Source organism: Pelodiscus sinensis, unplaced genomic scaffold, assembly GCF_049634645.1.
Source record: "Pelodiscus sinensis isolate JC-2024 unplaced genomic scaffold, ASM4963464v1 ctg81, whole genome shotgun sequence".
NCBI classification, from domain to species: Eukaryota; Metazoa; Chordata; order Testudines; family Trionychidae; genus Pelodiscus; species Pelodiscus sinensis.
In genome coordinates this window covers 257,639-328,532 of record NW_027465987.1, presented here as the reverse complement: position 1 = coordinate 328,532, position 70,894 = coordinate 257,639, and the positions used below count along the sequence as shown (strand labels likewise).

Below are 70,894 nucleotides of genomic sequence, written 5' to 3'. Positions count from 1 at the left end.
GCACAAGGATTGCTAGGAAGAGATGGGAGCCACCTAACCAAGAGAGGAAGGAGCATCTTCGCAGGCAGACTTGCAAACCTAGTGGGGAGGGCTTTAAACTAGGTTCGTTGGGGAATGGTGACCAAAGCCCTGAGGTAAGCGAGGAAGTCGGACACCGGGAAGAATCACAAGGAGGAACGAGCAACAAAGGAGGACCCCTCTGGCAAGGAGTTCCACAGGTTGACTACAGGCTGTGTGAAGAAGAACTTTCTTTTATTAGTTTTAAACCTGCTTCCCGTTAATTTCATTTGGTGTCCACTAGTTCTTCTATTATGGGAACTAATAAATAAATGTTCTTTATTCACCCTCTCCACACCACTCATGATTTTATATGCCTCTATCCTATCCCCCCTTAGTCTCCTCTTTTCTAAACTGAAAAGTCCCAGTCACTTTAACCTCTCCTCATATGGGACCTGTTCCAAACCCCTAATCATTTTAGTTGCCTTTTTCTGAACCCTTTCCAAGGCCAAAATATCTTTTTTGAGGTGAGGAGACCACATATGAACACAGTATTCAGGACGTGGGCGTACCATAGTTTTAAATAGGGCAGTAAGATATTCTGTCTTATTTTCTACCCCTTTCTTAATAATTCCTAACATCCTATTTGCCTTTTTGACCGCCGCTGCACACTGCGTGGAAGTTTTCAGAGAACTATCCACGATAACTCCAAGATCTCTTTCCTGATTTGTTGTAGCCAAATTAGCCCCCATCATACTGTACGTATAGTTGGGGTTATCTTTTCCAACGTGCATTACTTTACACTTATCCACGTTAAATTTCATTTGCCATTTTGTTGCCCAAAAACTCAGTTTGATGAGATCTGGAATATTGTGTCCAGTTCTGGGCCCCCCACTATGGAAAGGATGTGGACGCATTGGAGAGGGTCCAGCGGAGGGCTACCAAAATGATTAGGGGGCTGGAGAGCATGACCTCTGAGGAGAGGCTGCGGGAGTTGGGTCTGTTTAGTCTGCAGAAGCGAAGAGTGAGGGGGGATTTGAGAGCAGCCTTCAACTTCCTGCGGGGGGGTTCTAAAGAGGATGGAGAGAGGCTGTTCGCAGTAGTGACAGGTGGCAGAACATGGAGCAATGGTCTCCAGTTACAGTGGGGGAGGTCCAGGTTGGATATTAGGAAAAACTATTTCACTAGGAGGATGGTGAAGCACTGGAATGGGTTCCCTAGGGAGGTGGTGGAATATCCATCCCCAGAGGTGTTTAAGTCTTGGCTTGACAAAGCCCTAGCTGGGTTGATTTAGTTGGCTTTGATCCTTCCTTGGGCAGGGGGCTGGATTTGATGACCTCCTGAGGTCTCTACCAGCTCTCTGATTCTATACTTGTGTTAGTCAGATGGGGGCACTCCAGCACCACTACCTGAATCTCGAGAGAGGAGGCAGGGCATCCCTTGCTCCTCCATAACTGATATCAGGATTTTTTCAATTAGAGTTCTGTGCTCCAATCTCATTGGGTGACTAACTCTCAAAAGCACCAAATGGTGAAGGGGCCTTTCAGGCAGTGAACCACCCCTCTCCCAGACTCAACTGAGACCTGAAAGTGTTCAGACTAGGTGTTACTTTTGCCTTTCTTTTGGGGGAGTTGCATCCGGAACCTGACATCCACTGTAGATCAACAGGAGTCTTTTATCATGAACCGGCTTCTCTTCTGGACATGGCAATTCCTTTAGGGGAAGGCGGAGCACGAACGTGACTCATCAGATTTGTTGTGTTGGAAGATGGTTTGTGATGCACATGGTTCAGTACTGTGGGTGATACTTACCAAGTGACTCATCCTGTTTCTGAGGAGCTTGCAGCCCAAGGGCACAAGTGGGGGTTGTGCTGTCGAGTTCCCAAGTGCCAGATGTTCCTCACCAGAACACTTCGTGAAACAGATTGATATGGGAGGGTTTCCTCTGTGTGGGACATCCGTGTGAGTTTACAGGCAGGCAGCTGAGTCTCCCGAAGCACATTTCTCTTTGAGCATGCGTTTCTCTGAGCTTGGCAGCAGGAACGACCACAGTATAGAAACTCTGGAGACTGTGCATCTCTCTGCTCGACTGATAAAGGGAGTGAAGTTGATGAACTTTCTTTGTATAAAAGTGTCACGCAGAGAGAGACGGATTTATCGGGATGTGTGCGTGTGCGCGTGTTTGGTTGATCCCATTGGGGCTGTGCATCAGGGCGCTGTGTCGAGGCCCTGTGACTGAACCTTCCAGATCAGAGCTGCTCTCAGTGGCTGTGTTGCTCCTCTGTGGGCTGTTACCCAACTCTGTGCCTTGCTGAGGGGGACCAGAGCCTCTGGCCCAGCAGGAGAGGGTGGTGGGGTGCCCCAGAGAGCAGACAGGCAGGCTAAGTGATATGATCAACCCATCAAATGATGGTCTCAAGGGGTATGTCTACACTACAAAGTTAATTCGAACTAGCAGACGTTAGTTCGAATTCACTTTAATAGGCGTTACACATGCAAACCGCTAGTTTGAACTTAATTCGAACTAGCAGAACGCTTAATTCGAACTAGGTAAACCTCATTCTACGAGGACTAAGCCTAGTTCGATTAAGTAGTTCGAAGTAAGGGCTGTGTAGCCACTTAATTCGAACTAGTGGGAGGCTGGCCCTCCCCAGCTTTCCCTGGTGGCCACTCTGGGCACCACCAGGGAAACTTGTCTGCCCCCCTCCCGGCCCCGGAGCCCTTAAAGGGTCACTGTCTGGCTGCGGTGCCCGTGCCAGGTGCAAGCCTGCCAGCACCCAGCCAGCAGACCCTGCCCTCGAGCCGGCTCGAGCCGGCCACCCGCTGCCACCCAGCCCTCCGCCTCTTCCTGGGACCAGGCTGGCGGCTCCCAGGAGCCTGCCCGGGGCCACAAGAGGCAGGCGCCCACCAGGTCTAGTGAGGAGATCGTGGACCTCATCCACGACCTCCGTACTAGGCACAGGAAAGTGGCCGTCTAGGGCAGGAGAGCTGCCAGCCTGGCCACCCAGGAGCAGGTTTGCATGAAAATCAAGGTGGTCCAGTGAGACCCTCGACCCTGAGCCCTGAGCTTAGAACATAAGAATGGCCATACTGGGTCAGACCAAAGGTCCATCTAGCCCAGCAGACTGTCTGCCGACAGGGGCCAACACTAGGTACCCTGGAGGGGATGGACCGAAGACAATGACCAAGCGATTTGTCTCATGCCATCCATCTCCAGAGCCAGGGACACCATTTCTACCCCCTGGCTAAAACCTCTCCATGGACCCAGCCCCCATGAATGTATCTAAATTCTCTTTAAACTCTGTTCTAGTTCTAGCCTTCACATCCTCCTGCAGCAAGGAGTTCCACAGGCTGACTATTTGCTTTGTGAAGAACTTTCTGTTATTAGTTTGAAGCCTGCTACCCATTCATTTCATTTGGTGTCCTCTAGTCCTTCTATTATGGGAACTAATGAAGAACTTTTCTTTATGCATCTCTCCACACCACTCATGCTTTTAGAGACCTCTATCATATCCCCCCTCAGTCTCCTCTTTTCTAAGCTGAAAAGTCCCAGTCTCTTTAGCCTATCTTCATATGGGACCTGTTCCAAACCCCTGATCATTTTAGTTGCCCTCCCCTCTCCCACCCTCTCTCTTCCCCTCTCCCACCTCCTTTTCCCAGTCTCCCCCAGTTTTGTTAAATAGAGAGATTCTATTTTTGACCACATGTGTCCTTTATTTTGTACATCAGGAAGGGGGGCTAGGGATGGGTAAGTGGGAGGATGTGAGGGAGGAATGGGGTACGAGCTCCCAATGAGGAGGACTGGGGTGGCTGTGCGGGCTCCTCGGGGTGGAAACTCTTCTGCAGCCTCCCGATAGACCCCCGCTGGATGGCAGCCTGCAGCAAGTGCAGCTGGGCTGATGGCAGAGTGCTGTGATGTGCCGAGTGTGGGCACTCAGGGCACTCCAAGCCAGGACTGCTTTGCAAGCAGGGAACTCCTGAGAACTGTCTGTCCGGGGTGGGGGTCGGGTCTCTTTAAGCACAGCCCTCGGCTAGCCTGAGACAGCAGCTCCACGCTCTAAGTCCTAATCTGATGCCCTGCCGGCACTGCTTTCGGCCAGCCTTAACCTCGGTTCAGGGTCCACTCAATGTGGACATGCTAGTTCGAATTAGCAAAATGCTAATTGGAACTAGTTTTTAGGTCTAGATGCACTAGTTCGAATTAGCTTAGTTCACATTGGTGCTGTAGTGTAGACATACCCAAGGGGACCTCTGTGACCCAACCCATCATACTCAGATCTTAGCGATGTTGCAGAGAGAGACTCTGCAAGACTTAAACATAGCCTGGATGGTGAAGACCTAGAGAGGACCAAACTGAAGGCAGTACCCAAGTTAAGGGCTTCAGTGATAGCTCTAGTCATTTGCACAGTTCTAGCCATGTTGGTTTCACGATATAAAGAACACTAAGTAGGTGAGGTAATATCTTTTATTGGACTGACTTCTGTTTGTGGAGGGTTCAAGCTTTTTGTGTTCATTTTTTTTAATTGTATCCTTTGGTATATATGGTTGTGACAATTTTCTTCCACTATTTGATCTGAGGAAGTGGGTCTGGCCCACGAAAGCTCATCACCTAATAAACCATCTTGTTAGTCTTTAAAGTGCTACATAGTCCTGTTTTTTGTTTCAGCTACACCAGACTAACACGGCTACATTTCTATCTCAAATGTAAATAAAGCCTTTATTAAGTGAGTTAGCCTATGTATTGTGCTATTAAAGTCATATACAACTTAATGCCCTCCCTCCCCCTGTTCTCCAGGAAGGGGAAAAGGGCAGCCCCTTGCCCCTGGTCTTTCCAGTACCCCATACTCCCTTAAATCTCTTGCTGGTTCTGTATGCCATCCTACTTGCATTATTGCTGTCTGGACTTAAACTCTTTGTCTGGGTGTGATTGTGGTTCTTATTTCGGGCTAATAGTAAACAGCCTTGTAAGCATCCTACTTAAAACATGTTTCCTTACTCAATCTGAAGCTTAATGACACTTAGCTAAGACTGGCGCACGACCAAGAAAAGATAAAGTGCTTCCCCATGCCTTTAATAATGTTTGACACTGAGGATGATTAGCCATTGGAACAGTTCACCAAGGGCCAGATTGGATTCTCCATCTCTGATTATTTTTAAACCAAGATGGATGTTTTCTGAAAACTGCTCTAGGTAGAGAGGAACAATTCTGAGGCTGTTCTGTGGGACTGTGATAAAGGATGGGAGACAAGATTATCACCGTTGTCCCTCCTGGCTTTGGAATCTTCTGAATATTCACAGAACAAGGTTTCCTAGTGGGATGTAGTGGTCAAACGTGATCCATAAGAAGGAACAAGCAACTTCATGTTTGGCCAGGTTCAGTTTGGGTTTTGGATGCTAGGGTTAGGCGTTGGGGAAGGAAATGGACAATACCATGTGTCTGTTCCACAACTTGGTTTTAAGTTAAAGAGGAGTTAGCAGACTTATAACCCACATTCGTATTTTTTTTATTTCTGTAGCATCAGTTGTGTAAGTGACAGTCCTTGTAAACATAGGAGACGTGTCTCTACTCAACCTAAAAGGCCTTTGGCCCTGGAAACATTGCTGAAATGGGGGTATTCTGATTTTATACAAATTGCACGACTGCCTGCCCTTAACATGTAATTCTCTGCATTGTCGGCCATGTGTTCTGATGTTAGCTTGTGCAATACTGGACAGCAGGGGTTTCCCTTTAAAAAAATTGATAGGTGTGTTTAGTGTCTGTCTCCACCGGACTCATTAATTGTTTAATTGTTTTGGAGTTAATGATATTTACACACTTGGTTTCAGGGTGTTTGGCCTTTTGCCCTGGAGGAAGCTTTTGAAAGCAGAACAGTTTTTCCTGAGAGAATCAGTAAGCCCTGCCCTATGCTATTACCACAGTCTTTTTCTCTTCTGCCCTTTTCATCTTCCCCTGTCTCAAGAATTATCTAGAAACAAAAGTTGACAACTCATACTGGAATAAGGCTGTTCTGAGCTTTAGAACAATGTGATCCAAGGGAAAGAAGTAAGGGAGCTTCCTATCGCGCTGGTCTCGGTATCTTGTATGTTTGTACTGGATTTTTCTTGTCTTCAATATTAATATTAAGGTTGCTTATAAACGAGAAAAAAACCTGGCTGTGCCCTTTTGCTGCTTTGATGTTGTGCTTCGCACACAGAAGCATAGATCTTGTCTGTGCTAACCCTGTTTTTCCTGAAAGACTCTGACAGACTGAAGAAACAGTGGGATTATATCATATCAGATAACAAGCAGCTGAAACATGATTAATCTACTTAGACTTGTTACAACTGTTTGGTTTGGGTTTTGGCCAATGCCTCAGGGAGAACGCAGCTTTAAATCCAGTTTAAATGGATAGTTAGTTGAACAGGTTGGTGGGGGTAGCACTTCCCACCCGAACTTCATTCACATCCTGAAGTAGGAGGTGTGGTCAGACAGCAGCTAAGTCCACCTCTTCACCACTTGCCATGTTGACACTTGGGGGGCTTGTGACGGCGCGTTGGGGGTTTCTCGTCTCCTGCACCCCGAAATGGCACAAACAGACTGCACCAGCCAGTGGAATTGAGGGTGGTTTATTGCTCCTCCAGCACAGCGCAGCACAGATGGAATCTGGTTACAGGAACTGGGGCTAAGAGGCCTCAGTGCCCCCCTTGAGATAGGGGAGTCCCAGCCCCCTCCCCAGCTCCTTATTCCCTGCCTTCCAGACAGGAACTAACTAACCCTCTTCCAGCCCTGCCCCCCAGCCAGGGCAGCATCCCCCTTCCTTTGTTCCTGTCCATGGGGGGTGTCTGGCCACTGGTTCAACAAGTTTGGCATTACCTCTGCCTAGTGAGGCTTTCCCTGCTGGGTCTTGCTCCAGACAGCAGGGGTCACCACAGCCCAGCAAGTACCCCCACTACGTCACAGGGCTACTATCCCCTGGTGCAATTTAGAGTTTTGAGAGTGCGAACACCTTCATCAAAGTGTGCAGCAGTGACTGGTGAGAAGGAGGGAGGGGTGAGGACTGACAGCAGGGACTAACATCTCTCCCCCCCACTCCCCTGAAGAAAGACATTCCTGCTGGCTGCTGCTACTGTTGCTGTTGCATTACCTCACCTCCTGGGTAAGAGGCCTGTTGTCCCCTTTAAGACTAAGAAGTTCAGTGGCAGGTGTTGCCTGCAGCCATTGCCAAGGGTGGGCTTAAACTTAGGAGGTCACCTCTGGCGAGTCACACCAAAGGGGCAAGCCAAAGCCCTTCTGGGCAGACCGGGGGTGAGGGTGTATGTCACATGCATAGAATCAGAGTACTGGGACCTCGAGAGGTCATTAAGTCCAGTCCCCTGCCCTCCTGGCATGGCCAAGCACCGTCTGATCATCTCTGATAGACGTCTGTCTAACTTGCTCAAAGATGTGGTGGTGGCGATTTGTTGTGTGTGTCTGTGGCATAGTTTGATTTTGTTTTTTGTGTTTTTGTGTTTGTGCTGGTGAGAGCAGCACATTTGTTCTAGGCGTGGTGGCCTATTCAGTGTCTGAGAGTAGGGAGAGCAGAGGAGAGTTCTTCATGAGAGAAGGTTCGAATCCTAGGGCTGGAAGAGACCTCAGGACGTCATTGAGTCCAGGCCCCAGCCCAAAGCAGAACCAAACATAATTAAATCATCCCAGCCAGGGCTTTGTCAAGCCAGGAGTGAAACCTCTAGGGATGGAGATTCCACCCCCCTCCCTAGGGAACCCAGCCCAGCGCTTCCCCACCCTCCTAGTACAATAGTTTTTCCTAATATCCAACCTGGACCTCCCCCACTGCCACTTGAGACCATTGCTCCTTGTTCTGCAATCTCTCACCACTGAGAACAGCCTCTCTCCATCCTCTTTGGAACCTCCATTCAGGTAGTTAAAGGCTGCTCTCAAATCCCTCCTCACTCTTCTCTTCTGTAGATTAAATAAGCCAGAATCCCTCAGCCTCTCCTGGTAAGTCGTGTGCTCTACCACCCTATCCTTTTTTGTTGCCCTCCGCTGGACTTTCTCCAATGTGTCCATGTCCTTTCTGTAATTGGGGGCCCAGAATCGGATGCTGTACTTCAGATGTGGCCTCACTGGTGCCAAATAAGGGCATATAGAATACTAACTTTTCTAGATCTGCTGGAAATGCTCCTCCTAATGTACCCTAATATGTCATTAGCCTGACTCTTATCCAGCTTCTCATCCACTGTAATCCCCAGGTCCTTCTCTGCCAAACTGCTACTTAGCCAGTCAGTCCCCGGCTGTGACAATGCTTGGGTTTCTTCTGACCGAAGTGCAGGACTCTGTACTTGTCCTTGTTGAACCTCATCAGATTTCTTTCGTCCCAATCCTCCAATTTGTCTAGGTCACTCTGGATCCTATCCTACCCTCCAGCTTATTTAACTTCCCCCTAGCTTAGTATCATCCACAAACTTGCTGAGGGGTGTAATCCATCCCCTCATGCAGGGCATTAGTAAAGATGTTGAACAAAACCGGTCCTAAAACCGATCCTTAGGACACCACACTTGAAACTGACCACCAACCAGACATTGAGCTGTTGATCACTACCCGTTGAGCCCAACAATCTAGCCAGCTTTCTATCCACCTTACAGTCCATTTATCCAATCCAGACTTCCTTAACTTGCTGGTAGGAATTATGTGGGAGACCGTATCAAAGCTTTGCTAAAGTAAAGGTATATCACATCCACTGACTTCCCCAGGTCCACAGAGCCAGTTACCTCATCATAGAACGCAATCAGGTTGGTCAGGCACGACTTGCCCTTCGTGAATCCATGTTGACTATGCCTGATCACTTTTCTTTCTTCCAAATTCTTCAAAATGCATTCCTTGAGGATCCCCTCCATGATTTTTCTGGAACCTGAGGTGAGGGTGACCGGTCTGTGGTTCCCTGGATTGTCCCCATTCCCTTTTTTAAAGGCAGGCACTACATTTGCCTCTTTTTAATCTTCTGGGACCTCTCCTGATCTCCATGAGTATTCAAAGATAATGCCAAAGGCTCTGCAGTGACATCTGCCATCTCCCTCAGCACCCTGGGATGCATTAAATCTGCCCCATGGATTTGTGTGTGTCTTACTTTTCTAAATAGTTCTTAACCTGTTTTCTCCACCAAGAGCTGCCCACCTGTTTCCCCTATTGTGTTGCCCAGTGCAGCAGTCTGGGACCTGACCTTGTCTGTGAAGACAGAGGTAAAAAAATCATTAAGTACTTCATTTTTTCCCACATCATCTGTCACTGGGTTTCCTCCCTCACCCAGAAAGGGTCCCCCACTCTCTGATGACCCTCTTATTGCTAAGATGCCTGTAGAAAAAGATGGTTGCTTATCTCATAACTGTTGTTCTTCTTCAAGATGTGTTGCTTATGTCCATTCCACTTAGGTGTGCATGTGCCACATGCACAATTTCTGGAAGCTTTTTGCCCTTAGCAATACCCATTGGGCCAGCTGGGGAGCCCCGTGGAGTGGCACTGATATGGCCGTGCATATATTCCCCTGCTGGCCCCCCACCCCTCAGTCCCTTCTTGCTGGACATTCCCATGAAGGGGAAGTGGGCGGGATTAGAACTGACATAACACATCTTGAAGAACAACAGTTAGGAGGTAAGTAACCATCTTTTCTTTTTCAAGTGCTTGCTTATGTCCATTACACGTAAGTGACTCCCTAGCCATACCCCGGGGGCAGGGTTGGAATCCTAAATGGAAACGTACTGCAGCTCCTCTAACAGCTGCGTTCTGTCTAGCCCCGTGGTCCCCAACCTTTCGGGGCTGCCGGGCATCCAGGGGCGGGGCCGCTCACGCGCCAGGCATCCGGAGTCGGGCCCGCTCATGCGCCGCTCGCCTAGGGCCTGGCACCGCCTACGTGCCTGGGCCTGGCACTGTGCATGGGCCGTGTGCCCGGGGCAGGAACTGCCCACGTGCTTTGCGCCCAGGGCCGGTACCATGCATGTGCCGTGCGCCCAGGGCAGGGGCCGCCCACATGCCACGCGCCCGGCACCGTGCATGTGCTATGCACCGGGGGCGGGACTGGCCCAGATGATTTGGTGGGCACACACAAATGCCCCGGCGGGCACCGCGTTGGGGACTACTGGTCTAGCCTGTTGCGTAATTGTGTCATGCTTGGTGAAAGTATGGGCCGAAGACCATTTGGCTGCCCTACAAATGTCAGTGGTTGGCACCTGTGCCAGGAACGCCGTTGAGGAGGCCATGGTTCTGGTGGAGTGGGCCTTGAGAGGCGGGGCCAATTTCCCCTTTAGGTTGTAGCACACCTGGATACATGCTGTGATCCAAGAAGACAGGCATTGGGCTGACACTGGACCGCCCTTCATCCTGCCTGCTATAGAGACGAAGAGCTGAGCGGATCTATGAAATTATCTCGTCCTCTCTAAATAAAAGGCAAGAGCCATTCTAATACTGTGTGGAGTGCTTGCGCGCGCTCCTCTGCGTGCGGCTTCAGATAGAAAACGGGCAGAAAAATCTCCTGAAACTTATGAAGCGGGACACTCCCTTAGGCAGAAAGGTGGGATGTGGACATAGTCACCTTGTCCTGAGAGTACACTGTATATGGCGGCTCCGAAGAGAGTGCTCGCAGCTCAGATACCTTCCTAGCTGAGGTGATAGCCACTAAAAAGGCCACCTTCCAGGACAGGTGGGAGAGAGAACATGTAGCTAGTGGTTCAGACGGGGCCCGCAGAAGGCCCTGGAACACTAAGTTTAAGTCCCACTGTGGCATGGGCCGCCTAACCTGGGGTAGAGCCTATGCAGCCCCTTCAGAAAACGCTTGAGGATGGTGTGGGTGAAGACAGAGCCTCCCCCCTCCCTTGGTGAAAGGCTGTGATGGCCACTAGGTGCACCCTCATGGATGAGTGGATAACCCCTGAGGCTGAGGAGGTTGCCTAATATAAGTGGGATAGGGGCTCTCACGGGGTCCCCCCTTTCCTTTACGCTGAAAACCTTCTCCATTTGGCCTGATAGGTCGTCCTTGTAAAGGGCTTCCTACTTTCCATCAGCACCCGCCTCACCGGGTCTGAACAGAGGAGCTCTGCTCCACGCAGCCATGGATCCATCATATCATATACGCCGTGAGGTGCAGGGACTGCAGGTTCAGGTGACACAGAAGGCCCTGGTTGAGCTCCTGCATCAACAGGTCTGGAACAAGTGGGAGGGCAATGGGGTCCTGCAGCGATAGGGACACAGTGTGTTGCACCAATGCTGGTGGGGCCTCACGGGGGCTGAGAGAATCAACTCTGCTTTGTACCTCTTGGCCCTCAGGAGCCCCTCGTGAACTGGGGGGAGGGAGGGAAAGCATATAGGAGGCCTGCTGGCCACTGCATCACTAGGGCATCTCCCACCTACCCTGGGTCCTGTCCTTGGTACGAGCAAAACGTGGGACATTTCCTGCTGGACTGAGATGCAAAAAGGTCTAGACAGGGAGTTCTCCACCTGCGGAAAAGGTGGTGAACCACCTCTTCCTTGAGAGACCATTCGTGCACCAAAAAGGCCCTGCTGAGGTGATCCGCCAAGCTGTTGCAGACCCCCGGGAAGTAGGTTGCCTGCAGGTGTTGTACCCCCTGCGCAATGCAAAGATCGCAGAGGACTAACGCCTCCTGGCAGAGGGGAGAGGAACGAGCACCAGCCTGTCGGTTGATATAATACATCGCTGTCGTGTTGTCTGTCAGAACGGAAACATGGTTGCCTCTCAAATGAGGGAGGAACTCCTGACAAGCCAGATGAACCACCCTCAACCCTCTGACATTGTGTAATCCCCCCTGCCTCGGACCACATACCTTGCGTCCGAAGGTCTGCCAGGTGAGCCCCCCAGCCGGTATCAGAGGCATCTGTCACCAGCTGCACTGAAGGAAAGGACTGGGCAAACGGGACCCCACCACACACTTCCCTCTCCCTCAGCCACCAGTCCAACGTTGAGAGGACCTCCAGAGGGATGGTGACCACAGCATCTATGTGGTCCCGGGTTGGCCTGTAGACCTTTGCCAACCAGGCTTGGAGAGGTTGGAGAGACAGTCTGGCATACTGCACTACGTAAGTACACGCTGCCATGTGACCCAGCAGTCTCAGGTATTGCCTCACCATAGTCATAAGGGTGGCCTGAAGGTGCAGAATAATTTCCTTCATGGTCCTGAACCTGGAGCTCGGGAGGGACTCCTGCCCCATCACGTCGTCTAATCTTGTGCCCACAAATTCTGTTACCTGAGTGGGTATAAGGGTCGACTTTGTTTCGTTCAACAAGAGGCCCAGCTGCGAGAAGGTTTGCATGGCTAACATGATATGGCACTGCACTTGGTCCCTGGAACCACCCCTGCTGAGCCAGTCATCCAGATAGGGATAAACATTTAGTCCTCTCCTCAAAAAGGTCACTACCACTGCCATGCATTTGGTGAACACCCTGGGCGCAGTGGACAGGCCAAATGGCAGCACCACATTTCCATTGTCCCTCCCCTGTGCGAAGCGCAGGAACTGCCTGTGGTGAGGGACAATGGAAATGTGACAGTACATGTCCTTCTGATCGAAGGCGGCATACCAGTCTCCTAAATCGAGTGACGGGATGATGGAGGCTAACGTCACCATTCTGAACCTTGATTTTCTTAGGAAGGCGTTGAGCCCCCTGAGGTCCAGGATGGAGTGAAGGCCCCTTTAGACTTCGGGATGAGGAAGTAATGGGAATAAAACTACTTTCCCCTGAACTCGACTGGAACCTCTTCTACTGCCCCCAAAGATAGGAGCAAAGAGACCTTCTGATGAAGAAGGCACTTGTGAGAGGGGTCCCTGAAGAAGGTGGGAAGGAGAAGAAAGGGATAGACTATCCATCATATCATATACGGAGATATACCTATCTCACAGAACCAGAAGGGACCTTGAGAGGTCGTTGAGTCCAGTCCCCTGCTCTCACAGTAGGACCAAGCACCATCCTTGACAGATTTGCTCCAGATCCCTAAATGGCCCCCTCAAGGATTGAACTCAACCCTGGGTTTAACAGGCCAATGCTCAAACCACTGAGCTATTCCTCCCCTGTGTTGAGGACCCACTGGTCTGCAGTGATTGTGGTCCAAGAGCGATGGGAAGGGGACAATCTGTCCGAGAAGGCAGTCTAGCGCTGGGGTTGGTACTCTGTCCTTGGGCGTACTTCAAAATCCTTACCTCTGGCCCAGGCACTTACTAGGGGGTCCTTGGCTCTGGTTGGAGGCTGAGTGAGAGCGCCTCCTGGGCCTTCTGGCATTATTTCCCCCTATTCCTTCGCCTGTTGTCGGACCTGGATCCTTGATGGAATGCCCTCTACTGTCTCAGGTTCAACAAGCGATGCTGTGGGGTTGGACTATGCATACCTAGGGACTTCAGAATCTTTAAGGCTGTGCAGCTTGCTATCGGTCTGCTCCGAGAAAAGCCCCAACCCTTCGAAGGGCAAATCCTGAAGCATTGTCTGGACTTCAGGGGGAATGCCAGAGACCTGAAGCTACGAGCTCCTGTGCATAACTATGCCCATGTCCCTAGAATGCACTGCCAAATCCGTTGCGTCTAGAGTGGCCTGAAGGGCAGTCCTGGTGACTACCTTTCCTCCTCCTGTCAGAGCCATGCATTCCTTTTGGGACTCGGCGGGAGCTGGGCTCTAAACTTGACGGCCACCCAGGAGTTGTATGCACACCTGCTGAGCATTGCCTGCTAGTTAGCAATTCTCAGCTGGAGCCTGGCGTCGCATAAGCCTTTCTCCCCAAGAGGTTGAGTTTTTGAGGTTCTGTACTCTTAGGGGTGGGACCCAGTTGTCCCTGCCTCTCCCTTTGGCAGGCGGCCTGCACCACTGCTGAGCCAGGTGGTGGATGGGTGAACAGATGTTCATGCTCTGTCTGTGGCATGAAATACCACCTCTCAACCCTTTTCTGAGTCAGTGGTATGGAGTCTGGAGGCTCTTGGTAATTTTGTGACAGTCTTATTGAGAGGGCTGGCAATCCTTGCTGGGGCATCAGCCGTAATTATGAACACCATTGGATCCGCATCCTCCTTGACCTCTTCGGCCTGCACCCCCAGTTTTGGGCCAGCTGTCTGAGGAGGCCCTGGTGCGCTCGCATGTCCATGGCTGGCATAGCTGCGGACAGGTCCACCAGGGCTTCATCTGGCGATGAGGGCGAGAAGTCCTTCTGCAGTGGTGGCCCTTCTGCCCCTGGTGTGGTGGCGGCAGTGCTGGCGGGGGCATAGCTGTGGACTCGGGTGCTGGTGGATGCGGTGCTGGTGGCATCTGGTGGACAGCCATCCTAACCTTCCCCGGATCCTGCACTGTCAGGGTGGGTGCCATCAATGCGGTCGGTGCCGGACCTGAGTCCCCTCCCGGTGCCTGGGGAGGTGGTACCAAAGGCGGTGCCGGATCGTGGCCCATGTGGACCTCTGTACCTCTCAGTGCTGGTCCTGGTGACGATGAGAGCTCGATCAGCTCCTGGGCTGTCAGAAACGTATCCAGCGTTGATGGTTGTGGGACCTCTTCCATGGACAGGTCCTGGGTGACCAGGCTACTTGCCTGTGAGGAGCTCGGCATATGCCAACAGTGCTCCTGAGACAACGCCTCGGGCCATCCCTCTCACGGACGTACCCCTTGGTCCCTTCTCGAGGGTGATGTCCCTCTCCATGCCTTCTTGCACGCACTCGGAATCGGGGGCTGAGAACGGTGCCTCGGTACCGTCTGGTGCTCCGACACCATGGAACGCGTCGATGAGTGTCCAACCTCTTGACCCCAGTGCACTCCTCACTGATTGTGCTGGCTTTGGTGCCTGGGGCTGGCGTGCCGACTCCATCAGGAGAAGCTTAAGTCTCGAGTCCCGCTCTCTCTTGGTCCTCGGCTTGAAGGACTTGCAAATTTTGCAGGAGTCGGTCAGATGGCCTTCCCCCAGGTGCTTACAGCACTCCTTATGCGGGTTGCTGCAGGGCATAGGCTTCAAACAGCGCCGGCAAGCTTTGAAGCCCTGAGGCCCTGGCATCCCGCCCCCCACGAGGGGGAACAAGGGGCGAATTATCTCTTAACTACTCTAACATCAGAAACTCAACAACAAAGAACAACTACCGTAAATTAGCGTATATAACCCCCGGGTTATACACCTTTTTACAAATCCCACCCTCCCACAGGGTATACATATCCATGGGGTATACACAGATATTTTTACTCAAGTCTGTGCTGCGCTCTCCATTCCCCCGCCCAGAGGAGGGTGGGTTGTGCCTGGCGGCGGCTGCGTGAGGCCTGGGGGCGAGTGCGGCTCCCCTCCCACAGGCCGGCCAGTGTGCCTGCGCTGTGCTCTCCATTCCCCTGCTGGCAGCTGGTATGTGCAAGCACCGTGAATTAGCGTATAGAACCTGCGGGTTATACTCGTCCGTGGGTTATCTAAGACTTTTTCGACACAATCAGGAAAAGCCGCGGGTTATACGCAAGTGGGGGTTATACGCAAGTGCGGGTTATATATGCCAATTCATGGTATTTACACAAGAAAAGAGTACTAAGGGCAGGCTTGCTATAGCAAGATAAGTGTTCCAGCAGCCCTCACTGGCGGTAAGAAGGAACTGAGGGGGTTGGGGCTAGCAGGGGAATATATGCACAGGCATATCAGTGCCACTCCAGGGGGTCCCCAGCTGGCTGGACAGGTACTGCGAAGGGTAAAAAGCTTCCGGAAACAGTGCACGCAGTGCTTGCACACCTAAGTGGAATGGTGTGGCAGCGCGTCGTGATCCCCCACTTCCTGCACCCCTATAGTAGCACAGACAGACTCCACCAGCCAGTAGAACAGAGGGAGTTTATTGCTTCTCCAGGATACAGCACAGCACAGATGTTATCTGGTTACAGGAACTGGGGCTAGGAGGCCTCAGTGTCCCCTCTTGAGATGGGGGGGTGGCTGGGCCCTACAATCCCAGCCCCCTCCCTAGCTCCTTCTCCCCTGCTTCCCAGACAGAAAACTAAAGACTGTCCCTTCCAGCCCTGCCCCCCCAGCCAGGGCGGCATTCCACCTTCCTTTGATCCTCTCCCTGGGGGGTAACTGGTAGAACAGGTCACCTCCCTGTCCCATCAGCTACTCGGCTGGGCTGTGGTACAGACAGCAGCCAGTGGGGGTCACCCACAGCCCAAGCCTAGCAACCAGCAAGGTACCCACACTATGTCACAAATGGACATAAGCAAACACTCGAAGAAGAATCTTTCTTGTTACCCTTCATATTCCTTGCTAGCTGCAATCCCAGTTGTGCTTTGGCCTTCTTGATTACACCTCTGCTAGTTTGAGCAATATATTTATACTCCCCATCATCTGTCCAAGTTTCCATTTCTTGTAAGCATCCTTTTTGTGTTTCCCTCTACGTGCCCACAATGAAGGTCATGGAAGGGGTGTGTGTGTTGTGGGTTCTTCCCCAACCCCCGTTACTGTATGTTGTAGCATAGGTGGGGTGGCTAATGGGACGTGTCCAGATGGCATTGTGGGAGTTGTGATGGGTAGGGAAAGATACAGTGGTGGGGTCACGCTGGACCAGCTGGGGTAAACAAGGTTTATACAGTTATGTGCTATTCCTATCTGTTTGGATACCTTCTCTCTGGCCAGGGCCCCAGTCCAACAAAGTACTATATTTGAGTGTTTGTACCTAGTTTTGGGTGGCCAACTTTGGGACTATCCCAAGAAATAACTGCTCCCATGCATGTGACCGGATGCAGACAAGATTTTTGGAGGAGTGTGTCTGACCCCAAGGTTACTCGAATTCTGTCCCTTGTGGCTTATTAAATCTAGCTGGGAAGGAGTGACTGGTTGGGTTTAGGAGGTTGTTAGTGCTTCTTTTAGATCTGGTATGGTTCTTGTCACCTTGAAAGAGGCGGTGGTAAAATTGTTCCTTAAGAAGCCTTCCTTAGACCCATGCAACTTGAATAATTGTTGCTAATATTCCCTGGGCAAGGTACTCAGCCGGGCAGTGGTGTTGCAACTCCAGGCGTTCTTGGTAGAAACCATTGATCTGAATCCATTTCAGGCTTGCTTCAGGCCTTGTTTTGGAATGGAACCCATCTTGGTCACCCTGGTAGACTACCTACACCAAGAGGTAGACAGGGCGAGTGCCTCCCTATTGATTCTCTTGGTATCAGTGGTTTTTGATACCATTGACCATGTATCCATTGACCATGTATCCATGACCATTGACCATGATAGGATACACAAAGAACAAGTTAAAAATCACTTAGGAAAGTTAGATGTCAGCAAGTCACCAGGTCCTGATGAAATGCATCCCAGGATACTCAAGGAGCTGATAGAGGAGGTATCTGAACCTTTAGCTATGATTTTTGAAAAATCATGGCAGACAGGGGAGATTCCAGAAGACTGGAAAAGGGCAAATATTGTGCCCATCTATAAAAAGGGGAATAAGAACAACCCAGGAAACTACAGACCGGTCAGTTTAACATCTGTCCCAGGGAAGATAATGGAGCAGGTAATTAAGGAAATCATATGCAAACACTTGGAAGGTAATAAAGTGATAGGGAATAGCCAGTATGGGTTTGTGAAGAATAAGTCATGCCAAACTAATCTGATAGCTTTCTTTGATAGGATAACGAGTCTTGTGGCTAAGGGAGAAGCGGTGGATGTCATATACCTAGACTTTAGTAAGGCATTTGATACGGTCTCGCATGATATTCTTATTGATAAACTAGGCAAATATAACTTAGATAGGGCCACGATAAGGTGGGTGCATAATTGGCTGGATAACCGTAGTCAGAGAGTTGTTGTTAACGGTTCTAAATCCTGCTGGAAAGGGATAACAAGTGGAGTTCCTCAAGGGTCTGTTTTGGGACCTGTACTGTTCAATATCTTCATCAATGATGTAGGTATTGGGATAGAGAGTACGCTTATTAAGTTTGCAGATGATACCAAACTGGGTGGGGTTGCGACTTCTTTGGAGGATAGGGACATAATTCAAAATGACCTTAGCAAGTTAGAGAAATGGTCAGAGGTAAACAGGATGAGGTTTAATAAAGAGAAATGCAAAGTGCTCCACTTAGGAAGGAACAATCAGTTCCATACATACAAGATGGGAAGCGAGTGTCTGGGAAGGAGCATGGCGGAAAGGGATCTAGGGGTCATAGTGGACCACAAGTTGAATAGGAGTCAACAGTGTGATGCTGTTGCAAAAAAAGCAAATATGATTCTGGGTTGTATCAACAGGTGTGTTGTGAGCAAAACTCGTGAAGTCATTCTGCCGCTCTACTCTGCACTAGTTAGGCCTCAGCTGGAGTACTGTGTCCAGTTCTGGGCGCCACATTTCAAGAAAGATGTGGAGAAATTGGAAAGGGTACAGAGAAGAGCGACAAGAATGATTAAAGGTTTAGAGAACATGACCTATGAAGCCAGGCTTCATGAACTGGGCTTGTTTAGTTTGGAAAAAAGAAGATTAAGGGGGGACATGATAGCGGTTTTCAAATATCTAAAAGGGTGTCACAAGGAGGAAGGAGAAAATTTGTTCCTCTTGGTTTCTGAGGACAGGACAAGGAGTAATGGGCTTAAAGTGCAGCAGGGGAGGTTTAGATTGGACATTGGGAAAAAATTCCTAACTGTCAGGGTGGTCAAATATTGGAATAAATTGCCAAGGGAGGTGGTGGAATCTCCCTCTCTGGAGATATTTAAGAACAGGTTAGATAGACATCTGTCAGGGATGGTGTAGACGGAGCTTGATCCTGCCTTGAGGGCGGGGGGCTGGACTCGATGACCTCTCGAGGTCCCTTCCAGTCCTATGAGTCTATGATTCTATCCCTCTGGAGGGCCTGGTGGAGTTGGGTATCAGAGGCATCATTTTGCAGTGGTTCTGGTCTTACCTGTTGGGATACTTTCAGAAGGTGGAACTGGGGGGCTGCTGCTCAATCCCATGATAATTGTGCTACAGGGACCCACAAGGTCCCATCTTTCCCCTGTGCTATTTAACATTACACAAAACTGCCGGGAGAGGTCATAAGGCGATTTGGAAGACAGTGCCATCAACATGCAGATGACACCCAACTCTATTTCTCTGTGACATTGGATCTGCATGTGCTAGCGACTGATATGAGCCCGTGTCTGGAGGCGCTGATGGACCGGATGATGTTGAATAAGCTGAATCTGAATCCAGGTAAGATGGAGGTCCTGTGGATCAGGAAGCCATCTGATGGGGCATGTGGTGCGTTACCTGTTCTGGACGGGGTCGCATTCCCCTTCAAGGAACAGGGAGTCGGCCTGGACCTTTTCCTAGCATTTGAGGACCAGGTTTCTTCAGTAGCTGGGAGTGCTTTTGGGCAGCTTCAGCTGATCCACCAGCTGCAGCCCTTCCTGAATAAGCATGACTTGGCCACGGTGATTCATGCCCTTGTCACATCCCGATTGGATTACTGCAATGTGCTCTATGTGGAGCTGCCTTAGAGTCTTCAGAAACGTCAACTGGTCCAGAATGAGGCTGCTCAAGTTTTTACTAAGACTCGCTTTACGGAGCACATCATGGCAGTACTCCGGCAGCAGCACTGGCTTCCGGTATGTTTCCAGGCACAATTCAAGGTCCTGGTTATGACCTATAAAGCCCTACATGGGTTGGTACCAGGGTACTGAAAGACCATCTCCTCCTGTATGAAGCTGCCTGGGGATTAAGGTCAGCTGGAGAGGCCCTGCTCTGTGTTTCTGTTTATGGCGATAAGGCTGACGTGTACGTGGAGCAGGGCCTCTGAGCTTTTGCTCTCAGGCTATGGAACTCCCTCCCCCAGGACATTCACCTGGTGCCATTTCTGGCATTGTTTCAGGGTGTGTGTGTGTGTGTGCGCGCACGTGCGCACGCATGCGCACACCTCAAATATTTGACATGGAGAGGCAGGGTAAAAATACTTTTAAATACATAAGTAACTATGCAAGGTATGAACAAAAGGCATTTGATGTTTTAGGGGCCTTTATGTACCGTGTGCTGCTTTTATCACACTGATCCCTTTATGTAAATGGGGGGTGGGAAAATAACACTGGGTTTGCTTGTAAATACAAGACTTTAGTTTCTACGCTGCAAGCCACTTGGAGTTGGTTGCAGAATGCTGCCATAAAGCGAAATGATGTCAAATGTGAACCCTCAGCTTTACTCTGTGATGAGCACAACACGGACATGCACAAGATTCCTCAGTTTATGGCGGTGACATCTTTGTTGTCTGTACTCAAATGCTTTCTTGGTTGACTTGGAACATCAGAGCGGCCACACTGGGTCAGACAAACGGTCCACCCAGCCCAGTGTTCTGTCTGCCGAAGTGGCCAATGCCAGATGCCCCAGAGGGAGGGATCACACCAGGTAATCCTCATGGGATCCCTCCCGTCACCCACCTCCAGACAAACAGGGCAGGGACACCATTCCTCCCCATCCTTGCTCATGGCCAGTGATGGACCTAACCTCCAGGTATCTATCTAGTTCTTTTTTTAACCCTTTTAAGCCGGCTCACCCCTGCCCACTGTCTTCTGCCTCTCTCTCCTCTCCTCCAGCCCTCTGTCTCTGTAGGAATCAGTGGGGGCTGGGGACAGGCAGGTCCATGGAGATGGTATATGTGGAAAATCAGCTTAAAAACTGGCTCCACGTGTATCGGCTCCCATCTGCCCCCCTCCCCCTCCCCCTCCATGCTACTGCCTCTGTGAGAGGCAGGAGTCAGAGCGATGGGGGGAGGACGCATCTGGCAGCTGGCTTCAAATCTGGCTTCTCATGGGCACTGGCTGTTTCTTCTCCCCTCCTCCCCCACTTGCTGCCTCTGATATAGAGACAGCAAGGCAGGGAGTGCATGTAGTTGACAGGATTAACTGATAAACCTAGGCTTATCAGTTAATTGTATATTCATCTAACCCTTGACGTGCCTACTGTGTGTGTGTGTGTGTGTGTGTGTGTGTGTGTGTGTGTGTGTACTAATACAATGTAATATTAGTAGTGCCCATATATTTAAAAGTAGAAATGTGCGTACGTGTGTATATAATTTGTTAATCTCTAAGGTGCTACAGAACTATTCATTTTTATACTGTATGTTTTTGCATTTGTTGTAGGACAAGCGTCCAGAGTAGAGGGCCAAAAAACCCCCACCCCAAACCCAAACAAACTACAAATAGAAATATTTGAGATTAGACAAGGAAATGTGGAAGCAAGAGAAGTCATCCTGTTGTAATGCAGAGAGATGAGCTATTTTCCTCTTTATTTATTGGGAGAATTTTCCTGCCTTGCACTTCACAAGGACATTCAGAATGAAAATGCACTTAGTCATCATTCTGATTGTGCAGAGGAAAATGTGTTTTCATGCTAGCGCAGAAATGGGGACTTGGCCCCATAATCAGAGACATTACAGCTGTTTCAATGAATCACTGATCCAGGGCCACGTTAATGGTTTCAAACCCTTTAACAAAGGAAAACTTGTCGCAAGAGAAGTCCACCTGCAGCTGGATCTCACCACTTCTGTGGGGTGTGAAGTCAAAGTAAATCTGTGATCGCTCCCTGGGTGCCATGTCTGCCACACTAAAACCAAGGAAACATCAGTGAGTTCAGGCTCAGATAGGAAGCTCTCCTCTTCTGTATCCCAGAGAGGCCCAAGGAAGAAGCTAAAGTTGAAAGGAAAAGCAAAGCCACCTACAGAATGTCATTCCAAAGAGAGGGTTAAGAGCACTGAAAGGCAAATCTTGTTTTTGGAGAGTTAGCAGGGGCGCGAAGCTCCTGTGTGGTTAGCACACAATAAGAAACATGTTACCACCTGGCTTGATAAATGGTGTGCTGTTGTACATCTCCATTGGGATGCAACGCATAGTTGCCAACTGTCCAGAGTTGAGATTATTGATTTGCGTTCTCAGAATGGGCAAAAGCTCTTATTTTAAAGACCCCTCATTTGCCAGGCATCTGCATTACTGACATCGTTTCTGGCAACATCATCATCATTGGCTAGAGACAGATGAGAGAGGGGTGGGTTTTTTCTTTCCCATGAACTGGACTGGCAGTTGAGAGGCAGTGGTTTCCAGGGACCTTATGAGCTATTTCATTTCCCCAAACCCTATGGATTGAAGGGATTTGTATAGTTCCCATAGGCAGCATAAGCCAGACAGCTCCTGGTAAAACATGCTCTTAGACCCAGGATTCTGGATTCCTCACGGAAGAGCTCAAAAAACCAACGCCCAGCAAAACCATTATTAATGGGGCACTCTGCTCACATGTTTTGAAAAGGCATCTCCCCCCCTCCAGCTTCCCATTCCCCAACATTTATTTATTTTAAGGGAATCCAGTGCAACTCTGCTTGCTTATGCTGGGAAGAAGAAAGCTGTGGCAAGCTTTTCTCTGGCTACGCTGTCTTGGACTCGTCAATGCAGTATTAGTCGTGCCCACATATTTAAAAGTAGAAATGTAAAGCTCTGCTCCCGGTGCCTCACTGAAGCCTCATCCACCGGTCCCACCACGCTCTTCTTTAGCTTTTTAAAACATAAAGTCAAGAATTATAAATATCACCTAAAAATGAGAAATCTCCAGAAGTTTTACTGCTGATTTGTGTGTTGCACTAAAGATTCCCAACTGACTGGCTGAAAACCACAAAGTCCCATGCTAAAGACCTGATGGCACACCAAGAACAGATCCAGCGGATCTGGGTATTGTTCTGAAGGTGTCTCTCCTAAGATCTGCAGTGTAATGCTTAGGTTCAAATGCCTAATGCAGATGGGATGAATGTTAAGTGTTCTAATTCTTGTGTGCAAGAAACCACGTTCAGAACTCACTGTCAGTCTTATCAAAAGCGGTGGACAGACAGTGCCCCTTTTACTTACTCTATCTTGACCTCTTGATTCATCAGTTTTACGAACACCACACAGTCCTTCACAGGCTCAGGGAGAGGATTGGCATACGAGATCTCTGCAGTAACAGGCTTGTTCACCACAACCTGTGCAGGAATCTGAAGAGGCAGGGGGAGGAGGGTGGATGGGAAGAGAAATATTTCCGGTGATTCACAGTTCTTATGCCTTCTCCTTCCCCCTTGCAGGACATTCACTTGTGAAGGTATTAAATGGCTTAGGAGGTGTCAGCAAAAACAAACAGGAGCCCCGTGGCACCTTAAAGACGAACAGATTTGGGCATAAGCTTTCCTGGGGAAGAACAAAACACTTTGTCAGATGCATCTGATGAAGTGGGTCTTTGCCCATGAAAGCTTATACCCAATACATCTTTAAGTTGCCACAGGACTTCTTGTTTTTGCAGATACAGAATAACACCGTTAGCCCTCTGATACTTAGGCAGTGTCAGATGCTCTCTTGAGAATGGGTTGGTGGGGGTGAAGCTGAGCTGGTATAACTATGCAGTTTAGCTTAGGCAGAGAAAGGTATTATTCTTATTAAGGTTTATTCTTATTAAATTGGTATGTTCTTTAGTTTACTACCTGACTTTCTGTAGTACACTGAGCACTTAGCATGCTCTTGATAGTGATTAAAGATGCAAAACAGTATAAATCATCCTAATGTTAGTGTGAATTCAGGCCACGAGTGTGTATTTCAGGACAGGGCGATATCACTTGAGAATATCTAGAACACTTTACAATAATTAAAGTACAAACGGAAAAAATTATAACTAATCCAGCACAAATGACCTGATGGCACGTGACTTTGAAAGTGACTTGTTTGGATCCATTTGTACTACAGAAGAGAAAATGCAAGTGCTAATAAACATGGAGAGACCAGGCAAAGTTTCAAAAGTAGCCTCTGATTTTTGCATTTGCAGCTTGACATCTTAAGGTTTTTCAAGCTGGGCAACAATAACTCAGTAGCCGCTTTTGGGAAACTAGGTCTGAATCTTTACACTTGAACCCAGAATTTCCATTTCTGGGCAGCAGGGAAACAGCTCTTTACCTTGATGAAGATGTTCGGCGTCTCTAAAGTGATGGTCTTCTCCACCAATATCTTTACTTCTTGCGAGTGCATGACTTCACACAAGGCAGTCGCTAAGATCTTTCTGTCATCAGTAAGGGAGTTTTCATATTGGGCATAAGAGATCTTTAATGGAATCCGTTTCTCTAAAATGCAAACATATTAGGAAAGTATCAGACTCCAGGAATTTCGCAGCTGTCCCAGGTGACTCTGCCTCTAGTCATCTCAGTTGTATGTGTTCATGGGATGGCATAGAGAAGGGATGTTTGGCTTCCTGCAAGTCTCTTGCCTGCAGACAGTTCTGCTATCTGCTATGAATTCTACTTTGCTTCAGTCTAATCTTACTGCCTTCAATAGAGGATATAGTGGTGAAACTGAAAGCAGAATTTGGCCCTGTACATTTTATTGTATATCTGTCCTTAGTTCGCTGACAACTGGCTGGGCAAGACATTGGGTCTATTCCTCCATATCCTTTTCTAGATTTTACCCATGAATAAAAGATTGGTCCAATTATTACGAGGTCCCTTGTAGAGTAGCCCAATCCTCTTCCTCATTGTCTCACTCCTTACAGTTTTTCTGCTATGTATGGAAAAAGAAATCGCTTTCCCCTCTGCAGCTCTCCAGGATGGAGAAGTTCTGTATGTCTTGAACTTGTTTTATAAACCCCAACCTTGTTAGGAAGACATGGAGCTTTGCTGAAACTTTTCCTCTACCATAATTTGTTTTTACGGCAAGTACGCCCTCTATTAAATTCTCTTGTTGACAGAGAGAGGGGGAGAACACGGCCCAGTCTTGCAGCCCTTTTCTTACCCATTAGTCCACCACAAAGAGTAATTCCTTTATGGATGTCAGACTTTGTTTTACTATATAGTCATCCTAGTAATGGGTGGATCAGCAAATATTGTTCTTGGGCAATTCTGAAAGACTGGCGTAGATATACATTTTGTGAATCTTCCTCCTGTCTATTTGAGTGTGACTAGTTATTTGTCAGTTTAAGAACATGGGTTTGTTCATTGTCCAATGATATGAGAAGTTACCTTCTTTAGAACCAAGATCAACAGAGACGGCTTCTTGCAAGATCTCTGCCACTGCTCTCCTTGTGTACAGGATAGTTGATGCACTTATGTTCACCTTTACAGGCTTATTTTCAGTGGACGGGTTAGTGAGAATTAAGTTCAGATGGATATCTTTGCCAAACACAGGGGTTTCAACCAGCTTGAATACCCCTGAAATCTCAGGTTTCCTAATGGTTTCATTAGGTACTTCAGAGAGTCTTTCTGTGAGCGTTGCTCCACGTGCCTTGGCAATGGCCTTTTTATACACGTCTCTTTCCTCAGGCGAGCCTGGTTGAAAGGAAAGCAAGTACATTTCAGGCCGTGACTCCATTACACAGATCCAAGGCTAAGGTTATAAGGGGGGTACTGTAGACTCTCTGTGCACTACTGAGCCACACAAGGTACTAGTAGATCCCTCTTATAGAGTAGTTCCTTGGAGCTGGGATTTGCACATCTAAGTATTTGTGATACAGTGAAATTATAACAGTCACTAAAATAAAACATGTTGTCGTCCTGCTAATTGCTAGTCCATAGGGCTCCTGTTGTCTCCTGTTTTTCACTACTGCATGCAATAAAACTTTGTTCTGTAACTCTGCAGGCTGTGCTGAAAATAAATGCCTGCACTATTCACGGTGCATTTAAAAACATCTGGGGCAAAATTCCCAGAAAGTGGGCTCTGATTTTAGGTTTCCAACTCAGAATGTTTTAATCTGAGCAGTTGCAGATCCCACTATCTTCAGTTCATGCTTTAGGCACTGAGCGTTTCTTGAAATCAGGTCCCAGATGTTTTACAGTTCGTATTCCGAGCCCAAAGTGCCCAGGAGCAATGGCCACTTCAGAAAATGTGTCTGAAAGTCACTGATGTTCTAGCATGAGCATCATTTCAAACCAAAAGCCAGGAAGCTCTACACAGCATGTCTTGCCAGTCTGAATAGTCAACCTATGTACAGTAAACTTCCAATAATCTGGCACCTTTAGGACCCAGGGGGTGCCGGATTATCAGCTATGCCGGACTATTGGAAGGGGGGGGCTATGAGGGGTCTGGGGTGGGGTGGGAGGGATTGGGGTGGTGGTGCTGCGGGACCAACCCAGCAGCACCCCAGCTGCTCTGCTCCAGGCGTCCCCAAGTCAGCCGCTGCTGAAACTGACCAGCGGCTGACTCGGGGAAGTCCGGGGCAGAACAGCTCCTATTGTTCTGGGTTCCAGGTGGTGCTGCATTATCAGGAGTGCCGGACCACTGGATGCTGGACAACTGGAGTTTTACTGTACATGGCTTGTCAGGTACAAATTGAACTACATGTCATGACAGATAAGCTAATACAGGGCGTCCTCGCTATAAGTCGCCTCAGTATACATTCATTTCACAACAAAGTTGCTGATGCTTGTAGGAACTGATGAGTTATAAGTCCTCCCATTGCCCACTCTTAAGTCGCGCAACCTCCCCCCCAATCAGTTTGCTGAAATGGAAGTCAGCTGCAGGGAAGAAAATCCCCGCTTTAAGTTGTTTCTTTATAAGTCCAAGTTTTTTGGAAGGTATCTTGGGCTTTAGTTAGGATGGCCTGGAATCATAGTATTCCAGGAACGACATGCAGACAAATTACAACATTTATCATACAAGCTATGTGGGGGATGAAGTCACACGCTCAGATTTTAAACCTGTTTCCATTTAGTTTAATACAGTTTTAACCCTTAAAAATCTGAGTAGTTCCTTGGATGAAAATATTTGACTGTTTTCTGAGGGGTTGTTACTGCTAGTAGTCTAGGAGGCTCACAGCAGTATGGAGCACAGAAAGGCTGGGACTCTTGTCTAGAGAAGATTTGACTCCATCTCTTCCCTGGGGACAATTTGTGCTGGTGCCCTGCCTGTGCTGTTATTGTTTGTCTATTATAGTAGTGCCCAGAGGCCTCAGTCAGGATCTGGCCCCCCGACTGTGCTGTACAAACACTTGAAACAAGCTGGTGCAACAAACATTTGGAGGGAGCATCAGGGTAAGAGTGGTGGGAACATTGGCTACGCAGACTGGCTAGGCTACAATTAGAAGACAGTGTTTTGTGGGGGACTGGGGATGTTAAAATACGAATAAATACAACCTGACACCACTACTACTTCTCTGCCCATCTATCAGGCCAGGACCACAAAGGGGAGATGGGGCAGCCAAGAGTGATTACACACTGAAGTGGCTGGGAGTCAGGGTGGTAAATGAGCCAGTGGCTAGAGGTTGGCAGGCGAGGAGAAGGAGTGAATCCTTCCTCTGCTAAGTAGAGCACAGTGGGGTCTTTTTGCTTTGGGGGGATGGTGATATCTTTCTGCTGAGGAAAGGGAGAAAGGGGCTGGTGGGGAGGATCTGGTGAATGTATGAGGTAGGAGGACGATGCAGGAACTGAGATGAGTATTTAGCCACCTGAATCTCCTCATGTCACAGGTGTTAACGTGTTAAGCTTTGCTCATTGGAGAAGAGACCATGGAACTGGCCTATTTGTAAAGTAGAATTAATGACCGAGCAGAGTGATGTTCCAGGGGAATGCTCAGAATTTCAGAACCTATCTAGTGCGCATGGCTGCATGCAAGGATCCGCTTCCTGTCATAGATAACAGCATGAGTAAGACCTTGAGAAAGCCAGTGCCTTGGTGGCACTGAAGTCTGCAGTGTTCTGTGTAGCTGGTGGTGCAGGTGGGACTCAGTTTCAAAGATTTTAGTGGTTCTTCTACAGTCATTTGACTCTTTCAGGTGATTTTAACTGCAGGTTTGCTCTGGGTAGCAAAATGTACCTATCAACTCTATGAATCTGTATATTGTAGAATATTGGTCAGTGCACTTCCTGCTAAAGTTTCTATCCAGCGCACAACACCAACAATGGGGTACCCATTGTTTTTTAAGAGACTGAAAACAGTATAGCCAGAAATATTGTTCCAAATGAAGCAGAGAAGTGATGAAACCAAAATATGGAATCAGTCCTAACCCTCCAATGCTGAGAACCCCAAGAGGAAACTAATAGTGTGAGTTTCTTTTACCTTCTGGATATTTATAATTGTTAGTCACGTCCACACGAGAATTACTGCCCACAGCTTTAGTGCTGATGGCTTTGCCAATTCTCTCAGTGTCACAATACACTTTTTTCCTAGTTCCATCTTTGTAGATAATCCATTGGTTGCAGTCGGCGTTCACCTCCGTAAACACAAATAGAGTGTCATAATCCAAGTCTACATCACCTTCTTTGATGGCTCTGACTGAAGCAGGACCACACTGAAATATCCCTACGGCATGAAGAAAAAGCAGCAAGCATTTTAGGCACTTGAAGTCTCAGCAAAGGGAAATGATCTCATAAAAAGAACTTTATCTGTTACCTTTGCTTTGCTCTTGCGGAGTTGAATCTAGAACCTGCCATCCACTGTATGATGTTCCCAAATCTCTTCGAATGAACCAAACTTCGTTCCAGACATGATAATCCCTGTAGGTGAGAATGATCAGAGGCGTGGTTCAAAAGAAGGGCAGACATCCAGCCCATCAATCTAGAACTATATAGGAAGGCATCTGTGGCTCAGCTAGGGTGTCTCCAGGTGGAAGGATAACCTGGAAGGTGGCTCCCAATTGAGGAAGCTCTATAAACCTTGGCCCTGGAGGGGCTGTAAGGGAAACCTGCAGGGAGGAGGCACCTGCAGAACTAGAAGGTGACATCTGGGGAAGTGGCTGTCAGAAGAGTGAGAGACGCTGAGCTCAGAAACGGGGCTGCAGTCTGTGGGAGACAGGTCATAAAAAGGACCGTAAAAGGAGTGAGAGCAAAAAAGGAAGACTAGAGGCAATATACCATAGGCAGGGGCGTGGCTGCTCAGTGGCAATATTAAGCACATAGACTATAAGAAAGCTCTCACTGGGTTATGTGGCTTTTTGTCGTGTCTTCTGGCAGTGCAGTGGCAGGTGCTTCAGAGGAGGAAATGAAGTGATCCATCCCCTGCCATCCACTCACTCTGAGCTTTTGGCAGTCAGAGGCTCAGGGATGCTAATAGCCAGTGTTGGACCTATTCTCATTGAACTTATCTAATTATTTTTGAAGAGTTCTAGTTTTAGCCCTCACAACCTCCGCTGGCAATGAATTCCATGGGTTGACTATGCATGATGTAAAAAGTACTTTTGTTTGTTTTTTATATCTGCTACCTATTAATTTCACCCATGGTTCTTGTGTTGTTTGAAGGAGTAAATGTCACTTCCTATTCACTTTCTCCTGACCATTCATGATTTGATAGGCTTCTGTCCTATCCCCTCTGGTTAAATGTGTTTTCCAAACTGAACAGTCTTTCAGTCTTTTTAATCAGGTGGAAGCTGTTTCATACCCCGATCATTTTTGCTGCCCTTCTATGTATCTTTTCCAATTTTAATTTTGTCCTGGGGCCTTAAGATGGTGGCTTTCACAAGGGAAGGAAAAAAGGAAGACTCCAGTCCCCTTCAATCCTGTATTATCAGGGTAACCAATGAGCCCTGGTGAAGAAAAAGGACTGACTACTGATTGAGGCCAAAAGACTATGGAATTATGCCTTCCATCAATAAATGGACTCCTGGTACAAGAATTAAGCCAAGAAACTACACAGTGCTGCCAAGTCTCGCAACTTTGTGAGTCTTGTGATAGCTGGGCTTTTCTTAAAGCCCCAAGTGACAGAGTGAAGTGATTGAGAGAATCTTGGGAATCTCCACTTTCATTTAAAAAAAAGAGAGAGAAAACCTGGCTAACATGAAGGGAGTCATCTAAAGGCTCAGAAACCACAAGACAGTTTCAAAAGAATACAAAAATGTACTTTTAAAGTCAACAACACAACATGATTATTAAGCTTTTTGGGCCTTGACCCATATTTTTGAACACTTAGCTAATGGCAGTGCTGGGTACAAGCTGGTATTTTAGTTACATGCCTGAACTACTGGATCTGTGGAGGGCTGGAAGACAGTTGTTTCTGGACTGGTTTTTGTGTTTTTTCCCACATGGGGAAAGTCTAATTTTAAGGCTGGTCAATAAACTTTGATCACCCATTGTCACGTTACTGAATTTGAGGGAAGCAGCCAGATCACTGCTGCACCCATGGGTGGGGGTGTTGGCCCCAAAAATGGTATAAAAGGGGCCATGTGGGGTGTTGAACAGAAGCTCGCTGTCTGCTAATCCTATGTACACTAGTCATGTGACTGTAGAATGTCTGTGTGTGGAGTTAGGAATCTGTAATCTGTGTAGATACTGAATATTTCTCTGCATGTGGTTTAGCATTGGGCAGAGCCTGGCCTATGGACATGCTAATTAGCGAGGCCCTGTGGGACAATGGCACTCAATGGGCCAAGGACACACAGAATGAGGGCGGACACCTGAGGGCTGCCAGCAGGGAACACAGGGATAGGCCGCTGGCCAGGTGACCTGCTGCAGCCAAGAAGAGACCAGGAAGGAGGTATAAAGATGCCATGTGGTCGAGTCCATCTTGGTACTCAGCTCAGCCCTTCATCCCAGAGGCAGCACTGCAGGGATCGAAGAGCCAGGAAGAACTGTGGACCCATCCTGATCCTAGGATGCGCAACAAGGACTTTTAAGCCAGCAGCTGTAACATCTCTGCTAGAGCCTGCATCGAGAACTGGGAGATTCGGTGCATGTAATGTACTATCCTTTAACAACCTTACTCTCATGCTTTTCTTTATTGTAATAATAAACCTTTAGTTGTTAGATGCTAAAGGATTGGCCCAGCATGATTTGTGGGTAAGGTCCAGAGGGTAAATTGACCAGGGATCTGTGGCTGGTTTCTTGGAACCGGACAGGACTTGTTCGGGGTAGGTGGGATTGGGTTCTAAGACCCCCAACTGGTATATGAGGCCCGGGGCCATCTGGGGCACGGATATTGCTGGGGTGTCGGAGGGGTTTTGCTCGGGAGGCTTCAGGCAGGCAGCTGAAGCGCTCTGTGGGACTGGTTTGTGGCCTGTTAGGAGAGGTCACCAGTCTGGGGGCTGTAAGGAGCCCCGGATTTGAGCAATTCGCCCTGAGCGGACGCCCTCAGCTGTGCCTAGACACGGCCCGGTCCGTCTCACCCATCTACAGGAAAAGACCCAAGCAAGGCTTCCCTTAGCAATGCTGGTGCCCAGTGCAGCCCAGCATCTGCACACACCTCCTGTGGAGGAGACACTTTGCAGGGAGGGCCTGGCCCCTCTCGCTGGAGGAGGGCTGCAGGGGCAGAATGGGAAGGTTGGAGTATCACCTGCAGCCTCAGGGGAGCAGGCAGGAGGCATTGGCAGTGGTGAGTGGCGTGAGCCTGCTGGCTGGAGGAGTCAGGAAAAGCAGTGGGTGAAGGAGAAGGGGTCACTCTTTTCAGGCTGGGAGTGTGGCTACTCGCAGCTCTTCTTGAGTCCTCCAGCCTGGTGAGTGGCAGCTGGGCACAGCCCATGGGGAGGGGAAGAGAGCGGCGGGTGGGGGTGGGGGTGGGAGACTAGCTACAGGAGCCAGCCTTAATAAGATGAGAGGCTGCTGCTGCAGTGCTGGGTTTACTAGTGCAAAGACCGAACTGGTGTTGCTTTTATGGTAACTGATGCTCTATCCCTGGATGTTGCTGAGATGCAGAATAGCAGAGGGGGAGCCGTGTTAGTCTGAATCTGCAAAAGCGGCGCGGAGTCCTGTGGCACCTTAGAGACTAACCGAAGTGCTGGAGCATCTGACGAAGTGGGTCTTTGCCCACGAAAGCTTATGCGCCAACACTTCGGATAGTCTCTATAAGGTGCCACAGGACTCCTGAGAGGCAGAAGCTTTTCTATTTACCATGAGGAGTCTCTGCTGATGTTAAGGCTCCGTCCAGCACTGTCATAGTATTTATCAATACTCAGGTTTCCATCCGCATCATGGGCAGAATTGAAGTTTGTAATCAAACGTGTTGGAATTCCCAAACATCTCAGGACTGAAACACAAAAATATACAGCAATGCTCCAGCAGTCCTATTGCAAATGTTTAAACATTTCTCAGCCACTCCAGACTGACCAGTTTGACTAGCTGCCACTTGAACACTGTTTCCTAGCCTAGAATGAGCCATTTGGTGTTTTGTAGGGTATTTCTGCACTGGAGCTAGAAGGTGTGAATGGCAGCTCGCGGCATACCCGTGCTCTGATCAAATGTGCCAAAAGACGTGTAGATGAGATGGTGTCAGGAGCTACGTGCCTGAAGTACGTACCTTGAGTCCTTGAGTCTCAGATGGGATTGTACTGAAGGTGGCTAGCCCCTTCCTAATGCTTGCACGGCCAGGGCTCACCTATTTTTAACACACTCACTTGACCAGAGCTGGCACGTTAACTCCAGCTTACAATGTACACAGATCCTTGTGCAGTGGTGGAGGCCACAGATTCCATGTCAATAGAATTAGTTGATGTAAGCTGTACCTGTGCACATCACGCCTGCGAAAACCCAGCACTGGCCATACTGGACAGGCTTGTAATTCTCTTGACACCACTTGCGGAGGATCACCACACTCCCATTCCATCTGGATGGGTTTTCATGCTCAGCAAAATGGTCATTCCAGCTTCCCTCCAACACTCCATTATCATTGTCATTCCCGTTGATCTAAAATACGAGAGAGACAGAATTAACAAAAGGAGGAGTCACAGCCACATTGTTCAGACCCAGAGGGTCCTGTTGGACTTTGCTAAGTTCCACTTTGCAGCTAATGCTTTTTGGTGGTTGATGTATTTGAAAGCAAGAGAAAATAACCCATTCTTTACCATGGAACTGATCACCCGACCCACGTATTTAGGGTCTCCTCGGCGGGACACATCAGTGCCTGGGTTCTGATTATAGTACAGGCTCATATCCAGCAGGGTAAGACAGATATTTATAATGTCAGCTTGAAACTGTAACGAGAAGAGACAAAGTCTTGTAAAAGAAATAATTCTTCAAACAACTCAACATTTTAAATGTTGAGCAACTTCCTCTTTCTGAAAAATGCCAACACAAAGATGTATTGGGACTATACATCCACAAAACCATGTGAGTTGCTGGCTGAGTAAGAGGATACAAACTGCAGTAGTTTGGTATAATCAAAATAAGCCACATATGTCTTTGTAACTAATAGAGTGACGCTAGGGATGAGCTGGTACAGAGAACTGCGTTGATTCAAAGGAAATTTAAACAAGGCTGGCACTGTTTAGATTTGTATTATGGCAAATCCTAACAGCTCTAGATCTGGATCACTACCTAAACATGTAACATAGAGAATGTCCTTGCCTCAAAGACCTTACAAACTAAGGAGATAAGTTGATAAGTGAAAGTAACAAAATGTTAGGAAGACCAATCGCTTCTTGCAAGCACCTTTGTGGTTTTCTGTAGGGAGGGCGATGTTATTGTTCTAAGAAGGCTACTCATAGTTCTAAACTTTGCAATGAATGCCAGGGTAATCCCCCAGCACACTGGCTTCCTCTGCATCAGCTGATGTCCACTACATCCCTTTCTCATCCTGCTGGCGTGAGTGAAGGAGGGAGGGATGCAGTCAGCAAAGAATGGATGTCTTAAGGAGATTTGGGTAAATGAACTACTCTGTTTGCTGCTGAGGTTTTTACCTCTTTTTCAGGCATCGTTTCTGCCTGGTCATGATGCTGAGCAGACTCATTAATGCTGGGTTGGGGCTCCTTTGGCCTCCTTAATAGCTACCCTGAACAGAATTGTTGTACGTAAAATTATGGCCAAAACAACTATCCTTGTGTCACGTTGCTGAATTGGAGGGAAGCAGCCAGATCGCTGCAGAAATTGGTATGGGGGGAGCCATGTGGGGTGTTGAATGGGAGATTGTTGTTTGTTGATCTTATGTACGCTATTTATGTGAGTGTTTAATGTCTGTGTGTGTAGGTAGGAATCTGTAATCTGTGTGGAAGCTGAATATTTCTCTGAATGTGGTTAAGCATGGCTATGGACAGGCTGAGTAGCAAAGCCCTGTGGAACAATGACTCTCAATAGGCTATGGACACACCCAAAGAATGGGATGTGTCACCTGAGGGCAGCCAGCAGGAAACAGAGATTGGCCTCTGACCAGGTGACTTGCTGCATACAAGAAGAGGCCAGGAAGGAGTATAAAGAGGCCATGTAGTCGATGCCATTTTGTTCTCAGCTCAGCACTTCATCCCAGAGGCAGCACTGCAGGGATTGAAGAGCCCGGAAGACCTGTGAACCCATCCTGATCTCAGGATGTGCAATAAGAACTTTTAAACCAGCAGCTGCAACATCTCTGCTAGAGCCTGCATCGAGAACTGGGAGATTCGGTGCATGTAATGTACTGTACTTTAATAACCTTACTCTCATGCTTTTCTTTCTTGTGTTAATAAACCTTTAGTTTTAGATTCTAAAGGATTGGCCCAGCGTGATTTGTGGGTAAGATCCAGAGGGTAAATTGACCAGGGATCTGTGGCTGGTTTCTTGGAACCAGACAGGACTTGTTCGGGGTAGGTGGGATTGGGTGCTAGGACCCCCCACCTGTGTATAGGCCCGGGGCCATCTGGGGCACGGATATTGCTGGGGTGTCGGAGGGGTTTTGCTCGGGAGGCTTCAGGCAGGCAGCTGAAGCGCTCTGTGAGACTGGTTCGTGGCCTGTGTGGAGAGGTCGCCAGTCGGGGGCTGTAAGGAACCCCGGATTTGAGCAATTCGCCCTGAGCGGACGCCCTTAGCTGTGCCCAGACACGGCCTGGTCCGTCACACCTTGGAGACAAAAAACTCCAAACCTCTAAATAAACATGCTAACTCCCTTCATACTACTCCCCTCATGCATGCCCCAAAGAGTCAAATGTGCATAAGAGTACATGAGATCAAAGGTGGGGTAAGACCTGGGTTCTCAAATGAATTGCCTATAGCTTTTAAACCTGCAGAACTACTCTGTGTTATGTAACCTATCCCTTGAATCTGCTTCTGTACTGCATGATTGGATTATAGCTGATGGGGGGCACTGACCCCATGACCTCCCCTCCACCCCAGGGAAGGGTCGAGACGACTGCCTCTGCCCCAGCAGCCACCTCTCTCCACCCCTGCTTCGCCCTTCCCCTCTCCTCTCCTCTCTTCTTCCCCATCCTTGTTCCACCCCTGCCTCTTCCCCGAGTGATGTGACCCAGGAGACTAGCTGTGGGGGAGTGATCTTGCATCCCGCAGTCTCTGGCAGCGACAGGGGAAGTGGAGCAGTGGGGTCCCTTTCTCTGCTCCTGCAGCTGCATCATTCCACTTCCTGCTGGTGAGTGTGGGTACAGTCCCTCCCTTCCCCCGCGCGGTGCACCCAAGTGAACTGGGGCTATGTTGCTGCGGTTGCCCTGCCCTGCCAGTGAGTGTGTGGGGGGGACCACACCTCCCTTCCCGAGGCTCTGGTCCTGCCGGCTGCTGGTTGGTCCCTTGCCTGGCTTGCCTGTGGTGTTGGGAAGGACATGTGCCCTTCATGTTCCCCACACATTGCCTAGGGTAGCTAATGCCATTCCAGTTTGTAAAAAAGGCTCCAAAGGAGATCCTGCAGCTGATACAAAAATACTCAAAATAGTTAAATCCAAAGGAGACTGTAAAGGGATCTCTCAAAATTAGGTGACTGGGCAACAAAATGGCAGATGAAATTCAATGTTGATAGTTGCAAAGCAAGGTATATTGGGAACCATAATACAAACTGACGGGATCTAAATTAGCTATTATGACCCAACAAAGAGATTTTGGAGCTCTCTGAAAATGTCGGGGTGGTCAAAGAAGCGAGCACCTGTAGGAAAGGGATAAGCAATAAAACAGCAAATACAGTAAAGCTACTGTATGAATCAATGTTATGCTTGCACAGTTAAGACTGCATGCAGTTCTTGTTGCCCCATCTCCAAAAAGATAAATTAGAACCGGAAAAGAGAAGGACACAAACGTAAGGGCAGGGAACAGCTTCCATATGAGGAGAGATTGAGAAGACCGGGACTCTTCAGTTTAGAAGAGAGATGATGGGGAGAAATAGGATGGTCTATAAAATCCTGACTATGTGGAGACCAAATACAAAGAAGTCCTGTTTACCCCCCTTAACATAACACAAGTACTAGCTGTTGCCCGATGAAATTAATAGGCAGCGGGTTTAAAGCGAAGGAAAGGAAGTATTTCTTCACACAATACACAGTCAGCATTTGGAACTCATTCCCACGTGGGGTGTGAAGCCTAAAAGTGTAACAGAGTTCAGAACAGAATTAGGGCCATTTGGCACGATGGTCAGGGATGCAACTTCATGCTTAGTTTGGCATTCCTAAGCTTCTGACTGCCAGGTGCTGGGACTGGACACACACGATCGGATTTCTTAAAGATTGTCCTATTCTGTTCGTTCCCTTCGATGCATCAGACATTGGCTGCTGTCAGATGAGAGGACACTGGGCTAAATGGGCTATTGTTCTGACCCAATGTGGCTGTTCTTAGGTTCTTACCTGCCCATAGTACCATCCTCTAGCTTCAATATGGTTTGCATTTCCAATAAAGATCAGTCCATTTTCATCCAGAACGTATTCCTGTCGTGCATCTTCATTCGCTACGTAGACATCATCACCTGAAAGCTCAAAGTTAGATGTGCTGTTGCACCTATAATCGAGGATGCTGTAAGAGGATTCCTTTTATCTTATTGAGTCATCAGATGAACACGTTCAATTAATTTATGAATGAATGATTATACAGCAGAGATTTATCATCACTCCCTACAAAAAGGGTTAATATTTTACCCAGTACAGTGAGAGAGGTTGCAGCTCATTTATGTTCCAACTTTCTCTCGATCCTGGAGTTTCAATCTTGCTTGTTTACAATGTTTTCTTGCCCCTTATATTTTACAGTTGATTACATATTTGCATTATCCAGTCATATGTTAATGTCACATTTGTGATTATTTCCTGTAAACCTGCAAGATACGTGTTCCTTCCATACTGTTCCAATCTTGGCAGCATGAAGCTCTTTTGAGAGTAATTTTCCATTCTTTCTCTTAGCCAAACTATGCAAAGCTTTCTTTCTTTCTTTCTTTCTTTCTTTCTTTCTTTCTTTCTTTCTTTCTTTCTTTCTTTCTTTCTTTCTTTCTTTCTTTCTTTCTTTCTTTCTTTCTTTCTTTCTTATAGTTTATAACTTGCTATTCAAATATCATAACATATTTTGCTTAACAGGCACATTTCTTATTTTTTTTATATCACCTAGCAAGTATGTGGTTAAAAACTACCTTAGGCAGCTGTATAAATAGAGTAGAAATCTTAGATACAGTTCCAGTGCTTTCAGGAGGGCACATTCTAAATTAATTCAATAAGCTCAAAGCCACCTAAACCTTTTTTTATTCCCTTGATGTAACCCAGTATTTTGTGAGTTCTAGGCCTTTCTGGCAACAACATACGATAAATTTCAGCCGAAGTCAGGGTTGTTTTTTGGCTTTTCTGAGTTAGTGGATCTACTAATGCAAGGAATACATCTGATTGTTACATCTAGTCATCTGAATATGGGTTTACCGGCAAGCTTATGCCCTAATAAATCTATTAGTCTTCATGGTATCACAGGACTCCTTGTTTTTGGTGTAGACCAGGCCTGAATATTCCCTCTGTTAATTTCACTTCACTGCTTCTTGGTTATACCCTTGCCTACCACTCTGAGGTCACTCTCCTTTGTTGTTTTTGCTTTTCATGGGTTTGTAGCCTCTTATGAGTTCCCCTCAGCTAAGTGGTACACATGTGTAGCCAGCTCTTGAGATTGGGTACTTTTTCTTAAAGCTTCTGGATTCCTGTAATCATATGAAAATCTAAGCTTTCTGTTTTTTTTAAATAACTTCTTAGGCCTCATGGTTGCAAAGAAAAAGCTTTAAAATATGGCTCCCTAAGGGTACTAATTTTAGAATGCAAATATATATATATATTTAAATTGCTATTCTAAAGATCTCATGAGTAAAGAAATTTCATGGGTTTTGAGAGGAAGGAATTGACTTATGACTTTTGAATAGTTGAGGTTTGCCATATTGTATTTCTTAATCTTTCTTCACCCCTCCAAACCCTTGATTAGTTTTGTTAACTTTTCTGAACTCTTCATTTTTCAATTTATTGTATTGTGCTGGCCACAGTTAAATGCAACAGCATTCCAGCTTTAATTACACAAGAGCTACAAGCAAAGTGATTGTGACCTTTCTGTCCGGTGATGTGATGTCTTTACATGTGGGGAGAGGACCGAGAAGGGGTGTGAGTCTAGGCACATGTGTAGGGTTGGATTTTTATTTGTTTATTTTTCAGCAAAAGTGCAACAATTAATGGCTTATTTGTCCACTATTAATATTTTCTGAACCAAAATTAGGGACACATTAGCCACACCCCGTGTCCCCAGTTAGTCACACCCCCTGCCACAAGAAGTCCCACCCCTGGAGGTAGTACTCCCAGGGTCAGGATGGACACATGACCTTAACCAAAAGAAGGCCGAGGGGGGACATGATTGCACTTTTTAAATATATTAGAGGGATGAATACCAGGGAGGGAGAAGAATTATTTAAGCTTAATACCAATGTGGACACAAGATCAAATGGATATAAGCTGGCTAGTAGGAAGTTTAGACTAGAGATTAGACAAAGGTTTCTAACCATTAGAGGAGTGAGGTTCTGGAACGGCCTTCCAAGGGAAGTAGTGGGGGCAAAAGATCTAGCTGGTTTCAAGATTAAACTAGATGGGTTTATGAAGGGGATGGTTTGATGAGATAACATGATCTTGGTAACTAATTGACCATTCATTATCAGTGGGAAATAGGCCAATGGAGGGATGATAGGAGTTACTATAGAGAACTTTCTGGGTGTCTGGCTGGTGAGTCTTGCCCACATGCTCAGGGTTTAGCTGATCGTCATATTTGGGGTCGGGAAGGAATTTTCCTCCAGGGTAGATTGACAGAGGCCCTGGAGGTTTTTCGCCTTCCTCTGTAGCATGGGGCACGGGTCACAGCGGGAGGATTCTCTGCATCTTGGGGTCTTCAAAGTATTTGAAGGCTTCAATATCTGAGATCTAGGTGAGAGGATTATTCTAGGAGGGGTGGGTGAGATTCTATGGCCTGCACTGTGTGGGGGGGGTCAGACTAGATGATCATAATGGTCCCTTCTGACCTTAAAGTCTATGAGTCTAAGTAAAGGGTGTTGTGTGACCCTTCTAAGAACGCCTCCCACCGTCCTACCAATAGGGAGGAGTTTGGCCCCCACAGAACACCCCTCATGAATTTTGTCTTGTGTGCCAGTATTGCATCCATGTGCACTTGTTCTGCTGTGTGCCACTGTGGCACTCACATTAATAAATATCTTCCAAACCTCTCCCCTTTCCCTCTGCTGCCAGAGTGGTCCCCTGGCAACTCCCCTCCCCTCACTGCATCTGCTCCCCTGGTGCGTGCTGCCCCCCACCCTCACCCTCCTCTGCTGTCCTGACTCCTGCTCTTCTCACTCCCCTCAGCCCTCATGGCACCTGCCCCACTCCCCTGCACCAGCCCTTCTCTAGCCATACTCTGATCATGTGTAGCTACCCCTCCCCATCCCCTCTCCTAACACGTACCTCTATTCACCTGCCCTGCTTCTCTCCTCTGTCCTTGGGTGCCTGTCCCTCCCCTCCACATGTCTGCCCCTCTGCTTCACCCTCAGAATCCCCTGGCACCTGCACCTTCCCTTAGCCCTGCACCCTCCTGGTGCCTCCCCCCTTCCCTCACTGCCCCTGCCTTCCTTACCCTCCTGGTGCCTCCCCCTTCCCTCACTGCCCCTGCCTTCCTTACCCTCCTGGTGCCTCCCCCTTCCCTCACTGCCCCTGCCTTCCTTACCCTCCTGGTGCCTCCCCCTTCCCTCACTGCCCCTGCCTTCCTTACCCTCCTGGTGCCTCCCCCTTCCCTCACTGTCCCTGCCTTCCTTACCCTCCTGGTGCCTCCCCCTTCGCTCACTGTCCCTGCCTTCCTTACCCTCCTGGTGCCTCCCCCTTCCCTCACTGTCCCTGCCTTCCTTACCCTCCTGGTGCCTCCCCCTTCCCTCACTGCCCCTGTCTTCCTTACCCTCCTGGTGCCTCCCCCTTCCCTCACTGTCCCTGCCTTCCTTACCCTCCTGGTGCCTCCCCCTTCCCTCACTGTCCCTGCCTTCCTTACCCTCCTGGTGCCTCCCCCTTCCCTCACTGTCCCTGCCTTCCTTACCCTCCTGGTGCCTCCCCCTTCCCTCACTGTCCCTGCCTTCCTTACCCTCCTGGTGCCTCCCCCTTCCCTCACTGTCCCTGCCTTCCTTACCCTCCTGGTGCCTCCCCCTTCCCTCACTGTCCCTGCCTTCCTTACCCTCCTGGTGCCTCCCCCTTCCCTCACTGCCCCTGCCTTCCTTACCCTCCTGGTGCCTCCCCCTTCCCTCACTGCCCCTGCCTTCCTTACCCTCCTGGTGCCTCCCCCCTTCCCTCACTGTCCCTGCCTTCCTTACCCTCCTGGTGCCTCCCCCTTCCCTCACTGTCCCTGTCTTCCTTACCCTCCTGGTGCCTCCTCCTTCCCTCACTGCCCCTGCCTTCCTTACCCTCCTGGTGCCTCCCCCCTTCCCTCACTGTCCCTGCCTTCCTTACCCTCCTGGTGCCTCCCCCTTCCCTCACTGTCCCTGCCTTCCTTACCCTCCTGGTGCCTCCCCCCCTTCCCTCACTGTCCCTGCCTTCCTTACCCTCCTGGTGCCTCCCCCCCTTCCCTCACTGTCCCTGCCTTCCTTACCCTCCTGGTGCCTCCCCCTTCCCTCACTGTCCCTGTCTTCCTTACCCTCCTGGTGCCTCCCCCTTCCCTCACTGTCCCTGCCTTCCTTACCCTCCTGGTGCCTCCCCCTTCCCTCACTGTCCCTGTCTTCCTTACCCTCCTGGTGCCTCCCCCTTCCCTCACTGTCCCTGTCTTCCTTACCCTCCTGGTGCCTCCCCCTTCCCTCACTGTCCCTGTCTTCCTTACCCTCCTGGTGCCTCCCCCTTCCCTCACTGTCCCTGTCTTCCTTACCCTCCTGGTGCCTCCCCCTTCCCTCACTGTCCCTGCCTTCCTTACCCTCCTGGTACCTCCCCCCTTCCCTCACTGTCCCTGCCTTCCTTACCCTCCTGGTGCCTCCCCCTTCCCTCACTGCCCCTGCCTTCCTTACCCTCCTGGTGCCTCCCCCTTCCCTCACTGCCCCTGCCTTCCTTACCCTCCTGGTGCCTCCCCCTTCCCTCACTGCCCCTGCCTTCCTTACCCTCCTGGTGCCTCCCCCCTTCCCTCACTGCCCCTGCCTTCCTTACCCTCCTGGTGCCTCCCCCCTTCCCTCACTGCCCCTGCCTTCCTTACCCTCCTGGTGCCTCCCCCTTCCCTCACTGCCCCTGCCTTCCTTACCCTCCTGGTGCCTCCCCCCTTCCCTCACTGTCCCTGCCTTCCTTACCCTCCTGGTGCCTCCCCCCTTCCCTCACTGTCCCTGTCTTCCTTACCCTCCTGGTGCCTCCCCCCTTCCCTCACTGCCCCTGCCTTCCTTACCCTCCTGGTGCCTCCCCCTTCCCTCACTGTCCCTGTCTTCCTTACCCTCCTGGTGCCTCCCCCTTCCCTCACTGTCCCTGTCTTCCTTACCCTCCTGGTGCCTCCCCCTTCCCTCACTGTCCCTGTCTTCCTTACCCTCCTGGTGCCTCCCCCCTTCCCTCACTGTCCCTGCCTTCCTTACCCTCCTGGTGCCTCCCCCTTCCCTCACTGCCCCTGCCTTCCTTACCCTCCTGGTGCCTCCCCCTTCCCTCACTGTCCCTGCCTTCCTTACCCTCCTGGTGCCTCCCCCTTCCCTCACTGTCCCTGCCTTCCTTACCCTCCTGGTGCCTCCCCCTTCCCTCACTGCCCCTGCCTTCCTTACCCTCCTGGTGCCTCCCCCCTTCCCTCACTGTCCCTGCCTTCCTTACCCTCCTGGTGCCTCCCCCTTCCCTCACTGTCCCTGCCTTCCTTACCCTCCTGGTGCCTCCCCCCTTCCCTCACTGTCCCTGCCTTCCTTACCCTCCTGGTGCCTCCCCCTTCCCTCACTGTCCCTGCCTTCCTTACCCTCCTGGTGCCTCCCCCTTCCCTCACTGTCCCTGCCTTCCTTACCCTCCTGGTGCCTCCCCCTTCCCTCACTGTCCCTGCCTTCCTTACCCTCCTGGTGCCTCCCCCTTCCCTCACTGTCCCTGCCTTCCTTACCCTCCTGGTGCCTCCCCCTTCCCTCACTGCCCCTGCCTTCCTTACCCTCCTGGTGCCTCCCCCCTTCCCTCACTGTCCCTGCCTTCCTTACCCTCCTGGTGCCTCCCCCTTCCCTCACTGTCCCTGCCTTCCTTACCCTCCTGGTGCCTCCCCCCTTCCCTCACTGTCCCTGCCTTCCTTACCCTCCTGGTGCCTCCCCCTTCCCTCACTGTCCCTGCCTTCCTTACCCTCCTGGTGCCTCCCCCTTCCCTCACTGTCCCTGCCTTCCTTACCCTCCTGGTGCCTCCCCCTTCCCTCACTGTCCCTGCCTTCCTTACCCTCCTGGTGCCTCCCCCTTCCCTCACTGTCCCTGCCTTCCTTACCCTCCTGGTGCCTCCCCCTTCCCTCACTGTCCCTGCCTTCCTTACCCTCCTGGTGCCTCCCCCTTCCCTCACTGTCCCTGCCTTCCTTACCCTCCTGGTGCCTCCCCCTTCCCTCACTGTCCCTGCCTTCCTTACCCTCCTGGTGCCTCCCCCTTCCCTCACTGCCCCTGCCTTCCTTACCCTCCTGGTGCCTCCCCCTTCCCTCACTGCCCCTGCCTTCCTTACCCTCCTGGTGCCTCCCCCCTTCCCTCACTGCCCCTGCCTTCCTTACCCTCCTGGTGCCTCCCCCCTTCCCTCACTGCCCCTGCCTTCCTTACCCTCCTGGTGCCTCCCCCCTTCCCTCACTGTCCCTGCCTTCCTTACCCTCCTGGTACCTCCCCCTTCCCTCACTGTCCCTGCCTTCCTTACCCTCCTGGTGCCTCCCCCCTTCCCTCACTGTCCCTGCCTTCCTTACCCTCCTGGTGCCTCCCCCTTCCCTCACTGTCCCTGCCTTCCTTACCCTCCTGGTACCTCCCCCTTCCCTCACTGCCCCTGCCTTCCTTACCCTCCTGGTGCGTCTCCCTTCCCTCACTGTCCCTGCCTTCCTTACCCTCCTGGTGCCTCCCCCTTCCCTCACTGCCCCTGCCTTCCTTACCCTCCTGGTGCCTCCCCCTTCCCTCACTGCCCCTGCCTTCCTTACCCTCCTGGTGCCTCCCCCTTCCCTCACTGTCCCTGCCTTCCTTACCCTCCTGGTGCCTCCCCCTTCCCTCACTGCCCCTGCCTTCCTTACCCTCCTGGTGCCTCCCCCCTTCCCTCACTGCCCCTGCCTTCCTTACCCTCCTGGTGCCTCCCCCCTTCCCTCACTGCCCCTGCCTTCCTTACCCTCCTGGTGCCTCCCCCTTCCCTCACTGCCCCTGCCTTCCTTACCCTCCTGGTGCCTCCCCCTTCCCTCACTGTCCCTGCCTTCCTTACCCTCCTGGTGCCTCCCCCTTCCCTCACTGCCCCTGCCTTCCTTACCCTCCTGGTGCCTCCCCCCTTCCCTCACTGCCCCTGCCTTCCTTACCCTCCTGGTGCCTCCCCCCTTCCCTCACTGTCCCTGCCTTCCTTACCCTCCTGGTGCCTCCCCCCTTCCCTCACTGTCCCTGCCTTCCTTACCCTCCTGGTGCCTCCCCCCTTCCCTCACTGTCCCTGCCTTCCTTACCCTCCTGGTGCCTCCCCCTTCCCTCACTGTCCCTGCCTTCCTTACCCTCCTGGTGCCTCCCCCTTCCCTCACTGTCCCTGCCTTCCTTACCCTCCTGGTGCCTCCCCCTTCCCTCACTGCCCCTGCCTTCCTTACCCTCCTGGTGCCTCCCCCTTCCCTCACTGTCCCTGTCTTCCTTACCCTCCTGGTGCCTCCCCCTTCCCTCACTGTCCCTGCCTTCCTTACCCTCCTGGTGCCTCCCCCTTCCCTCACTGCCCCTGCCTTCCTTACCCTCCTGGTGCCTCCCCCTTCCCTCACTGTCCCTGCCTTCCTTACCCTCCTGGTGCCTCCCCCTTCCCTCACTGTCCCTGCCTTCCTTACCCTCCTGGTGCCTCCCCCTTCCCTCACTGCCCCTGCCTTCCTTACCCTCCTGGTGCCTCCCCCTTCCCTCACTGTCCCTGTCTTCCTTACCCTCCTGGTGCCTCCCCCTTCCCTCACTGCCCCTGCCTTCCTTACCCTCTTGGTGCCTCCCCCTTCCCTCACTGCCCCTGCCTTCCTTACCCTCCTGGTGCCTCCCCCTTCCCTCACTGCCCCTGCCTTCCTTACCCTCCTGGTGCCTCCCCCTTCCCTCACTGTCCCTGTCTTCCTTACCCTCCTGGTGCCTCCCCCTTCTCTCACTGCCCCCTGCCCCCTTTCCCTCTTTCTCACTCATGCCCACCCTCTGTCCCAGTTCTCCTCATGTCCCTCTGTGCAGTCATGCATGACTTGCTCTATCCCCTGCCATCCTCATGCCCACCCCTCCTTTCAACCCCTCTTCTCCCAGCACCCATTGTCCCTCCCTTCTTCCAGCATCACGCTAACCTCTCCCTTCTCTCACCCCAACTGACACCTTCCCTCCCTTCCCCCACCTGCTCTTTTCCTTATTGTGTCCTCTTGGCCTCTTGGCATTTGTCTCTCCACCACCCTGCCCCTTTCTTCTCCTGCCCTGACCCCTCCCCTCAGTACAAGCCCCTTCCTCTCTTCACCTTGCCCCTTCCCTCCCCTTGTGCCTTCCAGTTTGCAGAGCTGGAGCCTGTGGTCTGGCCTCAGAAGCTCCAGGAGCCCCAGCCCTAGCTGCTCCCAGGCGAGACTGCTTGCTGGGCCTGGAGCCAGAGCTACCCATGGTGCTATTTTTAGTGCCACAGTCCCGTCCCCGTGGGTGGCCTTGGCTCCAGCTGGAATCAAGAGACAGCCAAATGAAATGTGTTCCAGTGAGGCTACCTCAGCTGGAACGCACCTCGCACAGGTGCCGCTGGGAGCCGGGGCTGCCGCTGGGAGCCTGCACTGTGACACTAAAAATTGCTCCACAAATGGCCCCCGCTCCAGTCGCAGCACCTGCCAAGCTGAGCATGCCTCGCCCCACAGTGCCCCAGTCGGGCTCTGCATGGCTCCTGCTGGCACTCCAAGGCAGCCCGGAGGAGAAAGAGGCAGGGCTGCTGGACCAGGACTCCGTGCGGCAGTCCTGTGGAGGGACGGGATAGATAGAGGAAGGGGCTGTGTGCCACCAGAAGCTGGCTCAGCTGCCTTATGCGCCTTGCTGGGGGGAGGGAGAGGAGGCTGCTGCACCATGCTGGTGTCCCTATCAGGTAGTAAAATGTCTGGTGGGGCTTTCCGGGACATTTCACTACTTCATGTGGCACTGGTACAGAGCATTCAAATTCAGGACAGTCCCGGAGAAAACAGGATGTATGGTCAGTGTACTTACTGTCCCCTCACCCCATATGCTCCCCTGGTGCCTACTGCCCCCCACCCTGCTGTCCTGTCTCCTGTTGTACTCACTCCCCTCAGCCCTCGTGGGACCTGCCCCACTCCCCTGCACCAGCCCTTCTCTAGCCATACTCTGATCATGTGTAGCTACCCCTCCCCATCCCCTCTCCTAACACCTCCCTCTACCCACCTGCCCTGTCTCTCCCCTCTTGTTGCCCCTCTCTCCCCTCCATGTGTCTGCCCTTCTGCTTCATCCCCACAATCCCCTGGCACCTGCACCTTCCCTTAGCCCTGCACCCTCCTGGTGCCTCCCTCTTCCCTCACTGTCCCTGCCTTCCTTGCCCTCTTTCTCCCTGGTGCCCACCCCCTCACCACCCTCTGCCCCAGTTCTCCTCTCACCCCTCTGAGACTTGCTCTATCCCCTGCCATCCTCATGTCCACCCCTCCTTTCAACTCCTCTTCTGGCATCCACTCTTCCTCTCTCCTCTTCTTCCCTCTCGCTCCCATTGTGCCCCCCTTCTCCCACCTCCACTGGTACCTTCCCTGCCCTCTTCCCTCCTGCTCTTTTCCTCTTGTCTCCTGTTTGTCCCTTGGCATTTGTCTCTCCATCACCCTGCCCCTTTTTTCTCCTTCCCTGTGCCCCCTCCCCTCAGCACAAGCCCCTTCCTCTCCTCACCTCCCTTCCCCTTAGTTCTCCCTCTGCCCCTTCCCTCACCTTCTGCCTTCCAGTTAGCGGGGGCTGGAGCCCATGGTCCAACTCCAGAAGTCCCTGCAGCCCCGGCCCCAGCTGCTCCCAGAGTGGGACCATGTGCTGGGACTGGAGCGGAGGCCATGGTGCTATTTTTAGTGCCACAGTCCGGGTCCTCGTGGGCGGCTCCAGCTGGAGTCAAGAGGCAGCCTCACGAGGCCCATCCCGGTGAGGCTGTCCTGACTAGAATGCACCTCATGCAGCTGCCACTTGGCTCCAACTGGAGTCAGGCTGCCAGTGAGGACCCAGACTGTGGCACTAAAAATAGCTCAACAGGGCCTCCGCTCCAGTCCCGGCACCTGCTGAACCCAAGCACGTCCCGCCCCTCAGCGCCTGAGCTGGGCTCCACATGGCTCTGGCCGGGGCTTCAGGGTGTCCTGAAGGAGAAGGAGGTGGGGCTGCTGGACCAGGACCCCATGCAGCAGAGGCAGTCAGGTGGTGGGAGGGAGGAGGAGGAGAGAGGAAGGGGCTGAGAGCCACCAGAAGCTGGCGTGGCTGCCCTACACGCCCTGCTGGGGGGCAGAGGGAGGAGTCTGCTGCGCCGTGCTAGTGTCCCCATCAAGTAGTGAAGTGTCTGGAGGGGCTTTCCAGGACATTTCACTACTTGGTGGGGCACTGGGACAGAACATTTAAATTTGGGACAGTCTTGGAAAAATCAGGGTATATGGTCAGTGTAATTCTAGTACAGCGTCCTCTATTGGTATCCAAAATACTGAAGCTGCCTAATTGTAGTATGAGGGCCTGCAGGCTGTGATGCTTGGGGCTCCCTCTCTTCAGGGGGGTGAGCCAGTGCTGGTGCTCCAGCCACTGAGTGGTGGAGTGCAAGGCTTGCTGCCTCCTTCCCCACATTGTGGCACCAGTTTTGCTCTGCTGTGTGGGAAGGAGAAGCGCCTCTAAGCCTCATGGGCTGGATCCACGTTAGCCACAGGTTGCATCCGGCCCGTGGGTGCTGCCTGGCAAGCAAAGGATGAACAGCAGCACAGGGAAGCTCTAACTCTATGCAGTATCTATAGTCACTTTTAGTTGTAGGAATTGCAGCCAGTGGGAGCATGGGGTGGGGGTCAGTTGCCTGCAAATGCATGGCTATATGGAGCCACTTGCACCCTCTCCTCCCCGATCTGTGCTAGGTATTGTCCCATCTGCTACCCCTTCCTCCTGCCCAGAACATTCGCCCTTTGCCCCATCACTCATTCCCACCCCTCCAACAAAATCTACTCCCCACCCCCCGGCGACCTAGATGGACCTCGCGCCAGCCTCAGGGCATATCACATCCACTGACTTCCCCATGTCCCCAGAGCCAGTTACTACATCATAGAAGCTAATCAGATTGGTCAGGCACGACTTGCCCTTGGTGAATCCCTGCTGACTATTCCTGATCACTTTCCTCTCTGCCAAGTGCTTCAAAATGGATTCCTTGAGGATCCCCTCAGATCTTACATATTTTCCCATCATTACTGCTTCCCACCCCCACTGAAAATATTCCAAATATAAACCAACGCTCCCCATCCTTTTGCAGTCTAGTATGGTTAAATGTCTATAACATTTCGTGTCTAATATTTTGCTGCCCTAAATGACTGTTGGAGAGCTGCCTTCCAAATATTGATTTTTGTAATGTGTGAAATATAAAGACCCTCTCTCCACTCATTTGATACTTCCTTAGCATGACTTAAATCCTTCTCTTCACTATGACTAAGCAGCAATTCCTTCTCCCTTGCGCCTCAGCAAACCACGGAAATTGTTTGGCGACACAGCGTGTGCATCCTAAGTATTATTCTTTAATTATTATTATGGCACCTTGCAAAGTATTCTGGGCTAATTAATAGTTTTTTTATCCTGACTCATTCACTGGGATGGCCTCGAACGCAGATGCCTAATTACTGATGTGGTGGCCACTGCTCTGTAATTAGAGGAGGAAGCTGTTGCTAATTCTGCAGTCATTTGTCTTGATCCTCTCCCTTGGCTTGGGTCGGTAAGAATAATTCCCTTAAAATAAGGAGCCTAACTCAAGCCTTGAAATGTACAGCTCTCTCATCGCTTATTTGCCAAGACCTGAGGTCAGTGCGTGGTGTTTCCTCAGCAAGGCGAGTCTACAGAGGTGAAAAAGCAGAGCTGTGTTCTCCCCAGATCCCTGTGATGGATGTGGGGAAGCACAGGACCCCCATGTCACTCACTCTCCAGGGCGTGGGGGTCCTGGCTGGCCAGCCTTCACCTTGCAGCTCCCTCTGTGAAGATTTAGGAAGTGCTGGAATCCAGGTATTAATGGAAATCAGAGAGCCTCTAACTCAGCCTAGGCAGGTACAAGCATTTTTTCCATAGATTTTCGCAGCTCTCTTGGCTGTGGAAATCCAGTGTTCTGGGTCCCCTAGAAACATCCTCCTGGGCCTCCTGCCACAGCTATTGACTATTTCACTGGCACGGCTACAACTTGACAGTCAGAGGTTGGATACTTTTTATAGTCAAACCAAATCTTTAAAATAAAAATGAGCTGAGTTTGCTTCCTATAGTAAACTTAAAAGAGCCGGGTTGAGGGGGAAGCTCATTGAGCATGCCGTGAAAGCAAGACAATAGAATTAATACCTTTAGGAGCAAATATCTCAGTTCCTACCTGGACACCAAGGGTTAAAGAGCAGTATAAAGTGCCCCAGGAACCTGGAGGAGACCTTGTTGCCCGAGATGATCTTCAGAGTCAGTTTGTAGCGTCCAATTACTGCATTGGCTGGGCTGCATATTGCAATGTTCATGTAGTCAGGCTCGCTGGGTTCCTGAACCGCACTCCAGCCACTGGCCTTCACCTCGGAGAGGTTAAAGGCAGCCTTAGTGTGATGGGCCTCTGAAGGGGATGGCCCTGCCAGAGAGAAGAGGGGACAGCAGCGCTTACCAAGGATGGATACTTACCACTGGGTCACACACAGAGAGGGGGTGCGGGCACAGATCTCTCATGCACAGCAAGAGACACAGGATTACACAAACGTGATACGAGTATCTGTGAGCAGGATGAGGGGGGGCTGACATGGGGAAAGCTGAATCCTCCGTCAGGGGGTTAGCAGAGGAGTTACCTGTTTCTGTGACAAATGCTATTTTCTCCCCCCTCTGCCTTGGCCTGTTGAACCACAAGGCCATCACGAAGGTCTGTCCTCTCCTCATGACCGGCTCTTTGTGGGCATATCTGTCAGTGCAGTGAGAGCTAGTGTTGATGTTCCGTTGCCAGCTGATGTGTGTTGGCATTAGGTCTGTAAATAAGAGAGAAGAGGTGGGAAAGGGCCAGTATATTTAATTCCCAGAGGCAGAAGTCAGTCACTGGCAGGAGGGACCTCCCTGAGGCTGGAAAAGTCACAGAAGCAGGGATTTTGCTACCAGAGGAAGATTGGGTTGAAGGGAAGATTGCCTGGTGCCGTACCTAAGCCTAGTGGTCAACAATGGCTTGCAGAGCTTGTTGTGCTGCGTTTTCTTATGTTCATCTCACACCCCATGTCATATAATGAAGTCATTAAAAGAAAAATACTGCTACATCATTATCATCCTTAAATGTAAACCACTTTACAGGTGGCATTTCAGAATAGAGAGCTGAATGAACACTAGTCCCTGAAGTGCTAGGAACGGGGAATACTGCCTTTTGGCGACAAAACAGTAGGGGCATTCAAGTTGCAATGTGGCTTTTGCTGGGGAAAACTCCCAGTTTCAGCAACAAAAATTTTCCATCCCTATAAGAGACTTTTGTCTTTTCTTCTCCCTTTATTGTCATCAAAGAGCCAGTGTAGACTTTGCTGTTTGTTTTGTTGACAGGGCTGGCTTCTGCCAGTATCCCATAATGACTAACCTGATTGCTTTGATCAGTGTCTTGATTCCTGCTGCCCTGAAGGCCTGGGACCCTCCCCTTTCAAAGCTCCGGGAACTGTCTGACAGCTGAGTGAGCTGCTCCATGTGGGAAACAGACAAAGAGCAAATCATTGGAGTGCTCTTGTTCTGCCCTGCAAGGAGCACAGCAGCAGGCAGACTGCTGCAGGGGGATGGATACAGGCACCAAGCTGCTCTGATGTTCCTCAGCACGGAGAGCTCACAAAGCTACTCCTGATGCCGCTCCTGGCAGCTGAAGAGGGAGAACTCAGAGGGGATCCCAAGATGGGCAGGGAGCGGCTTTGCCTTCCCACAGTGCTGTCCTGTGGGATACTTAGCCACAGTGCACTGCTCACTCAGTTGATGATGATGCCTGCAGTGTTCACGTGATCTACGGACAGGGAAAACGTGTGAACACCCTCTGGTGATTTTTGTTTTCTCGACTTTTCGGTGTTGGCATAAATGTCAACAAAACTTGGTAGTGTAGCTGTGGCTGAAGGAAGGTTTCAAAACTTCTCAAGATAATTAAATCCAAAGCAGATTGTAAAGCGCTTCAAAAGGATCTTGTAAAACCAGGTGACTGGGCAGCAAAAATGCAAATGAATTTTCACCTTGATAAATGCAAAGTAAGGTGCATTGGAAATCATCATCACACCTATACATACAAAATGATGGGGAAATTAGCTGTTCCGACTTGAGAGAAATCTTGGAGTCACTGTGGGTAGTTCTCTGCAAACATCCACTCAATGTACAACAGCAGTCAAAAAAGCAAACAGAATGTTAGCAATCATTAAGAAAGAGAGAGAGAATAAGACAGAGAATATCTTATTGCCACTATATAAATCCATTGTATGCCCACATCTTAAATACTGCATGCAGGTGTGGTTCTGTCATCTCAAAAAACGATATCTTGGTATTGGAAAAAGTTCAGGAAAGGGCAACAAAAATGATTAGGGATTGGAATGGCTGCCATATAAGGAGGAATTAATAAAACTGGGACTTTTAGCTTTGAAAAGAGGAGACTAAGGGGGATATGTTAGAGGTCTATAAAATCATGAGTGGTAGAGAGAAAGTAAATAAGGAAAAGTTAATTACTTGTTCCGATAATACAAGAACTAGGGTCATCAAATAAAATTCATAGGTAGCAGGTTAAAAACAAACAAAAGGAAATATTTCTTCACACAATGCACACTCAACATGTGGAACTCCTCGCCAGAGGATGTTGTGAAGACCAGGATTTTAATAGGATTAAAAAAAGAACTAGATAAATTCTACTCAATGGCTATTAGCCAGGCTGGATAGGAATGGTGTCCCTAGCCTCTGTTTGTCAGAAGCTGGGAATGGGTGACAGGGGAGGGCTCATTTGATAGTTACCTGCTCTGTTCATTCCATTTGGGGTGCCTGTGATTGGCCACTGTCAGAAGACACGATCCTGGGTTCGATGGATGTTTGGTATGATCCAGGATGTTATAAGAGGTACACAGGTTTAACAAGGAGTAGTGGGATTAGATAAAGAAGCTAAATATAGAATATAATTTAGGCTGAATAGCTGGAAAAACTTAACAGTTAGGCGCCAGAAGAGTCTACTGAGGGAAAAAGTTTTAAAAACTAGGTTGAGCACATTTCTTTTTTCTCTCTAATTAGAAGATGAAGACCTCTTCTTAGGGTCCAATTCACTGTTGTCCTACACCTTGATTGGTCATTTACACTAGTTCAAAGTAGGTGTAAAATGCCAGTGTTCCAATTTGTAGTATATTAATGACTATGAAATAGTATGAATGATTCCATGGGTTGGAGGGCAGCAGTTGAAACCTTAGTTTCTACAGTCTGCATGATGGACACACACAAGTCTACCCTAGGACAGCTGGCACTGAACAGAGCTCTTGGCACCAATGTTCCTTCTAATTTTTTTCATCCATGTGTAAAATAAATGTTATGTACACCAAGGCATGTGCAGAGGTGCACCACTAGTAACAACACATGCTGGCAGCGGTGGAGGCTGTCAGAATTCTGCTAAATCAGCTGGGCGGCATTTGAATCACTCTTGGCTGGCTGCCCGAGCGCTCAGCTTCCAAGGAGCGTTGCCGGGCGTCACTGTAAACTCCTGTGAAGAAGAATTGGGTCTTGCATAAGACCTTGTGCAGGCCTTTTGCACAATTTCATCCTTTAAGAACATTTCCTAACACTGTAGATTTGAACCATCTATTTTGCAAATATGGCTGACAGTAATAACAAACCATTTAAAAATGCAGCCCAGTTGTAAAGTACAGTGCAAAACGCCCTCTGAAAGAAGCCATCTAGGCAGACACTTCCAGGAAACGTCTCTTAAGAAAACAGTCTAAAGGAAGTCATTAAGAGCCCGAAGAGCACTCAGATTTCGCAATGAACTCACCTGCCATTCTCTCTGTGTGTGAGCTGTATATATCTTCTACTTTAGTTCCTCAAGGAAATCTCATCCACACTAATAACAATTATCAGAGTGTGCGTCTGTCATCTAAAATCCAGCGACTGGTGAGGTGCTTGGCAGTTGTAACTGATGCTGGTAAACTTATAAAAAACAAATAGACGCTTTCTATAATTTATGTCAGTGTAATGCCAATTTTCCTGCTTAGCGTGGGGTGTAACTGTGGGAAGAGAATGCTGGGCATGCCCTGATTAAATTACATTGCGGGATGAGGAAATCGTGATGAGGGAAGGGGGGAATATGAGCCCTGTGGAAGGAAGGAGCGTTCTGTCTTTGGTTTGGCAGCAAAGTATATGATACATATATTGTTTGCAAAAAGCTGGTTTTGTACAATGCTGAATGTCCACCTGGAACAAGTTTATAACTGCTCTGTCTGCTGTATCTGCTTTGGGAATAACTACAAGTTGTCACTCCAATTTTCTATCATATAGATTTGGCTAGCACCCATCACTACAATATGCAATCACTTCTAAATGCAGGAAATAAAGTATTATTTGTGGGGAAATAGCTCCTGTCAGCTCCAGCAGCCTTTTCTTAGCTCTTCTTAAAGACCTAACAAGAAAGCTGTCTGCTTTTTCAGTTTCAAAGATTAAAAGCGAGGAGGAAACAGGACAAATCACAGGAATTATTTTTCACACTAAGTTGATAACTAAATTACTTCTTAGATGATTTCCCAGAATTGTTTTTAGAAATCTCCTTGTTTAAATAGAATCATGTTTGAAAATCTCCTGTAGTGGAAACTGCTAACTATGTTTTTCTCAGTTGGAGCCCTAACCTGATGATGTAGATTAGAATTCATAAAAATGGATCAAATTTGACTGTGGAGGAAATCAGGAGGCTTCAAAAGTTGAGGGCAGCTTGTTTATTTCAGTTCTTTAATCCTTAGATTAATAAACATTCATATTCCTAGAAGCTTCAATATCTGTTTGAACCTTTCTATTTTATCCTCCAAAAATGATCGTTTCAGCATTCAATGTAGCCCTCTGGACTTGGTTCAAGAAGAGGGACATTGCCTACTTTCCACATACATAACCCTCCCAATAGTCCCAATGCTTCCTTATCTCTGCTGAGATTTGGATTTCAGAGAGTCCTCCTTTTGTTGTAACTGGTTGGAGTTTAGGCTGTTCGGACTCTCAAAACTCCCACTGGGAACTCCCTTGAGCTCCTTTGATTGCTGCTCATGGAGTTCAATCAATTTTCTCCTCCCCCTCTGAGATTCACCCTCCTTTATATCCATAAGGGCCGCAGGGTCACTTAACTTGGACCCAAGACACAGTCTAAAAATAGACATCGACCAGTTCTAATGCTCAGGTACTCCGTACTCAAAAGTGCAACATCTTAACCAGTTTTCCTATTATCTCTGGAATATGACTCTCATGTTTTAAGCCTTGTGTGTATTACTTACAGCATTCATTAAATCACATAACATTTTTCTGCATCAGCTCCATCTACCTCATTGGCAATTGTAGGCCCCCAACTGTGGTGTTCACCAAGACACTATAAATCTCTTAAACAAAAACGACCCCAATCATAAAAAGACAATGACCATCCTACTCCTTCATTCACTCACCACTCTTAAGCATTGGCAGTGGTTTCTGGAATCTCTCTGGAAAACGTCGGTCTTCCAACTAACAGTGTTCATTAAGTTACAGGCATTTTGTCTCCCTCAGCTCCACCCTCTCATTATGAACAATGGTTCCGGGTATGTTGTACCTGGTTTCCGTCAGTTGTGACACTCTGAAGATGCTGTTTTGTGCACCTTCTCTTCTCCTTGTTTCATAACTCAGAGAATCACCACAACGCTTTACTGCTGCCGTTGTAAATTCCTTGCAATCCATTTCCTCTCCCTTTGTGTGTCTGTCTCTCTCCACATTCTAGTAATGAGAATCATAAAGTTTCAATCTTTGTTTATTTCGGTACTCTTGGCATTTCGGTAAGGACATTCAAGTATGTTAACATTTGTAAAACAGCAGACTAAAAAGAAAACAACCCCACCTCTGCCTTACTTCGTATTTTGGAAGTACATTTGGTACAAGCCTGAGCAATTGGTAAGTTATATTGACAGATGTGCTAGTGTTGACCTTGTGTTTTTTCACCTCTCTGAACCAGTGGGGCCAACAGCCTGGCCAGGCCTCTGGGCAAGGCAGGGCCCTGCTTCAGGTTCAGAAGAGGTGGAGCCCCAGGTGGATGAGGTGGTGCTGGGGTAGCCAGCCCTCAGTGCCATCTGGACCGCAGCACACTCCCCGCCTTAGAGCCACCCAGAGCATGCAGCGTGGTGCTTCGGTAGCGATTGAAAGGGCCCGGGCCTTTGGCCACCACCCGGGAGCTCTGGGCCCTTTTGTATAGCCAGGCACCAGGGCAGATGTCTCCTTTTGGCGGTCCCGCCCCCGCCTCTCTCCTATTGGTGGCCCCCTGCCCCTCTCCTGTTTGTGGGCCTGCCCATGACAATGTAAGTCAGTGGTTTTCAAACTATGGATCGCAACCGAGCACTGGGTGGTGGAATGTCGGGCGCTGGGTCTCGTTGCTCTAGGGGGATCGGGTGACCAATGGGAGGGGCTAAGACAGCTACTTGCCTGTCCAGCACCACAGACTGCGCAGCAGCCCCAGCGCCTCGGTGTGTGTGTGCGTGGGGTGTGTGTGTGGCATCAACACTTTTCTTCAACTGGGTCATGAGAAAAAAGCTTGAAAACCGCTGGCTTACACTGTCCTGAAAGAACCTGGGAGGAGGGAGGCAGTATTCAGAGAAACCCGTAAGTGCCAGCTGGGGAGGAGTGGTTGGTACTGGAGCCCCTGACTGCGCTTATTTAGGAAGGAGCGCTGGAGAATCCCGAAGCTGACTCTACGGATCAGTTTGGCTGTGTCTATACTAGCACCGTTGTTATAACTTACACCAGTGATTCCAAACTTCTTGTCTCAAGACCCAGCTGATGCCGTGACCCAGTGTGATTTGAATGTGGGCTTTGAGGCTGGGCTGAGGGTGAGAGCTTTGAGGCATAAGAGGGGGCTCTGGCGTTAGGGGAGAGTCAGGATGGGGACAGGAGGGGCTTGCTTTGAACAGCTCCCAGTCAGCAGTGCAGTGGGGGGGGGGGGGGGGACAAGGCAGCTTTCTGCCTCTCCCGGCCCCACAGACCATGCTGCAGCCAGCAGCAGGTTCCCAGCCAATGGGAGTGCAGAACTAGTGCTCAGGGAGGGGCAGTGCATGGAGCCCTGTGCACTCTCCCCTTCCAGCGCCATCACCAGTTTTGGGTCGTGATTCATAGTATGAAAACTACTGGTCTCATCAACCTAGATATTTGCCACTCTCCATGGTCGTGTTACAGAGCTCTTGGGTCGGGATTCCTCACCAGGGCAGAAAATCTATTGTAGTCACAGCTTCCCGTGATACTTTGTACAGCTTTCATATCTTGGAGCCTAGGTTCTGAAACCAGTTCAGAATAATCAGTGAATCCTCGCAATGATCCAGGGAGTGGGGGAATGCATCTAATATTTACAGACTAGAGAAACGGACTCACAGGGGGCTCAGTGACTTGCCTGGAGTTACACAGTGAATCTGTGGCAAAAGTGGGAATAAGGCAGAGGCCACCTGACTTCCAGCCTCATCCTTTTGATAATAAAATATCCAATTCCTAATAAGGATGGAAGCCTCTATTAAGGCCTTCTGCATTGACAGTTCTTCACAGTTGCCATTGTGTCTGTCTTCTCTCCTGTAGCTATGACACACGTGAACTTATCCTGAGAGGTCCTGGTCGTGATGTCTTTCAATTTGTCTGTTTGGCCTTGATTTTTTTAATTAATCTCTTAATTTGTTGACAGTGCTAAGTGTCCACTCTTTGGCTTCTCAGATTGCCTTGGAACTCCCATTACAGCTCGTAAAGGGCATGATTCTTCACCTGCATATGCAAGTAAACTTATTCATTTTTGGGTTGCACTGATGTGAGAGATGAGTCAGGCGTGGAGCCTTGACAGCTGCCTGAGATGCACCCACTTATTACTGCCATGGGTCACTAAGGCTTGGTACCCAGAGCTAAACAGGCCCCCAGTAGGCCCAGGTCAGCTGACTTGAGCGCTGGCTCGAGGACTGAACAATCATGGTGTAGAGACTTGGGCCAAGCTCTAGGCCCCTGCTTGGGCTCCAGCCTGAGCCCAGAGGTCTGCACAGCAATTTTTCAGTCCCAGAGCCCAAAGTGAGATGAGGCAGGCCAGCTGTGGGGTTTAAACCCTGTAGAGCCATAGCCTCGCTCTGCTGTTACCTAATCCAGGGGTCTCAAACTCTTCCTGAGAGACCCCTCAACAAGCTATAAAACCTGCAGGGCCCAGAAGGCCTAGGCTTCCCTTGGCAAAGGCTTCCCTTCTCCCCCTACCCCCAGTAGCAGGGCTGGTAGGGCTCAAGCCAGCACCACACAGTGGGGTCAGACAGGTGCCACATCCACCCTGCCTCACAGGCTGCCTGGGCTGTGGGGGACATGCCCCAAACTATAAATCTAATGGGGAACTCAGTTCAAAGATGTTGCGAACTGCCCAGGCTGCACAGAAGCAGTAGCTGGGGAGTGTTATGAGCAAGGCAGAGGCTTCCCTGTGTGGCTCCCAGCTTCAGCCCCCTGCTGCTGCCAGTGTTGGAGGAAGGGGAGGTTTGCCAGCTACAGCCCCATGCTGTTCCCACCTGGGGAATGGGGAGTGGCATTGGCTTCGGCCCTGAACCACACCTGGCTTCAGAGGAGAGGTGGAGGACGTGCTGCTTCCAGCCCCAAGTTACTCCCAGCTTCAGCACTGGGGCCGAGGGCACCAGATTTCAGCTGGGAGGCTCTGAAAGGGCTTGTGGCTCCTGGAGTACAGACCCCCCAGCTGAGAACAGCTGACCTAGTCTGCCCAGAAAACGACCTAGAAACAAATGATTGGAATATCGGTATAGAAGGGTACAGCTTCCGCAAGGACAAGGCAGGCCTATTGCTCAGTGAAGAGGAAGAAATAATAACATTAAATTTGGAAATGGCAGAGGGGCTTAATGACTTCTTTGTTTTGCTCTTCACCAAGAAGTCTGATGATGAAGGAATGCCTAACACAGTGAATGCTAGTGGGAAGGGGGTAGGTTTAGAAGATAAAATAAAAAAAGGAAAAGTTAAAAATCACTTAGAAAAGTTAAATGTCTTCAAGTCACCAGGGCCTGATGAAATGCATCCTAGAATACTCAAGGAGCTGATAGAGGAGGTATCTGAGCCTTTAGCTATCGTCTTTAAAAAATCATGGAAGACAGAGATTCCACAAGAGTGGAAAAGGGAAAATCTAGTGCCCATCTATAAAAAGGGAAATAAGAACAACCCAGGAAACTACAGACCAGTCAGTTTAACTTCTGTACCCAGAAAGATAATGGAGCAAGTAATTAAGGAATTCATCTTCAAGTATCTGGGAGAAAATAAGGTGATAGGTAACACTGCTTTTCCAATAGAGAACAAATCATGTCAAACCAATCTGATAGTTCTCTTTTATAGGATAACAATTCTTGTATACAAGGGAGAAGCTGTGGACATGGTATATCTAGAGTAGACTTTAGTAAGGCATGACCTTCTTGTCAATAAACTAGGGAAATACAACCTTGATGGGGCTACTATAAGGTGGGTACATAACTGGCTGGATTACCATTCTCAGAGAGTAGTTATTAACAGTTCACAATCCTGCTGGAAGGGCACAAAAAGTGGGGTTTTGCAGGGGTCTGTTTTGGGACTGATTCTGTTCAATATCTTCATCCACGATAGATGTTGGCATAGAGAGTACGCTTATTACATTTGCAGATGATACGAAGCTGGCAAGGATGGCAACTTCTTTGGAGGATAGGGTCATAATTCAAAATGATTTGGACAAACTGAAGAAATGGTCTGAGGTAAATAAGATGGAGTTTAATAAGGACAAATGCAAAGTGCTCCACTTAGGAAAGAACAACCAGTTTCACATACAGAGAATGGGAAATGACTGTCTAGGAAGGAGTACGGCGGAAAGGGATCTAGGGGTCGTAATGGACCACAAGCTAAACATGAATAAACAGTGTGACATTGTTGCAAAAGAAGCGAACGTGATTCTGGGCTGCATTAACAGGAGCGTTGTGAGCAAGACACGAGAAGTCATTCTTTCTACTTTGCACTGATCAGGCTTCAGTTGGAGTACTGTGTCCAGTTCTGGGTACCACATTTCAAGGAAGATGTGGAGAAATTGGAGAAGGTCCAGAGAAGAGTATAAAAATGATTAAAGGTCTAGAGAACATGACCTATGAGAAAAGACTGAAAGAACTGGTGGTGTTTAGTTTGGAAAAGAGAAGACTGAGAGAGAACATGATAGTGGGCTTCAAATATCTTAAAGGATGTCACAAGGAGGAGGAAGAAAAATTGTTCTCCTTGGCCTCTGAGGATAGGACATAGCCAGCAATGGGCTTAAATAGCAGCAAGGGAGGTTGAGGTTGGACATTAGGAAAAACTTCCTAGCTGTCAGGGAGGTTAAACACTGGAATAAGTTGCCTGGGGAGGTTGTGGAATCTCCACCTCTGAAGATATTTAAGAGCAGGTTAGACAGACACCTGTCAGGGATGGTCTAGATGGTGCTTGGTCTTGCTGTGAGGGCAGGGGACTGGCTCGATGACCTCTCAAGGTCCCTTCCAGTTCTAGTGTTCTGTGATTTTATAGAGCCAGCCAACCATTTCTTTTCTTCAATCACCAGGGTAGAGAGACTATTTCAAGCTCTTTCAGCTTTTACCTTTGGTTCCACACCCTACTTTGTTAGCTAACATTTAAAGTTACTGCTAATTCAAAGAACATCTGCCACTGTACATGCTGTTTGGAAACAAATATCAAAGGCATGGAAATCAAGAGCTAAGATTTATGATGACGGTTTGACCTCAAGCTTAACACACCCTTCATTAAAAACACACCTCAGATTGGAATTTTCTGTTTGAGCACCCGAACCAGCTTAATCCCAGCCTCTGTTCTTGCCTCCCTCGATCCTTTTGTATCTTGCTGACAGAGCTACCCAGTAAGGAGCGTGACCATATTTTCTGAAGTAAGACTGGGAAGATCCTGGGGCTCACATAAGCTGTCCCCTCACATACACACTGCCTGGCCCTGGAGTTAACCCCCCCCCCCCAACCTCCACGCTGCCTGGGGCTGGGACTGACCCCTGAGTGCTGTGCCCCATGCCTCCTGCGGCTGTAGCGGACAGCCCCCAGCTCTGTGCCACCTGGGGCTAATTCCCCCAGTCCCATGTCTGCATTGGTTGGGGCTGAGTGCCTGTGTCATCAGTGGCCAGGGCTGACCGTGCCACCTGGAGCTAGGGCTGATAAGTTACGATGAAAATTCCATAATGATAAAAATTCCAAAATTAGTCTCGCATTTAGAATATGCTCTGATTTAGAAGCTGCAGTTTGCCAACCAAACAGGAGAGGGAGCCCACCTCACAGTTACTTTTGCTCTGCTATTTTGCTGACAAAACCACCTCACCGAGACTCAGAAAGGGAACGTCTACACTGCTGAGTTTTGTCATGGAAAATGTTGACATGCAAAAGTGCCAGAAGTGTCGCAAAAGTGTGTTTCCAGTTCCTCCCTATGTCAGCAGATTGTGTCCACATCTAAACTTCCATGCTGACAGCAGGAGCAATGCATGGTGGGTATGGATCCCACAGTCCTTGGCAACTCCATATGTCACTAGGGCTGTGTCTAGACTGGCCAGTTTTTCCGGAAAATCAGCCGCTTTTCCGGAAAAACTTGCCAGCTGTCTACACTGGCCGCTTGAATTTCCGCAAAAGCCCTGACTTCCTACTGTAAGAAATCAGCGCTTCTTGTGGAAATACTCTGCTGCTCCCGCTCAGGCAAAAGTCCCTTTTGCACAAAACTTTTGTGCAAAAGGGCCAGTGTAGACAGCTGAGATTTGTTTTCTGCAAAAAAGCCCCGATCGCAAAAATGGCAATTGGGGCTTTTTTGCGGAAAACGCGTCTAGATTGGCCACAGACGCTTTTCCGCAAAAAGTTCATTCCAGAGCCATGTCCCCCTGCCTCAGCGGCTCCAAAGCCTAAGCGGCCACGGGAGTCTGCAAAGACGCCAGCTCCCCAGCCGGCATCAGCACAACCGCTTCTCCCTCCTCTGGCGCCGAGCGCTGAGCCAGTGCCGGGAGCAGCCTCGGACCCGACCACGGCACCGGCCCTGACACCGGCCCCGGCACCGCCTTCGAATCACCACGCGGTGCTGGACTGCACAGCGCCGACCCATTCCATGGCCGGCGCGGTGCCGATTGCTCCTGCCCCGCCTCACCAGGAGCCGATCAATTCAGCGGCTAGCGCTTCAGCGCATGCCGCAACTCAATCACCTCGGAGCCCTGCTGATCTCCGTTCCCCACGCCGCCGCAGCTGCTCCCACTCCCGCTCCTGCTTCTTCTCCCCGGCACCGTCCTCTTCTTTGCAGGCACTGAGATCCCCACGCCGGTCTTCTCTTCGGTGCCGCTCTCCGCGCAGCTCGTCGAGACTGCCCTCCCCGTTTCTGGCTGCTGCATCTCCCCATGGCAGGCACCAGTATAGACATCTCTCTGCCTCTCCTGCCTCGTCCAGGGCATCACACCTCCGCTCCCGCTCGCCATGCTCCCCGTACCATTATCGGTACGGAAGCCGCTCCAGCTTCCATGATGACCGTTCACCGCGCCATGGCACCTACCATCGCGACAACTGCGACTTTCGACCAGTTTCATCTCCTCCGGAGGATGCAGTGAACCCTGATGACAGCTCTCCTCCAGACGACCTCCGTCAATTCCAAGAATTATTTAAGCGGGTAGCAATTACACAGGAGATTCCGCTACAAGAGCTCAAAGATAAGCAGCATAAGCTTTTCAGGAATCTCCAACTGCAACATAGTTCACGCCTGGCCATCCCTCTCGACGAAGGCATCCTGGAACTGGCTGATGAGGTGTGGCATGCTCCAGCGTCAGCCCTTCCCACCAACAAAAGAGCTGACAAGAAATATTTCGTGCCACCAAAGGGCATGGAATTCCTCTTTGCCCATCCACAGGCTAACTCCTTAGTAGTCGACGCAGCTCAACGGAGATCTAGAGCCCCTCACCTCAAACACCAGGGCTCTGATAAAGACTTAAAAAGGCTCGATGTCCTGGGCAGGAAGGTATACACCTCAGCGACGTTACTCCTCAGAATCGCCAGTTACTCGGCGCATCTCTCCAATCATACCTTCGATACATTCTCACGCCTCACTCCCCTCATGGATCATCTCCCCGATTCAAAAAGATTGATCCTGAGATCAGTCATCCAAGAGGGCTACACATCAGCGAGAACGTCCCTCCAGATGGCCATGGACGTGGCTGATACTGCTGCTCGTTCTGCCGCTACGGCTATTGTTATGCGTAGAGATTCTTTCCTTCAAGCGGCAGGAGTTCCAAAGGAACTACAGACAAAAGTCGAGGACTTACCCTTCGACAAAGAGAAGCTCTTTGCAGAGACCACGGACGCAATTCTGCACTCCTCTAAGGACTCTAGGACAACCCTGCGAACTTTGGGGATGTATACGCCCCCCTTTAAGAGACGTCGCTACTCACCCTATCAGCGCAGATATGATTACCCCTACATTAGACACCAGTGGCAACAGCAGCACCAGCAACAGAGGCCTTTTGACAACCAGCAGTCTCGCCAGAGGCCTTTGTGACGCAGAAACCCTACCGGCAGACCGAACAAGCCTTCCAACAGCAAGCAACAGATTTGGTGTGTTGGTCGAGGGCGAGCACACAGCCACAGGCAGCACCGTGAATCGTTCAACCCAACTATTTCACTACCGTCTAAGACCCTTTCTACATCAATGGGCAAAAATCACCACGGACAAATGGGTCCTCGAGATTGTTCAGTTTGGCTATCCTATCCCTCTCATAGCCATCCCACCAACCACCCCTCCCACCCAGTCCCTCTTCAGGGACCCCGCTCACGAAACCCTCCTCAGACTAGAGGTCGACTGCCTTCTCTTTCTGGGTGCCATAGAGCCAGTTCCGAAGGACTTCAGGAACAGGGGCTTTTACTCTCACTATTTCCTCACCCAGGAAAGGTCAGGAGCCTGGCGCCCTATCCTAGACCTCCGTCGTCTGAACTAATATCTCAGGAAACAATGATTCAAAATGACAACGCTAGCTGCCATAATCCCTATTTTAAATCCACAGGACTGGTTTGCTATGCATTTGTACCCCGTAACAATGAAATGGCTCAAAACAATGGAACACTTCCATTACCCCCTAGGCCATTCAAAGACTGTCCCCCAAGACACCATCTTATATACAGGTACAAACACATCACTGCTGACGTGTGAGGTTGTCACCCTCTGATGTTGCCAGGCTACCGCCAATCACTTTGTGTCTCGTGATCTGATTTAGACCATCTCCATCCATCATGTATCAACCTCGACCTTTCCTTGATCCAAAGTTAGTATCATGGGGAGCAAACATCCATCAAGCTGCTTATCTTTGCCCCTTTTCCTGACCATGAATTGGTATCCTTGGGAAGTGGTTATCATTGACTTTTTCAATGAGCAGTGTGTTTACAACTCATGATCAGTCCCAATTATCAGTTAGTCTCAGCCCTGGACCTATTATCAATTAGTCTCAGCCCTGTTCATGCCAGGGGTCTGCTTTTGCTCACAGCTTAGCTTTGCTTTATGTCCACCATGTTTTGTTCATTGTCAGCTAGGCCTCAGATCTCAGACCTGTGCTGCATTGGCTTATGTTTTAGGCTTTCATCTTACTACTTTCCCCCACTTTTTGTTTTTTTCTGGGGAGGATGTTTTCCTGTCATCCTGGAAAAGCACAGTGCATGAACTGAAGGTGACCCAGTGGGCTAAACACCTTACTTTACTGGCCTTCATCTTACTACACGCTGCATCTCATCCCCTGCTTCCTGGTCCCCAGAAAGCGGTTGCTCAGACTGGCTATATCAATTAGCAGTGGAGAACAGTTCCTGGCTGCCAGATGGTCTCAGTGAATCTGGGGGAGCCCTTGGTCCTTGTCTAACTCAATCTCTTCGTCTTCAATGTCATCATCTGGGTTACTTCCTCCGTGTACTGTCTCCGTGCCCTCCGTGATATCTGTGGGACTCTTGAGGGTGGAGGTGGAGTCTCAAAGGATTGTGTCCCATTTCCTATAGAAACAGCAGGTCTTGAGTGAAGCACTGGAGTGTTGGTTCGCGTCATGAACCTTGTGATTGACTTGTCTGAGTTCTTTAATCTTTGCTCTGCCCTGCAGCATGTCCCTCTCATGCCCCTTTTCACACAAAGATCCAGAAATGTGCCTGGGCGTGTGTTCTAGATCCTACAGGCCACTTGCAACTGGACTGGACAGACTCCTCTCCCTAGACACGAATCAGATCCAACAGCTCTGCAATAGTCCGAGCGTGGGAGTGTTTGGTATAATGGTCAGTCAGAGACACCATTGACACCATTGCATGCTGGGCCAGCACACAATGGATGAGGTGAATTAGGGATATTAACGTGTAATGGCATCGTTGTGTAACCGCATCAAATTTTAGTAGTTACATGACTATTCGGTAGTCCTGGGGGTGGGACCAGCAGCCAGTGTGCTTCCAGGAGCATCTCTCCTCCCGGAGACCAGCAGAGCCCAAAATGGCAGACATGCCCTTGGCCACAAAGGGGCTCTCACAGAGAGAAAAGATAATGGAGCAAGTAATTAAGGAATTCATCTGCAAACATCTGGAAGGAAATAAGGTGAGAGGTAACAGCCAGCATGGATCTGTAAATCAAATCATGTCAAACCAATCTGATAGTTTTCTTTGATAGAATAACAAGTCTTATGAATAAGGGAGACACAGTGGACATGGTATACCTAGAGTTTAGTAAGGCATTTGACACAGTCTTGAATGACCTTCTTATCAATAAACTAGGGAAATATACCCTAGATGGGGCTACTGTAAGGTGGGTACATAATTGGCTGGATAATCATTCTCAAAGAGTAGTTATTAACCATTCACAATCCTGCTGGAAAGGCATAATAAGTGGGATTGCGTAGGGGTCTGTTTTGGTGCCAGTTCTGTTGAATATCTTCATCAATGATTTAGATCAGTGGTAGCCAGCCTGTGGTCCGTGGACCCCTGGTGTTCCTCAACGATATTGCAGGGGGTCCATGGAAACTTTACAAAATAAGGATTGGGCCCACCACTCACTTTTCTTTTCCTTTTCTTTTTTTTCCTGCCCCACGGAGGGAGGTCCATAAAATTGTAATAGATTGAAAATAAGTTTGTATGCTTGAAAAGGTTGGGAAACCACTGATTTAGATGATGGCATAGAGAGTACAATTATTAAGTTTGCAGATGATACTAAGCAGGGAGAGATTGGATTGCAAGTGCTTTGGAGGACAGGGTCAAAATTCAAAATGATCTGGAAAAACTGGAGAAATGATCTAAGGTAAACAGGATGAAGTTTAATAAAGACAGTCTTCAATAACTTTTTAAGTTTGCAGATGATACAAAGCTGGAAGGGGTTTCGTGGATAGTGTCATAATCCAAAATGATTTGGACAAACTAGAGAAATGGCCTGAAGTAAAGAGGATGAAGTTTAATAAGGACAAATGCAAAGTGCTCCACTTAGGAAGGAACAATCAATTTCACGCATACAGAATGGGAAGTGATTATCTAGGAAGGAGTACTGCTGAAAGGGATTTAGGGGTCATAGTGGATGACAAGTTAAACACGAGCAAACAAAACAAACATGATTCTGGGCGGCATTAACAGGAGTGTTGTGAGCAAGACACGAGAAGTCATTCTTCCGCTTGACTCTGTGCTGATTAGGCCTCAGTTGGAGTATTGTGTCCAGTTCTGGGTGCCACATTTTAAGAAAGATGTGGAGAAATTGGAGAAGGGCCAGAGAAGAGCAACAAGAATGATGAAAGGTCTAGAGAACATGAGCTATGAGGGAAGACAGAAAGAACTGGGCTTGTTTAGTTTGGAAAGGTTAAGACTGAGAGGGGACATGAGAGCAGTTTTCAAATATCTTAAAGGATGTCACAAGGAGGAGGGAGAAAAATTGTTCTCCTTGGCCTCTGAGGATAGGACATAGCCAGCAATGGGCTTAAATAGCAGCAAGGGAGGTTTAGGTTGGACATTAGGAAAAACTTCCTGCCTGTCAGGGTGGTGAAACACTGGAATAAATTGCCTAGGGAGGTTGTGGAATCTCCATCACTGGAGACACCTTTCTTGAAGTGTGCCCAGAACTGGACACAATACTCCAGCTGGGGCCTAACCAGCGCAGAGCAGAGCAGAGCGGAAGAAGGACTTCTCGTGACTTGCTCACAACACTCCTGTTAATGCAGCCCAGAATCATGTTTTCTGTCAGCTGCTTTGAGGGAGAATTGCCAGGCCTCTGGGCAAGGTGTGGGAGAGAGGGCTGGCTCTGTGCTTGCGAAAAGGACAGGGCCTAACATGGAAGGGATGGGGCTGAGGTCTACACTCACTCTGCCACCCTTTTACCTACTACTTTACTAGTGACTGCAGCAGCCAGGAGCCCTGGGCTCTGGTGCTCTCCGCTCCCATGGGCAGGCCTGCCTGTGCCCAGCGGAGCTGGGACCTGATATGTTTGGGGGTGTCCCCCTCCATCTGCCTCAGGTTAGGTCCATCAGCCTGCTGTCTCACCACCCATAGACACACCACTCTCCTCTCCCTCCCCCACATACATCAGGTGTAAAGCAGCTGACAGGCCACTAGGAAGCCAATGGAATGACGCAACCGAGGAACCTGTATCATGCTACAATGTACTTGCCCCATGAGGCGTTGCAAAACCTTTCCAAATCACCCTGTCCACCACCCGTGTAGGGTGAGGAGCCTTTACTCCACCCTGGTGCCATGGTCCTCCAGGGATATCGGTTGGCAGCTCCTTCGTGGAGTGGTGAGCATAGGCATGTGCCTGGTATGGTTCACCCCCATCGTCAATAGTGCTCCTTCTGTGGCACGAGGGAGACCCTGGCACGGTGGTCACCAGCCAGTCGATCGGGATCTATTGGTGGATCTTGGAGCCTCTGACAAGGGATCCTGCCTGGTTTGGCCAAGAGGCTGTCAAGTGCCAGCACTTCATCTGCCCCTCTCTGCACTGCCATGCTGTTCCTGCCCTCTGCCTTGGAGCTGCCTCCCACCTCCTGGGAGCCTCCTGCTTGCTGTGCAAGGCAGGGGAAGAAGAGGAGGGCGTGCTGATATCTGGGTGCCCTTCTCTTCTCCCCCGTACCCTATCTCCACAGAACAGAGGGGGATAGGGATGACGAGAGTTTGCTGGCTGCTTTTGGGAGTGGTGCAGCGCCAGGGTAGGGGTGAGCCAGCCTTAGCACCACAGTGCCATCTTCCAGAAGCCACCTGTGGGAAGTGATGTCCAACTGAAGCCTGCATTCCAAACTCCTGCCCTGGTCCTGAACCCCTCCTGCACCCCAATCTCCTGCCCTAAACCTGAGTCCCCCTGCACCCAAACTCCTTTCCTGGGCCTGCACCCTGAACCCAATCCTGTACCTCAACCCCTGCCCCAGGCTCAGCTCAGAGCCCCTTCCACACTCCAAATCCTTGGAGTCTCCAAGAGCAGAGTCTGCATCCCCAGCCTGAGAAAGGTAAATGAAGGTGGGGGAGGGAGGGAGGATGGAGTGAGCGGGAGCAGAACCTCGGAGAAGGAGGCGGGTAGGGGCGTTTGGGTTTGTGGTAGATTCCGGGTTGCTCTTAAATTCAGAAGCGATCTTGTGCTTCCGAAGGTTGGAGACCCCTATCCTAGCACATGTCTGTCTGGTGTGCGCCAGGCGGCAGCCCCTATTTCAGCCCTTCCATAATCTCCGGGAGTGGTTCTGGCTGCACTTTTCCCCTCATCTTTTTTTATTGGCACACCCTGTCCGTGGTCCCACAAAGTCGCGGGATCCCCTCATCGCCCTCCTCCTGGCATTGGCCAAATGGCCGTCTACAGCACCCAGGGGAAAATGTGAAATGAGGGGGTGCTCTGTGACTGTGGGGTCTGCTTCCTTCCTTCCTGGTCTCATGCAGAGTTCCTCTGGGCAGCGTCTGCTGGCTGCCTAGGCAGCTTTGGGGAGCAGTGGGCACTGTCCGTGGTCCTCTGCTCGATGTCCCCCCTGGATCCCTCATTCTGAACCTGAGACCACCACTCCCGTCCCTTGTTTTCCATAGTGGTCTCAAGCATTCCTTTGGATTCCAGGCCTTCCTGCAAGGCTGGGGGAGGGGCCTTTACAAGTGGGTGGGCTTGTGCCTGCTAATCTCCCAGGTTTTCCCGTAACGCCTGACGGCTGAGGCCCAGGCTCAGCTAAAGGGAGGGAACTCAAGTCCCTGTTCTTGTCAGCATCCTTGCAATAGTGTATTGGCATGTGGCTACTAAGCGGGGCAGCAGAGCCATGCGATGCTGATGAGGAGCTGGCATTTTTCAGCAAAGGGAAGCTGCACTTTTTGAGTGGAAAACAACAAGGCAGCGGATGTAAAATGACTGCAGCTGAATCTGGGGTGGGGTGGGTGGGAACATGAGTATGGAGGAGGAAAAGAAAAGAAATCTGAGATTCAACAAGGTTGGGGACAGAAGAATCCCAGGCACTGCTGCAGACTGGGGACCGACTGGCTAAGCAGCAGTTCATCAGAAAAGGGCCTGGGGATTGCAGTGGATGAGAAGCTGGATGTGAGTCAACAGGGGCCCTTGTAGCCTAGAAGGCTAATGGCACATTGGGCCTCAATAGGAGGAGTATTGCCAGCAGATCTAGGGAAGCAATTATTCCGCTTTATCAGCACTGGTGAAGCCACATCTGGAGTATCCCCACTACAGAATGGATATGGACAAATTGGAGAGAGTCCAGTGGAGGGCAGTGAAATGTACTAGGGGGTTGAGGCACATAATTTAGTCTGAGGAAGAGAAGAGCGAGGGGGGATATGAGAGCAGCTTTCAACTACCTGATGATGGTTCTAAAGGGGATGAAGCCAGGCTGGTCTCAGTGGTGGCACATGGCAGAACAAGGAGCAATGGTCTCGAGCTGCAGTGGGGAAGGTCTAGGTTGGATATTAGCAGGGTGGCGAAGCACTGGGATGGGTTCCCGGGGGGGGGGGGGGGGATCTCCATCCCTGGAGATTTTTCAAGCCCAGTTTGACAAAGTCCTGGCTGGGATGATTTAGTTGGGCTTGGCTCTGTTCTGAGCAGGCTTGGACTCGATAACCTCTTACAACCCTAATCTTAGCTGATTCTATGAAGAAAGGGGGAATTCTGGACGATATTATAAAAGTAAAAGAAATCCAAGCTGTTGTCTCTCATCCTGTTGATCATGCTGAGTATTGCTGTACTTCCGTGCTCACAAGCTCGTCTGGATCCTCCTCCTATGCTCATGTTGCTAACCTATTCCTGGCTCTATGTCACTGCATCTTCACTGCTTCTTTTAGCCATCTGGCTCGATTGACACGAGCACAGGTCTGTCTACCCCAGTTACAGACACATCTGTCATAGCAGCATAGACCTACTGTTTGCTCATAGGTCATACCCCTCTGCCACACGTCATCTGTCTTTATCTTTTTAAATTGTTCATACTTGAGCAGAAGGACTGCAGCCTCCTCGGTCTTTGGAAAGTGCCTCCCAGCACAGTGACGGTCCCACCAACAATCTAAACAATGAAAAGGATCTGAGGGAAGGGACAGTAATGCTAGAGGAGAAGCTGGGGATCCAAAAAGAGGAATCGGTAAAACAGTGGGGGACTTTAGCTCCTTATTGGTGAACGGCAGAGTTGTTGACTCGAGTCCCACGACTTGAACTCGACTCTGACTTAAGTCGCCTAGGTGACTCAACTGGAGACTCGACTCGAGTTCATTGTTTGTGACTTGAGACTTGACTTGAGACTTGCTCGTTTTGTTAAATCGACTTGGTGAAAAAATTGTCCGAAAATGCCGATATTGACAGCTTGTACAAAAGTGACTTGACATTTGTAAAATGAAGACTTGAGACTTGACTTGGACTTGAGACTTGACTTGGACTTGAGACTTGACTTGGACTTGACAATGATGACTTGAAGACAACACTGGTGAACGGCTTGTAGAAAAACTAGTATAGAATTTAATAGAGAAGTATAAACCTGTGATAGAATTTTGCAGACTGGTTTAAAAGCCAGAAAAAAGGATCTTCTTATATATACAGGGCTTGACAAATAACACAATCTACTCGCCTGTGGTGAGTAGATTGCAACCCGGAAGAGCTGGGTTCGGGCGATCTGCGCATGTGCAGATCGCCGGACAGCGCGGCTGGCGAACGGGGCTCGCCGTGGTTCGGCAAGCCCTGTATATATATATGTGTGTGTATATATATATATATGTTAGAGTAATTTCTATAGAACACTGTTTCCATCCTATTACATTTTGTAGAACTTTTTCACAAGGGTGGCTTAAAAATTTGTAATACAGTAAAACTCCATTAGTCCGGCATCCAATGCTCCGGCACTCCTGATGGTCTGGCACCATCAGGAACCCGGAAGTGCTCGAGGCAGCTGGACAATTGAAGCTGCTCTGTGCCTGGCTTCCCCGAACAAGGAGTAATGGGCTTAAAGTGCAGCAGGGGAGGTTTAGATTGGACATTAGGAAAAAATTCCTAACTGTCAGGGTGGTCAAATATTGGAATAAATTGCCAAGGGAGGTGGTGGAATCTCCCTCTCTGGAGATATTTAAGAACAGGTTAGATAGACATCTGTCAGGGATGGTGTAGACAGAGCTTGGTCCTGCCTTGAGGGCGGGGGGCTGGACTCGATGACCTCTTGAGGTCCCTTTCAGTCCTATTATTCTATGATTCTATGAATCAGCCGCTGCTGAAACTGACCAGCAGCTGAATCGGGGAAGCCGGGGGCAGAGCAGCTGGGGTGCTGCCCGGTTGGTCCCGTAGCGCCGCCCCTTGGGGCTGCAGGACCAACCCAGCAGCACCCCAGCTGCTCTGCCCCAGGTGCCCCTATTCAGCCACTGCTGAAACTGACCAGCGGCTGATTCCGGGAAGCCCAGGGCAAAGCAGCTCTGCCCCGGGCTTCCCGGAGTCAGACGCTGATCAGTTTCAGCAGCGGCTGACTCGGGGGCGCCTGGGGCAGAGCAGCTGGGGTGCTGCCGGGTTGGTCCCGTAGCGCCTCCCCTCGGCGCTGTGGGACCAACCCGGCAGCACTCTGGCTGCTCTGTCCCAGGCGTCCCCAAGAGCAGCTGGGGTGCTGCTGGGTTGGTCTCACAGTGCCGAGGAGCGGCGCTACCGGACCAACCCGGCAGCACCCCAGTTGCTCTGCCACAGGCATCCCCAATTCAGCTGCTGCTGAAACTGACCAGCACTGGCTGAATCGGGGACGCCTGGGGCAGAGCCGGACTATCAGAAGGGGGGGCTATGACGGGTCTGGGGTGGCATCCCCCCACCCCACCCCAGACTCCTCATAGCCCCCCCTTCTGATAGTTCGGCATATCTGATAATCCGGCACCCCCTGGGTCCTAAAGGTGCCGGATTATCGGCAGTTTACTGTATCTTGTCCTTTCT

At 49.8% G+C, this 70,894-nt stretch overlaps 1 protein-coding gene across 1 annotated transcript; it reads right to left on the bottom strand.

Moving 5' to 3' along the window:
* Positions 1-21,359: 21,359 nt before the first annotated feature.
* On the bottom strand, positions 21,360-54,079 carry LOC102445996 (protein-glutamine gamma-glutamyltransferase 6). Its single transcript, XM_006111067.4, has 14 exons — positions 53,947-54,079; positions 52,305-52,459; positions 49,135-49,308; positions 48,684-48,923; positions 36,345-36,463; positions 32,664-32,792; positions 32,325-32,505; positions 31,714-31,849; positions 28,289-28,392; positions 27,956-28,198; positions 24,926-25,231; positions 23,871-24,034; positions 22,800-22,924; positions 21,360-21,513 (listed from the first exon to the last, which is right to left on the bottom strand). Exons 2-14 carry the CDS (start codon positions 52,309-52,311, stop codon positions 21,360-21,362), a joined length of 2,082 nt encoding a protein of 693 aa, XP_006111129.2. The 5' UTR covers positions 52,312-52,459; positions 53,947-54,079.
* Between the last annotated feature and the right edge of the window lie 16,815 nt (positions 54,080-70,894).

What these genes read in the sequence shown, in the direction of transcription:
- LOC102445996 (XM_006111067.4), bottom strand. An exon ending in GTCGGGTGATCAGTTCCATG is followed by an intron (nt 32,506 to 32,663) that starts GTAAAGAATGGG and finishes CTCGTATTTTAG; the next exon opens with ATCAACGGGAATGACAATGA. An exon ending in CAATTATAAATATCCAGAAG is followed by an intron (nt 25,232 to 27,955) that starts GTAAAAGAAACT and finishes CCTTTCAACCAG; the next exon opens with GCTCGCCTGAGGAAAGAGAC.